Raw genomic sequence first — 60,948 nt, 5'->3', positions numbered from 1 at the left:
ATTTAATCCGGCTTTTAAATCAACTTTGCTTAAACACAGAATGTCAAAATGGGCATTGCACCACTTTTTACAGAACAATTTAAAATAAAACCTTGTTGTAATACTACTGCAATCTTACTTTATCACTATGAAGAATCCCATGTAAGTGTTTAAAACAGTACATGAAGTATTCAGAATGTTTCAGAAGTCTAAGTAGACACAAAACAACATATGTGGACAAGAGCAGCTACGATCCCTGTTCTGCCCCAGTTAGTTAGCATTCACTGGTTCACCGCTGAAGCACAGATGGGTGTCATAACAGCTTTAGTGCCTGACCAAGTGAAGAAACCAGACATGATTATCATAAACTTTATATTCAATTCCCTTTAGAAATGCTACATAATCAGGTTCCCAGATGGAAATTACATCAAGCTTTTTAAAAGAACTTTGAAAATCAATAAGGAAAAAAACCCACCAACAACCTAATACAGAATTAGCAAAGAACACAAATAGGCAATTCACACACAGGAGTACAAATGGCAGAGATTTCACTGACAAATGGAATACTATAAAAACAATGACAAACCAATGTCTGGACAAATTGATCTACAGTTAAACATAACCTCTGACTCAGCACAAGTATGCATGGGAAATGCAATCTCAGGAGCAGTTAGGGAAAAAAAAAATCTATCTATGTACTATCTGTATGTTTATCCATGGAACTGTCCTCACCCTTTAGCCATCCTGAAGAAGTAAAAGGGAGTGAACAATTTTCACGTAAAGGCGTTCACTCGAGTGCACTTATATTACTAAAACTTTATAAAAAACCTACTCACCCATAAGATGACTGAATAATTTGCAATATAGCCATGCATTGGCTTATTATGTGGTCATTAAAGTAACGTTTACAATTATTTACTGGAACTAGTGGTAATCATTTTACAATGTATGCATTTATCAAATCACAGTGTACACTTTAAATACAGTTTTGTCATTTATTTTCAATAAAACCAAAAAACTTGTAATGGCTTGGAGAAATGCTCCCTATATCATAATGAGTAAAGAAGATTACACTATTCTCATAAATTATCTGATTTAAAAACAAATCTAAAGGGGCTCCTGGGAGGCTCAGTGGGTTAAGCCACCCGCTCTTGATTTTGGCTCAGGTCATAATCTCACAGTTGGTGAGGTCAAGATCCATGTGGGGCTCTGCTAACAGTGCAGAACCTGCTTGGGATTTTCTCCCTCCTTCTCTCTCTCTGCCCCTCCCCTTCTCCTGCTATATCTCTCTAAATATAAAAAACAAACATTAAAAAACAGCACAAATCTATAAAACTAGACTGTAAAGAACTATAAAGAATTACACCCCCAGCTCTACACCATAGTGAGAGGAGCGGAGACACGCCCCTGACTTCCCGCCCCGCCCACCTGGCGCCAGCCCCGCCTACCGCCCCAGGCCCAGCCATTCAACTTGTGCCGCCAGATCCGCTCTCCCGGAGCTCTCAACCGGCTCTAGGGGAGCGCCGGGGAGGGGCGGTTCAAACCCGCGGTACTCACCGCCCATTGGCTATTGGGACGCCGGCCCCGCCCCACCCCGCCGGGACCAGGTTCTCTCCTTTTCAGGGCTCCTCCGAGGGCTTGAAGCGAAGCTGGGGCGCTGGGTCACGTGGGACGCGCCGTTCTGAGTCTCTGCGGTCAGGCAGTGTTACAATTCGCTCTGGGTGGTCGCCAGATGATGACGTTAGCCACCATCCGTGAGACCCGGGAAATCCCGCTAAAGCATGGGCGAAAGAAGCTTAGGCGTCTGGACATTCGCTGCTGGCTAGCGAGGCCTGGGCTTGTGGTCTCCACCTCTCCCCTGCATAGCTGCCCTCAATCGCCTTATATTCCCTCTCGCTCGTGAAGCACTACGGTCAGTCAGCTGAACGGAAAAGCCCAGAGCTTCGGCGGGGCATCGGGTTTGCGGGCGGCCTAGCGCACCTGCGAGGGGAGAGCAGGCCCCTCAGGGCCGGAGGCCGCTGCGACCTGTGGTCTGGGCCCCAGCCCTGCGGGGTCTGGGCTCTCTTGGAGTACCAACGGCGCCGCCTAGTGGATGATTTTCCTAATGGTTGGGTGCCCGGGCTCCAAAATGCTACAAAGTAGTAGGTTAGGTTCCAGGAGAGCAAATTAAACATATTTACACAACTTGGGGGTCAATCAAGAGTTTGAGTTTTAACACCTGCCTTAAATTTGGGCAGGTTAGAACTTCAAATTAGTTCTCACAAGGTTAATTGGTGATTTTTAAATGTGGATTTTTTTGGCGAGATCCCAATGTATCTCAGTGAAACATCTACCTGGAGACTTCATTGCTCCAGGTGAGGCTCAGGTTGGCTGTTCTGTGGGGAGAAGTGAGGCCTCTCCTTGTGGATGCCTGCAACTTGAATGTCCTTTACTTCTGCCTGCGAAAACGTATTCCTCATTCTTAAATGAAATTTGAACTGAAAAGCAAGACACTCACACTGTAAAAAATGGAGAGTCTAAGAACATTTAACAGCAAATACCTTGTCCCCACATTAAAACCCTAGAATCCAAGCCCTAAGGACAGCCATCGTGAAGTTTTTGCCAATCCTTCAAGAAGGTCCATGCTTACAGAGTAAGCCTATATGGAATCCCATTTTTTTAAAAAACACGAATCAATTTTCTCATCTATAAAATGAGGTTGGAAATAATGCAAAACACCTTGAAAACTTCTTGGGATACTGATTTCACTGACTGTGATTACTATTGTTAATGTTCTACAAAGAGTTTGAACTTCTCTATTATGAATCTCAAAGATTATTTCATGCCATTCATATCATGTACAGGTCTGCCACTTGTTTTCAAGGCTGCACAATAATCCATTCTGTGGGAATATTATAATTTCCTTAATCTCTTCGTGTTTTCATATTTGAGATGTTTTACTGTTAACACAAAGACTGCCATGATGAATTATCTTGTATGAAGATGTGTGTGTATACGGCCAATCGGATCTGCAAAACATGCATACAGTTGATCCTTGAACAACACAGGGGTTAGCGGCAGTGACTCCTGTGCAGTTAAAACTCCACATGCAACTTTTGACTCCCCCAAAACCTAACTACTAGTAGCCTACTGCTGACCAGATAATATAAACAGTCAATTAATACATATTTTTATGTTACATGTGTTATATACTATATGCTTAATGGGGCGCCTGGGTGGCTCAGTCGGTTGAGCGGCCGACTTCGGCTCAGGTCATGATCTCACGCAGTCCGTGAGTTCAGCCCCGCGTCGGTCTCTGTGCTGACAGCTCGGAGCCTGGAGCCTGCTTCAGATTCTGTGTCTCCCTCTCTCTGACCCTCCCCCATTCATGCTCTGTCTCTCTCGGTCTCAAAAATAAATAAACGTTAAAAAAAAATTAAAAAAAAAAAGAATGCATTTACTGTAATGTAAAAAATCCAATATAAGTGGGCCCATGTAGTTCAAACTCATGTTGTTCAAGGGTCACCTGTACATAGAAATGGAACTACAAAGATAAGAGAGGTGGATTTTAAATGTCACTTGACCTCAGAAGAGACTGGACTAATCAACACCCCAAACAACTGAGCAGGAATGCTCTTTTCCCTGGACTCTGGCCAACATGGAGTACAACAAAATGTTTTGGTCCATTATCACTATGATGAATGAAAAGTAATAGTGATTCATGTTGATTGGACAACTTTATTGAAAGTTGCTGAAAGGCCCATCAAGCTGTCTTGCATGTTAAAAAAGATTAATTGACTCCCAAAAGACCTGGAGGTGGTGCACATGGTTTTGTGGTTGGATTAGTTCCATAGTGCATCAAAGCTCTGATGCACCCAATTTCTTTTTTCCTCTGCTCTTCAAATGTTTGCTGGGCCCAGGTCCATGAACCTGTTACTTCTGGAAATGGAAGCAGGATTATTCTGACTGCCTGAGACCAATTAGGAAGTTAACCCAGAGATGAGCAGAGGTCAATCCCTTGAAAATCTGTTACAAAGGGGATTCCGGGGACATGGCCACAACATCCACTACAGTCCTCTGCAACATGCATTTTAAAAATGAGGGTGCAGTGAGTGTTTTGTCTGATCTTAAGAGGCCATCTGTATTTCTATGATATGCATGCATTAATCTTTTTCCAAGTTTTGCATTTGCTAAGCCTTTTACTGATTTGTAGAAATCATGCCTTTTACTGATTTGTAGGAATCATGGTAAAGGAATTGGTAAATGGTAAGAAATTGTTTTCATTTTTTTTAAGTTTATTTAGTTTTGAGAGAAACAGAGAGAGAAAGCACAAGCAGGGGAAGGGCAGAGACAGGGACAGAGATCCCAAGAGGGCTCCATGCTGACAGCAGAGAGCCTGATGGGGGGCTCAAACCCATGAACCTTGAGATCAATACCTGAGCCGAAGTCAGTCGCTTAACCTACTGAGCCAGTGGGGCCCAGGTGCCCCAAGAAATTAACTTTAAATTGTTAATAAAATACCATTGTCCTGTGTAGCAAATATTTACCCCGATTCACCGGCATCCTTTAGGCTCTGAGAGTGGTACCTCCTTAAATTTTGTCCCCTAGGCACCTCACTTACCCAGACCCAGCGCTGTCTAAAGGACAAAGGAACCTTCTGTAATTTTCTGTTTGCTCTTTACAAAGCAGAGATGGTACCAGAAATAGGCTGGTGGAAGGGCACTATACCAGAATAAGGAAGTGGTCCATTGGTCTGAGGGAGAAGTAGTGGGGCCCTGACAGGCAGAGGGACAGGAGCAGGGGTGGGGGCAGGAGGAGGAGGTGAAGGGAGAGTGACTTGGAACATTCTGGCAGAAGAGAAATAGTATGCGTGTGAAATGGTCAGTGAGCAAAGCTGAGGGAGTCCTGAGGAACCATGGTAACTCAGATTGGATATTCAGTGAATGTCAGGAAATCAAGAAGCTTCTGAATGTGCTCAGAGCAATAGGTACACACCAGTCCCGTTTACTCTTGTTGTTCATGATCCATGTAGCAGGCTCTGACCTACGAAGACTTCACACACTTACCCCATCATACAAACGAAGAAGATGCTGAGCAGCAGCCCAAATGTGAGTCCAGTTCATGGGTCTGCAATGCCCATTTTTTGAACTTCATATTCCTCTGACAGATCATAGTCTCCCAGCAAGAGAAAAGGTGAGATATTACACTAAACCAGTGGTCTTCCAGCCTTAGTGAATATCGGAATTGTCATGGACAGCTTGTTTGGTCTCTGGTGGGGCCTGAGAATCTATACCCTTAGCAAGTGCCCAGGTGATGGTCCAGAGAACTACTGCTCTTGAAGTGTTCTAGAATGCATGTGGAAATAGGGATCAGTCTTTGAAGACTGTCATTCTCATGCTGCTTCCCAGGCTTACAGCTCCTGATGTCCCGAAATGGAAACACTTGTCCAGTGTCCAAGATTATGATCTCTTCTTTGTATTTCAAAAAATGCCATAAGCTAGCATGAACAGCCACCACCAAGCTTGTCAATGTTTCCTACACCAGCGTGGATGAAAAGAGGGACCAGCTGTCCCTGCTGTATGTGGAGAATGCCACACTGATGTGTGATGGAAGTCCCATCTCTAGGCAGAAGGCCCTGGGCGAGTTACTCAGCTCTCTGCTCTTCTGCCTATTCTGTGTCAGCACAGTCCACCACCAGCCCAGGAAGCACCTAGAAATGGATGGCCAGATGAGCATCCTTGTTGTGACCTATGGGATAATGAAGTTTGAGGGCTGCCCACAATGCAACTCCCACCAGACCTTCATCTCAAAAGCACTCCCCTGGCCACCACATGCAGATAGGTCTCACAGCCGTTGCTCCAGGTGGAGAGGGACTTGAGAACACCCTCCACATGGTCTCTAAAGTGGAGGCCCCACTTTCCTGGTGGTGGACAGGGCTGCTGCAGCTCTGTGGTGTCTGAAGTTCAGACCTTGAGTGTTAGCTGCCTATCTGCTGAGTAATTTGCAGTTTGCTAGGATTCTCTTTTAAAAAGCTATTTTTCCCCTTGCCCTATAAAAGGACCTAGTCCTGAAATCCTGAAAAATAAAGATGCAATGGAAATGTTGCCAATTTTGTGTGGTTGGCATTGGAGAGGGTGGGTTGGAGGAGTGCTTGGGGGAAGTAAGACACCTATGGCAAAATGGGAGGGGCCCCGTGGCCTTGGCCAGGCCCCACACACAGTTCAGACACATGCACACACATGCACACATGTGCACAGCATTCCTTAGTGAAAAAGCTCATCTTCAGGCTAGAGCAGAAGATTCAGGCAAATACCTTTGCCTTTCCACTCCCACGTGACCCTGGCAGGAGAAAGAATATTCTGGGAATTGTGCTAGTCAGTGAAAATAAGCCAACTGGCCACCTGACTCACCTCCCTCTCCCACCTAGCAGGTGACAACTAAACAGTGCCTGCAGAGCACAGGCAGGGAGCGGGGCCTTCACTTTACCTGAGGGTGGCTCAGCCAGGGGACGTCTTCCTGTCTGCATTGACTTTAGGTCACATCTACCTTTCCATTTATTGGTTTTCCCCAGAACAGTTTCAAGCCCATTTTAAGGAGAAAGCAGATTAAGTTTCCCGATGTTCTTGAGAAGTCAAGGAACAAGGTCTTTCCAGCTTTGCCTCAATGGAGCCTTGATGGGCAGGAGAAATTCCCTCCTTAGGACATGGAGGGTTTCTGCATTTTCTGTCCTCTGCCCTACGAGGACTGTAGAAACCTGTGGGGTTCTGAGACATATGCCAGCTAAGGAGCTCCCTATCCCCTCTGGAGACTCAGGCCACAGTGGTGGTAACACTGTTTCCTCATCTCTGGGTTTCCCAGCTATCTGGGAATGTCTTGAGACCAGCCATTCTGCTTTCCCTATGCCATCCAACACAGCAGGAACCAACCGCATGTGGCTATTCAGATTTAAAGTAATTAAAGTGAAATAGAAACGCAGCTCCTCAGCCACATGAGTATGAGTATGAGTATAAAGTGCTCAGGAGTTGCAGGTGGCTGGTGGGACATGTCTGCCTACAAGGGCTCCTCTGCAAAGACTGATGCCCTCCTGTTCTCAGCACTGCGGGCCACAGCCCCTACCACTCCCCTCCTCCCCCATTTCCAGAGACCACAAAGCAGTGGGGTTTACTGAACTGCAGCATAAATTGGGCTGAGAGCAGGGTAACCAACTAGTGTTTGCAGGATTTTATTTATTGTAGCACTGAAAGCCCACATCCAGGAACCCCCTCGGTCCTGGGCAAACTGGGATGGTCAGTCTACCAGACTGAGACCCACAGAGCAAATAATGTCTGATGGGGCTGTTCCTGGGATGGGGCCAGAGGGCAGCTCATGCTGCCACACATGGTTCCTTCAGTGGAGACACTTTCACCAGCACCCTAATGACACCTTATGCTCACTTCTAGATGAAACAGTCCTGCATTCACCTTAATTCTACTTCCCTCCCCAAAGCCTCAAGCATGAGTAGAAGGCTCTGTGCATTGCCCCTTCCCTCAGCCGGGTCAACCACCATCTTGGAGGAGGCAGAGGCGCCCCTCTGACCTCCTGAACCCACCACTGTCACCTCTGAGTTTCTCAACCCTGAGCTTTTGGAGGTGAATGTTCTTGTAGGGGGAGTTTGCTTTCTCTGAACTAGTGATTTTTTCCTCTCCTGTGAGTGGGTTTTGAGGGCTTTCACATCGCTGAGGTGTTCTGCCCTTGGAGAACAGACCTCTTTTTCTGGGGGGCTCTTGCTCCCCTAGGAACTCAGGAACCCTGACGACCATCTCCACATTCCTGTTGGCCCTTCCAGTCACCCAGTTCTGGAGATGCCCTACAGGCTGGGCTCCCTGCTCAGTCCCGTGTCAGCCTGGGAAACTGACTCGGGCTTCCTCCTGAGTACAGGCTCACCTCAGTGCAGCAGTCACTGCCCATCCTCCTACCCTGTCCCCTCAGTCTCACTGGCTGTCCATCTAGTTCCCCTGGTTCAGACCCCTTTGCTCCATGTCAGAGGGAAGGGAGACCATTCCTAACATGGCAGCAGTGTCCTCCCTAACCCAGGTATCCCAGATCGGGGCCACAGCCTGGGCTCTAGGTCCTTTCAGGCTGCATTCAGTGGGGACTTGTAGACCCCAGACCATCTATGTCAAGCTAGGCAGACCCCGTTGAAGCTCCTTTTCTCTGGGCTAGGGGTAAGGGAGGTGGCACCTCACCACACTTCCCTGTTGAGGGGCTTTGGAGCTGTGGGGGGCAGCTTTCTCTCAGGAAATCTCTCCCCCAAAACATTCAGCTCTCCCACTCTCTTCACCCTCTCTCTCCTAACTTATGAAGCAATCAACACTCGCACCCTGATGGCCCCATTTGGCAGACATGGGGGCCTGAGGTCTCCTGGCTGTTGCCAGTCTGATTGGATGGGAGGTGGTAGCTCCTGCCATCACTTAGGTGGTTGATATACAATGGGGAGGGGATGGAAATTGTTAGTTTATTCATCTTCCTTCATCCCTCCATCTCTTCCTTCCTTTCTCCCTCCCTCTCTTCCACCCTTCCATATATATTTTTGTGATTTGCCTGTTCTTTCTTGTGCTATTTTTTCTCTTATTTTTTTTTCCTTACTGATTTAAGGGTTCTTTAGATAATAAGGAAATACTATGCCTTTCCTTTGTTGTACATACTTTTCTCTAGTTTGTTACTGATGAATACGTTTGACTGCATGTAAAATGGCGCCCAAACAACAGTGGCTTCAAGAAGATGGAAGTGTATTTCTTGTTTCCCCTGAGAAACCAAAGGTGGTCATCCAAGGCTGATGAGGGGCTTCATAAGATTGACAGGCACCCCAGGGCCTGCTTTCCATTCCTCCACCCCTTGCATGTGGCCAAATAAGCCTCATGGCCCAATAGTTTTTAGAATATCAATTCTTACACCTGCTTTCCAAATGGCAGGGTAAAGGAAGGTTTGGTGGGAGAAAAGAAAGATTGGCTGCCCCAATCTTTCAAGGAGATTTCTCTGATGTGTCTTCCTCATATCTCTCACTGACCCCATCGGGTCTCAGGGCACACTATGAGGTCTAGGGAAGGCTGGTCTTTCATTTGAGTGCCTTCCTCAACTGAATCCACTTTCTATTGTTCCTGAAAGAAGGGAAAATGGATATTCGGAGGCCACTAAGAGGTCTGTCCTAGTGCCCTTCAGAATGCCATCTTTACTTTTAATTTCCCAAACCTGTTGTCCCACAGGAACACCTACAGCTGCTGTCTTGAAGCTTTTCCGGCCAACATGATTCTCAGACTCCAGAGATTTCACATCAAGCTCTCTGATGGCCTGATGGGACTCACACCCTCTATCCAGGGCTGAGGTGAAGCAGGTGGCATCCTACCTCACCCCTTAAGGACAAGGGCTTTCAGATTTGAAGCCCATCTCCACATCAGTCTCTGCACTAATCCTCCTAGCCCATTCTACTCTCCTCCCTATGGAAGAGAGCTTGAGTCCAAAAACCCCACACTGGAACCTCGTGGTTTGGGACCTTACTTCCAACCTCACGTGTATTTTACCCCGTCTCAGCTGAACTGTTGTCTGCATGGCTTGCTATGCCATGCAGCTATAGGACTGATTTGACCACTCGTTATATGTGGTTTTGAAACTGACTTTTTTTTTTTTTTTTTTTACTATTTTGATGTCTTGCCTCCTGATTAGACTGTGAATTCCTGAGGGCACCTGGGTCTACTTTGGTTCCCCAGGGTACCACAGCAGAGCCATTCCCATATAACACACTGTCTGCCCCTGTTGCAAATCTTTGTCCTCATTTGGGATTAGGTTTCCCTGGTGGTCTAGTGGTTAGGATTCTGCGCTCTCCTTTGAGATTAGGTTTTGCTGTGGTAGCTGAAACCCACCCCAAACCAATAAGGTCTTCTAGATAAAATTTCTCATTTAAAAAGAAGAATTAGTGTAGGTAAATTAGGGCCATTTGAATGGTCCCACATATCATCAAGGATTCAGGCTCCTTCCAGTTTAACACAATCCTATCTCTAGGGTAAAGCTGTCTCCATGGCTCAGAATGAGCCAGAGCCAGTGGTCAGGCCACCTTAACTGCGTTCCAGGAAATGCGAGGAGGAAGGAAGGGTCTATGAAGGCAAACTCCTCCCACAAGCCCCCTCTGCTTTCCCATCACTAGCCAGAACTTAAGTGATACATCAAACCCTCTTTTTGGTGGTTACTTTGTCCTTCTCATTGTCAGGCTTCAGAAACTACAGAAGGGGAAGGGTGTGGGGAGGAAACTGCCATCTGTGCCACCACACACATCAGTATTCTCCTTCTCAAAAGTTCCCATTCCAATATTCTAGCCCACAAACCTCTCCCAAAACTAGCACACTCTTGTCAAAGAAAATTTAACTGGGAAGCTACATGGCCATGAGATCTCCTTTATTAGTCACAGGATGATGGAACCTTCTAGTTCTCTATTCTTTTTTTACATTGGGAAAATGCAATTAGAGTTGACCTTCAGGGTCAATAAAACTAGCTTCTAATACTGATGCCTATTCCCCCCACCTCAGTATGTCTCCCTCTTAAAAGCAGTTCACCCCTCTTTATAAGAGTAGTTAATACAGCTGCTTCATTTATAAGTAGTTATTAACTAACTCCTTAGTATTTCACCTGTTGGTATTCATTCAACTCAGCTCAGGTTCTGAGGTAGGACCCAGCCATCTGTTAGGCAATTCTGATGTACTCTAAAAGTGAACTACAGGTTAAAACACCCAGGTACTTGGGAATAAAACACCATTCCCAGCCTACCCTGAGATCTGGGTAGAGCCCCAACTCCAGCACACCTGAGCCAGGTAAGTGCTCTGTCCTGGACCTCACACCTTTGCAGGTACTTTGTACTAAGCTTCCTGCCTCTAATCCTCCTTTGATTCCTCCTGCCTCAAAATCTGGACAAACACATTGAGCAAGGGAAAAGAGGCAACATTTGTATTGTTTTATTTGTCAGAATTTCCAGAACCAGGATATCTACTGAACAAGTAGAAAAATAGAAAAGTTTACTACTTTGAAAAGGCATCTATGACAAACAAGAATATGCTCAGAAAGGGGCTCATGGGACTCCAGAAAATGCAAAGTTAAGATGGGGTGGTGTGGCCTGGAGTAACAGAAAGGAACTTGTGTCTCCACATTTTGAGATCTATGTTTCCCTACAGAGCTGGGACTGAAACAGAGACCTTTCTTGCCTCCACTAGCTGGCCCAGTCCTGGAACCGGAAGCAGTCACTTGCTATTTTCCACACTGTGTTGCTGGGTGAGGCCTGGGCGGTCAGGATGAAGTTCTGGTTAAAGTCCCGTTGCTTGTTGCCCTCAAACTTCACTGTCCCACAGATCACAACGAGGACTGTAGTCTGGCTCGGGGTGGCTTCATCGTGGACAGGCTGGCAGTCTACCACGTTGATTTGGAACTCACTAGAAGGTAACATTTCAAAAAACTCACTCAAGGACTCTTGTCCTGAAACAGCATTTCCATTCCACACCAGGGTGGCTGTGCCCATGTACAGGCGGGACAACAAGCGCCGCCGCTTATCCATGGTGGTATAGTACACGTTGACGAACTCCTCAGCAGCTCTGCACGCCTGATCCACGTAGGTCTTGAAGTCCACCGATGCCATCTCCGGCCCTGCTGAAGGAAGCCTCTGCCCAGGTGCTCCTGCGCCCGAGGGAGCCGGGGCTGTGGGGCAGGAAGGTTGAAGAGAACCCATGTGAATGCCCAAGTTCATTTTGCCCCAAAAATGGAACAATTCTCCTTTTCTATTACAATTCTTCCTTTTCAATTACATACCATAGAGAAACGACTCCAGGCTCAAATTTTACCAACATCTAATTTTACTAAACCTCAGTTTGCTCATTTTAAAATGAAAGTTGTAACATGAGAATCAAATAAGATGTTGTATACCGAGTGCTTAAAAAGCCTGACACTTACATGATCAAAACATCGTAGCTATTACTGTGAATTTTAAAAATCTCATTTTATAAAAGGTAGTACATTTGACTATGGAAGGTCACTTTTTCCTGGAAGTGTGGACCAGGTGTGACTGCCCGTAGGGCAGTGGAGAAGCAGCAGATCCTGGATAAAGATAGTGGAAGGAAACAGTGGCCCAATAAAGATCAATCAGATGGCATATGCTCCTCAGCTGGGGACAGTCTGAGAACGCCTATCATGAACTCACCCAACAGATACTGGGAGAGTAAAAAGAAGGCAATTTTCTTAAGAGAATAAGAGAACAAATGTCACTAGGACAGTACCAAAATGGTGGTCACGACGCTCATGACAAGCAAACCAGTAGCTGAATGGGAATGAGAAGAGAAGACACCTGGCTTCTGTGAACACTAATACCTACCAGGCAAGTCCTGTGAGCCACAATGGAAAGACAGGTTAGAATCAAGCAAGTTCTATGGGATGGAGGGTGGGGGATGGTGGCATCAAAAAAGAATCTCAACTGTAGCTGAAATGTCACAGTTCTTAAAAAAAAATGCAAAAGCATAAAGAAATATTATTTGCTTGTCTCAGAGTATGGTACAACTGTCACAGTTCCCTGTTCCTTTTTGTGTCATTAAAAGATTTCACTAGAAAAAATTAATGAGAGAACATTACTAAAATAATGGATATGTTTGGATATACAAACTTAAAACATTTTTTTATTTCAAAAATCTTTTTTAAAAATATCAGGTTATGAAAAATAGATACAAGATTTCACATAGAGTTGGGAAAGAGTCCCTTACTTTTAGGGCTGAGAAAGGTGGAGGCCTCTGTGTCAAGAACTGTGAAAAGCAGTCAAGGAGCTTGGTCCTGGAGACCAGCAAGGACAGGACCAGGCACAGTTAGAGCTCTTCCCACTCCCTCCACCAGCTTAAAGTCAAGCCTCAACAGACAGACCCCAGCTGGGAATCTGCTGTGCACTTTATCTACATGCATCATCTCATTTACTGCTCACCACGAAACGATGAAAGAATCTCACAAATGAGAAGGGAGAAACCCAGGGGATGGATTAAGGTCCTGACAGTAAGTACACTCTGATTTATCATTTATAAGAACGCGTGTGGCCTCTGAAAATGTTGTCAAAGCTAGGCTGTCCTTTTACTTGCTTATTCTGTAAGTCCTCTGCTTAGGAAATCAAGGCTCTAAAAGCACAATTCCAGTCCTGCTGGTTTGAAACCGTCCTTTCACAGGCTTCACTTTCTATCTTGCTGGAATTCCCAACCTCCTGACATCCGTAGTATTCCTCACCCTGACGTGCTCCAGACCCTCCACCATTTCAACTCATTCTCAATTCTCAAAGACGTCCCCTCCTCCACCCTTGCTCAGTTCTGCCAAAGCCACTTTCCAAACACAGCTTAGCAACCTGTCCCGACCCCATACCAGTAGGATAACCACCTCCCTTTCTCATGATTCTGCTACCTACAGAGCTGGCGCCTTGCCCTTTTCTCTCAGATCAGGGAAAAGAATCTTGAAAAGTCAGATAAGAGGCTGTGAAGATGCCGCCTTCTCTCGGAGGCCACACCGTCAAGTTCTTTGGCGCTGGACCAGAGAGGATGCAACAGGCCTTATTTCTGGCGGTGAGTCGCTTTTCATCAAACACATAAGGCCCGCCCACGCTAACCATCTCTGGCCCGAGACCTGCTCCAGTGCACGCACTGGTCACCGCAAAGCGGATTCACTGCCCAGCACTTCGCACCGGCAAACACCTGAAGCAGCACAGCAGCTACACTACCAGGGAAAGAACAAAACCTGGCTGCTTCCTGACAATGGGGGGGGGGGGGGGGGAGGGCGTGGGGAATGCACGTGGCAGAGATCTCGGGAGACCCTGGGAGCCTTGGGGTCTTCAGATTGCCAAGCGCAGGGAACCGTGAGGGACACCTACTTGCGTAGCTGGTGACGTCCGGGGTCGGCGGAGAGCGGTGTCCCCGGTAGGCCGGGGTTGGCGACCTCGGTCAAGTGAGCGGCCCGAATCTGCGCGGGCGTCCCTGGTCAGCGGGGCGGGGACCTCGGCCAGCGCGGGCGTCCCCCACTCAGCGTGGGCGGCGGCGCCCCAATCGGGCGCACCCGTTCGGCCCCCAGTTCCACTGAGGGCCGACCCCTGAAGGTCGCAGAGCAGGGCTGTCGCTGCTCCGCACTCCTCCGCCGCTCGCCTCAGGAAGAGCCGGAAGAGCCGCTCTTCTCCCACCCTTCCTCCTGGATCCGCCTAGGTCGCCGGGTTCCCGAAACCCGAGGACTCTTCACCGCCGACCACGGGTTCCCGCGCGCGGCCCGCGGTGTGCTGCGCAGACTCCAGCTCCCACGGCTCCGCCCGCTCCCGCCTCCCCGTGACGGGCAGCCATGTCAGCCAATGGTACTTAAGGCAGGGAGACTAGCTCCGCCTTGGTGTGGCTCAAAGAAGGTGTTGGCTTCCGGGAGAAGCTCGTTTTTTCTAGACTCCCGCAGAAAATCCGCGCTCGAGTTTTCATTGGTCCAACTAGTCACAGAAACCGGTCCAACTGGTTAGGTGGGATTGTTGATTGGATAAAATGTCCCAGGTCCCGCCTCCGGAGCTAGAGGTGGTTAAGGTCTCTCTCCGCAGCTTGGAGGCCGCATGACAAGAGACGGGGAAAATGTGTGAGGCGCGCTTAGTTCCTTGCCCTACGACTTCCATTCACCTCCAGTTGGGGTAATTCTAGTCAAAATTCTAGTTAAAAGACGACTTGATGCAATCGCGGGAAATCACCACCAGCAGCCGACTGTGACCCAACTAAGGCTTTAAAACAGGCATAGCAAGTGCGGCACCAGGATGTCCTGGGGTGGCACAGAAATATTAATTCTACTGAGCTAGTGAAGCCCGCAAAGCCCCTGTTGAACTCTGCCTGATGAAGTGTGTCAGCTGGTTACTCTCCTTTATAGTTTAAGCACCTAAGGGCTCTAGGAGTCCTAATGACACAGGAAAACCCACTTTAGTTAAGTGGGAAATTCAACTAAATGCGTGTGAAGATTCAAGCGGAGAGTGGGAAGAAAGTCTTAGTCTGGGAAGTAACAAAAGTGTGCCAGAAAGGGAAACGAAGGCAATTTCCTCTCATGTCCTGGTAATTGAGAAGCTCCAAGGAAAACTGCCTGATTCCAGCTATGGCCTATAGCCCGGTTGGTATTATGTTCCTGTTCTCCAGCCCTGGAACTAGCTCATTTCAGCCAATCTGGAAGTTGGGCTGAATTTTTACTGAACTTTTGTTTAAAACAACAGTCTCACCCGGATGGAAACAGTTCATGTGGGACTTGAGAAACGTAGTTTACAGGAAAAAAACAAACAAACAAAAAAGGTTTCTTTAGACACCAGGTCCTCAACTCCATCTACTGGTCTGAGAGACTGAATTAATTCGTTGCAAAACTGGGAACCCTCTGGGCACTGTGAAGTTTACTGATGTTGTCATGTCTTTAGAGTGTGGTGCATTTAACCCATACCTTCTTGGCTTTGGTGTACCTTTGGTTGCATTCCTGAGAGAACCCTTCCTGTCAGGCTTCATGATAAATTTAGAAACTGGATGGGCTATTTAATACAGGCAAACCCTCTCCTCCACTTATCAAGTAGGTGAAGAATTTGGATTATAAGAAATAAGGTGGGGCTGAGTAGAGAGGGTGAAATAGCATCTGTGGAGCGGTATTCATACAGACGTTGTCTTTATAAAGTCCAGGACAGTGAAATTAGGAACATGTACAAAAATCCAAATCACAGCATCAATGGAATGAGGGTTGACTTACTGTGTGCCGGTTAGGTTGGATGTCGTCCTGCTTTAAGTTTCATCATGTTTCCCATGTAAGCCTTCTCCATTTCATTCTTGTAACTTTGGGGGAGTTATTGTTATTCTTGATTTTAGAGATGAGGAGGCTGAGAGGCAGAAATTAAGTGTTGCAAAACTGCTTCAAAACTAGAAAAGCTGGTTAGGAGAACATAAGTCCAGCTTCACATCCTTGTAAGAGCACAGGGCTTTATCCCTAGGAGGCAGCAGAGCCAGCAACAGGAGGCTAGGAGAGCAAGAACTTTTCAGGTTTGTGTCTCAGCATCTACAATTGTGCCTGACCCATGGCAAAGGCTCAGTCAGTACTGTTTGAATAAACAGGCCTGGGTTCAAGTCACTGCTCCACAACATTCTAGTTGTGATGACTCCTCTCTAACAGCCACTCTGCTACTCTTGGAAACAAGCCTGTTTTTTACTCCCTCCCTGCAGTCCTTAAATTTGGGAGGTTTTAGATACTTTTGGCCTTAAGAGAAATGGCAGTTGCACTGAACACAGTTCTGGGGTGGCCCAATTAAGGTCACTGAGCTTGGAGAAAGTATTTGCTAGAGGACTGGGGGAAACATGCTTTTTCTTTCTCCTCCCAAACATGTGGAACATGGATGGTGCAGATACAGCCATCTTGCCACCCTTAGGGGGAGCCCCTGGACAGAGAGACAGGGAACAGGGGAAGAATTCAGGCCTTTAGTGACTGTGTTGGGAACCAAATCAGACCTGAAGTTTGGACTTCCAGTGAATTTGCTTTATTTTTTAATACTGTTTAAAGTTGGGTGTCAGCATCAAGGTATTTATAACTTAATAGTGTGGCTTGGTGCACTAGCAGAGTGATGGAGGCCAGTGAGTTAACCTCCCAGAGGCTCAGCTGCCTCATCAGTAGAAGGGGAACAGTAATGATATCCATCTCCTTAGGTTGATGTGAGGAGCAAATGAAATAATGGATGGTAAGTGCTTAACACAGGCCAAGCACAAAGTAAGGATCCAGAAAACATTAGTACGCTTTGACATTTTGCATTAATAGCAACTTGCTTATTCACCAACAATTCCTCCAACAACTGGCTTTTAAACTTGGAACAAGTGTAGTGACAGATTGGTAGGATTTGTCACCAATCACATGTGGGCCTTCTGGAAGATGAGCCTGGTTTAAGCAGCAGTGGAGCCAGTGGCCCCATTTGCTGTATGGAGTCCATTCATGGAGGAAGGGCACTTCTGGTCACGTATGCTGTGCCTCCAGCAGCTCTGAAGACAGTCCTGACTTAAGAATGTTTCAGTCTGTAAACACAGGGTTGAGTTCTCCCCCATTGTCAATGTAGTTCTCTGGTGCAGGATCTAACACGTTTGCTTGCCACGAGAGGCTGCATCACTTGGAGGTAGGCAATCTACAGCAGTGGCTGGGCAGGTGTGCCCCCAATGCATTGTCACCAAAACCAAATGTGTATTGTTTTTTTGTTTTTTCCCCCCTGTCTTAGCAGAGTCAAATGAGTTGCTGCTGGACCAGAGTGAACTGGGGCTACATTTCTTTGTCCCTTGAGGACTTGATTTTTGGGGAAGGCAGGAAAAATTGAGGCCTACAAGCTGAGTGTGGTCTTGAGAAGCACAGAGAGTGAATGAAGAAGAGGTGAAGAGCTATGCCACCAGAAGCAGGGAAAGAGGGTGAGCTAGATTATACATACATATACACACACACACCTCACACTTACACATACACACTCACAAGCTATGGAGCGTGGCTACCTTGATTCCTAGTAGTTTTTCATCCTTATTGTGACAGATTATATTTTCCAAAAATGACCACAAAAATATTTCAGTCCCATGTGCCTGTCCAGAATCTTGCCACACTCCCCTCACCCCATTAGGAGATGGCCTTAGGCCCCCTTGATGGGCTTAGGCAGACCTATGTGAACGTATAACTTGTGAGATACAGCCTCTGCCAGGCTTTTTCGGTTCTTGTGTGCTGTCAGTAGCCCAGGCCACATGGGCAGGCCACCCTGGAAGCCAGCAGTCCTTGAGTAGACAGCTTTGGAAATGAACCCTCTAGTCATGGGTGGGCTTCCCAGGGCTGGTGTGGCATAGAGCAGAAACGAGGCCTCCTAGCCTAGCCAAATTGCAGATTTGTGAGCAAAATAAACGATTATTGTCCAATTAAGCCAGTAGGGTTCATGTTGGTCTGCTACACAGGGACAGTCAGGACTCTTCCTCACCATCATCCCAGAGTCTTGCTGAAGCCCTGCCCTGAGGTATCAAGAGAAAGTCTCAAGTGACAATACCTCTCTTTTAAATTTACATCTGTATGAATCAGGTTTGCCACCTGCTGCCAAAGGAACCTTGAAATGGCGTTCCAAGAGGCCTTGCAAGGTGATAGCACCTCAAAGAACTCACCAAGGTCCTGAGGCTGGCTCCCTCCTGATCACTGAGCATTAGTCCAGATTGCACTCTGGAGAAGGTGTCAGCTGTTCATCTACAGCCAGAACCAGTTTCCCAGCTTCGCACATGCTTCTTTGGGAGACAAGCATATTCTCTGTGAGCAGGGGAGGGGGAGCCTCAGCAGCATGGGCAGAAGGCCTGGTGAGCACATGTCAGAACAAGGAGAGGCGATGATATGTGTGATCCCTGCAGCCAAAGGGCTATAGAGTTGAGAGGGCTGAAGGACTTGTGTTCCAAGGAAGGGAAGTGCTCACATAGAAGGGGGGACCAGATACCGAGTTCAGTGAGCAGAGCTCCTTCCTACCAGCACCACCCACGTTTACCCCTTTTCTTGTGAGTTTCTGTACTTTGCTGGCAAATACCTCAATCTGTTCACTGACATCATAGCCTTAGGGGCTAGAAGCCTCCTTTCTCTTAAATATGACATTGCATCTGTCTGCTCCAGTCAATGTCCACCCCCCTCACTTTTAACCCTCAGGGGATGGTCTTTGTTTTCTGTTTCTAAGCATGTTTCGTGAATTAATGTATATGAAGTGGCTGGTGTGTAGATGTCTTGGTTTGCACTGATTGTCCAAGAGGTGGAAGTCACAGATTTTGGGAGGTGCAGAAGCACCAGTAGGGGAGTGGAGAATTGAGGGATAGCGTAGATGTGATATTGCGATTTATGATGGGAAATATATATTTGATCATCTGTTCCTAGCACAGAGCTCCTAAAGCTCTCAAAATTTCCTAAGTGTTGAGAGCCATAAATGTGTTAATTAAAGGCTTTTGTTATGTTAATGAGGTAATTTGGGGGAAAGCCCTTAGATCTCTGAGGACCTTGCCTGGTTGCCATGGGAACCAACCCTGTGATTAGAGTGTTGGAACTTTCAGTCCCACAGTGAACCACTGCGGAGGGCAGAGGGTCTGAAGATTGAATTTTAATTACCACTACCAATAATGTATTCAATTGTGCTTATGAAATAAAGCCCTAGCAACCCAAAAGGCCAGGGAGCAGAGAACTTCCGGGTTGGTGATAACAGGGAGATTTGGGGAGAGTGGCATGCCTGGAGAGGGCAGGGTAGCTCTGCATCCTTTCTCCACACCTTGTGCTATACCTTGACTGTCCCTGAGTTATATCCTTTTATAACAAACCAGTCATCTAGTAAGTAAAATGTTTCTCCCAGTTCTGTGACTCATTCTAGAAAATGAATTAAACCCAAGGAGGGGGTCCTAGCCAGTAAATCAGAAACACAGGTAACAACCTGGACTTGCAAATGACATTAGAAGTGTGTGTGGGGCAATCTTGTAGGACTTAGTCCTTTATCTGTGGGATCTGATGTTCTCTCCAGGTAGATAGTGTCAGCATTGAGTGAATTGTAGGACATCCAACTGATGTTGGAGAATTGTTTCTTGCAGGGGACAAAACCCACACATTGGAATTGGTGGTCCCAATCAGAATATTAGTAGATTACTTAGTCAGTTCCCACCATGGCCAATGGAGCCTAACCATGATGCAGAACTCAGCATAGAGTAGCACAGAACACAGTCTTCAGAATGAGCCCACCTGAAGGGCTGGAAGAGGAGGGAGCTATGGTATTCACACGCCAACTCCTGAGAGTTGAGGGCTGCCTGGGAGGGTGTCATTTCCCTGGCACTTCTGGCCTTGCTGGCAAGAGGGGCCCAGAGGTTTCCCTTCCACATCTGGAGAAAGCCCTTAGGCATTTGGAAATCAGCCCTAGCCCACTGTTAAAAAGGATACAGCAGGCCCAAAATGAGATCACTTGTGCTAAACCTCCCACCAGCAAACAAAACTTAATACCTAACCTAACTGAAGTTTCAGTGCCCCCCTCCCACCCTCCAGCATGTAACCTTTTAACCAGTCACCATGGAATGACCTAGTTAAAACTAGTGAAATAATGCACCCTAAAGACCCTTCCATTCCCCTTAGGAAGGCAACTTGACCTAAAACAATGCATTCTTTGCTAATAATTTCCTTTTCTGCCCCCTTTCTGCCTTTAAAAACCTTTCCTTTTCTACACCTCAGGGGAGCTCCTTTCTACTTGCTAGATGGGATGCTGCCAATTCATGAATTGTTGAATAAAGCCAATTAGATCTTCAAATTTACTCAGTTGATTTTTTGTTATTTGACACCACTGAAATGGGAGGTACCAGGCCCATGGTGGGCACAATGTATTCACTGCAGCAGACATTGTAAGTGGTAGTGCACAGAACACCCGAATGACTTGGCATACTCAGTGTCCTTCATAGACATCACTAGTGGGTGTGGCCTGTGAGATGGCTGGTGCCAGCGTTATCACCCCCAGACACTCAACCATGTGGACTGACTGCAGATCTGGGGGTGGGGCACCAGCATCTCTGTGTACCATGGTTCTCCGAGCTGGCCATATGGGGAAGAATAAAATGTTTCCAGATCCCTGCCTTCAGTGAGCTGAGGGGATGAAAACTAGCAACATGGGAGCTTTGGGGAATGGTTGATGACCCTGTAAAATGTCGAATAAAATGCAAATGGAAATGCAAATCAAAACCTCAGTGAGGTTCCCCTTTGTATCCTCTACAATGGCTATAATCAAAAAGCAGAAAATAACAAGGTTGGCAAGGATGTAGAGAAATCAGAATCCTCATACATTGCTGGAGGGAATGTAAAATGGTGCAGCAACCGTGGAAACAGTCTGGTTGTTTCTCAAAAAGCTAAACATGGAGTTTCCATGTGACCCCACAGTTTTACTTTCAAGCATACACTCAAAAGAATTAATGACAGGTACTCAAACAAGTGTATGGACATGAATAGCCAAAAGGTGGAAACAGCCATCTATGGATGAGTGGATAAACAAATTGTGGGTTAGCCGTACAACAAAATATTACGCAGTCATCAAAATAAGTGAAATACTGACACATGCTACAATGTGGATGAACCCTCAAAATATTATGCTGAGTGAAAGAAGCTAGACACAAAAGGTCACATGTTGTTTGAGTCCATTTATATGAAATATCTAGACTAGATAAATCCAGAGAGAGAATACAGATTGGTGTGTGCCAGCAGGCAGGGAGGAAGGGAGAGAAATGGCTTATGGGTGAGGGGTTTCACTTTGGAGTGACTTGTGATGTCTACAGAGCATTAAGCTCCTCTTGCTTCATGAGGCTCTGTCTCCCTGTGTGTCAGTTAGCCTGTCCCTCTGGACTAAAACACAGGCACCTTCCTCCAGCACTTTACTTTGGTCTCACCATCACTCATGCCCCTGCAGCTCCTATGTGGATCCTGGAGTTCAGGCTCCACTGTCTTTCTCTGGAGCCATTAAAACAATGCAGGTGGATAGAGCAGAAAGATCATGGGAACCTGGGGCCAGATAGACCTGAATGACCAAACCCTTTGGGGGCTCAGTTTCCTCACCTGTAAAATTGGGGCACCAAACTCTAATGCTGACACGTGGATAGACAGGCGATGCCTGACTCACAGGGGCACAGATTGTCATGACAGCACCCCAACATCTGTTCCCATCTTCCCTTCCTTTCCTTACAGGGATATTGGCTTTTCTGATCAGGAACCCAAGCATGCTCTTCAAAAAGATTTGCCCAGGGCAGGGCTCTCATCATGCAACATGGGCTCCTGCTCTTCCTCTCCCCCAATACCAAGCTCCAGCCACAGTGGGTCCTTCATGGCTTCCCCAGGCCTCAGGCTACTCCCCCACCACACCTGTGCTCCTGGAATTCCCCACATCTGCACAGGTTCCCTCCAGTTTCAAGATCAGGTCCAGGTAGCCCTCTCCTCCCAACCTTCTCCACTTTCCTGAACTGTCTATCCCCTGTCTGAACAGTTCCTGTGCCCCATTTACAGCTCTTGTTCTTTGCTGTCTGATCTATCTCAGTCATCTGTGGAAAGGCTCTCTCCCACCTGAGGATTGGGCACAGCAGGCTGTCTTGACCCTGCTTTGCCCAGAGTGAGCAGAGATGTTTGAATGGTGAATTGATCTCAGGCTGATCCTAGTTTTCCGGGAGGCAGCTCTCAACCAGGAGATATGGAGGTGTCTGGGGAAGACAGCAACCTGCCTGAGCTGCGCAATGTGATGTAGTCACAAGACTCAGGAAGCAATGCAGTGAGGGGGACTCAGGCCCACCTTCCAGGGCCCCATACCCCTCAGTGAAAGAGATTTGGGTGTCTGCAATGAAGACAGAGGAGGAGAGGAAGAAGAGAAAGAGGAAGGAGTAGGAGAAGGGGAAGAAGAAGAAAAAGAAAAAGAAAATTATTCTGGACTTCATGGACTTTGTGCCTTGATGGTGAGGAAGATTCTAATAAGGAACCAGAGGCTCGGAGCTCAGACACGAGTTACAAGAATTTTCCTTTTTGCCATCAGCCTAAGAAAGCTGCCTGGAGCAGGTGATGGGGTGCCTTCTGTTTCCTCCTTCCTGGATGAGGGTCCTCTGGCCACAGACCTGGGCCTCCCCCAGGGCAGGGCAGGAAGCCCCCAGGGTTGGGGGCTATACCCAAGAGCCTCCCTCAACAATGACAGAAAGGTGATGGAAGAGAAGTATCCCTGCTTCCGTGACCCCTGTGTGAGATATGCCTTATACTGTCCCTAAGAGCTCCCCAGGGACTAGCCCCAGTCACTGACAGTGCGAGCCTCCCCAGAGACACACCCTATACTGGCTTCTTCCTACAACCCAACAGATGCATTCTGTGACCACCTCCCTAATATGCTGTTTGCACTTGAGTGATTGGTCTCAGGGTTCAATGCTGAGGGAAACCAGTCAATGCCTTGAATGATAAGACAAGACTCTCTCTCATCATTAAAACTCCTAGGGAATCTCCAAAGGGGTTCCCCTGGTCCCCTGAAGGGTCAGTATTTCAGTTATCAGGTCAGTTTCTGTGATAAGCAGTAATAAGCCCAACCACATCTAATGTTAACAAACTGTAAGCAGAGGTTCCTAAACTTGAGGGAGCATCAGAACCTTCTGGAGGGTGTTTTAGCTTACAGATGTTTGAGCCTAACCTTGGAGTTTCTGCCACAGGACAGAGTGAGGACAAGATTTGCAATTTCCAGGGCATGCTGGAACTGCTAGACCACACTTTGAGAATCTCTGCTCTCAGATAGAGGGCAAAGCACATGAGGACCAGGGCTCAGAGGTGCTCCAGGGTCAGGGCTGGTGGGAAATGCTCACTGAGGCAGAAATTTTCTAGTTTCTGCTGATAAAAATGACCACCCCCCATTCATGCCTGGAATTATAATTTAATGTCTTTAATAATGTTAAAATATTAAAAATTCAAGCATATTTTCCACTCTCCTGACAATTAGTTCAGACCTGCCTGTGGAGAATACTTTTCCTACCTTGGAAGCTGTCTGGACTCCTCCAGCCCTTCATTCTGGGTTGCTATTCACAGCAGCGGCCACAGGAGTGCAGTCTACACTTTGGAGAGAGCTGTTCTTGGATTCTGAGCCAGCCTCCCAAGTGGATGGATGGCTCAGGGACTGTGAGGCTGTTCTTATCATGAACAAAATCTCTCCATTCCTGGATCAAACATTTAAAAATGTTGCAAAGTCCCAGGACACCTCATTTGACTTGACAGGTAGCTGTGCAGAGGGACTTTTTTGTTTTGTTTTGTTTTTTCTTTCCCCAAGAGGAAGTTTTAGAAGTCTTTTGGAAGAGTGGATGTCCCTTTACCTTCCCAAAGCAGAAGACCTTGCATTATCTGGTGCTGTCATTTAGGGTCTCTGAGGTGCTGTCTCAGAATGCCTCTTTGTTAGTGTTTTTAGTCAAATGTTTGGCATTTTGAACTTCTATCCTGCGGTGGTTTCAAGGCAATGAACGAACAGTGTACAATGGGACAAAATGACTAAAAGGGTGAGTGGGTGGAAGAATCAGCTCAGGTCCCTCAGTCAGCCAACTCTTGTCCACCAGGTCCCAACCACATTGGGGAGGCAGTGCTATGACCCTGGCCCCCATATAGGCTCCTTGGCTTCTCCCCAGGGGATCATCAGATGGTCAACACAGGCCAACACTTGCAATGTGGTCCTCCTACTCTGTGGTGCCTAGAGGTGCTCAGGGCAGTGAGGGATCCTGTCTCTGCTGGGGAGCCCTGGGGGGCCCTGAGCAGGAGAACTGCCCATGCCTCAAGCCTCCCAGCCATGCCCTCCACAGTCCTTGGATGTCCTGGCTTCCTGGGGTGCAGAGGGCAGCTGCCAGCAAATGGCCACATGGCTCTATCCACTTTCTAGTAAGTGCTGATCCTCCATCCTGAGTGGAAGCAGAGGCTGCCTTGAATTTAATTTAAAAACTGAAGTCAAACCTCTGGCACATAATAGAATTATCAAAGCATACGGAAGAGTTTATAAAGCATAGTTAGTGTCTCTTGTACTGCCCTCTTTTCCTCCCAATCCACGTCCCTGGGGCAAACACTTGCAACTGTTTCTATTTTTTTGTCTCTTTGTTATCTCTATAAATTGAAACAATAAGCTTGTAATTCAATTGCTTGATTTATCAAGTTTAGATAATATCCAATGATCCCATTACAATAATAGCTTAGTTACAAGGTAGATTCTTAGCAAATTTCATCATGTTTAGTTCTTGCTGTGGTAACCTTTGTAGCTTTATTTTTTTTTCAATATATGAAATTTATTGTCAAATTGGGTTCCATACAACACCCAGTGCTCATCCCAAAAGGTGCCCTCCTCAATACCCATCACCCACCCTCCCCTCCTTCCCACCCCCCATCAACCCTCAGTTTGTTCTCAGTTTTTAAGAGTCTCTTATGCTTTGGCTCTCTCCCACTCTAACCTCTTTTTTTTTTTTTTCTTCCCCTACCCATGGGTTTCTGTTAAGTTTCTCAGGATCCACATAAGAGTGAAAACATATGGTATCTGTCTTTCTCTGTATGGCTTATTTCACTTAGCATAACACTCTCCAGTTCCATCCATGTTGCTACAAAGGGCCATATTTCATTCTTTCTCATTGCCATTGGGGTACAAGTGCCCCTATGCATCAGTACTCCTGTATCCCTTGGGTAAATTCCTAGCAGTGCTATTGCTGGGTCATAGGGTAGGTCTATTTTTAATTTTCTGAGGAACCTCCACACTGTTTTCCAGAGTGGCTGCACCAATTTGCATTCCCACCAACAGTGCAAGAGGGTTCCCGTTTTTCCACATCCTCTCCAGCATCTACAGTCTCCTGATTTGTTCATTTTGGCCTCTGACTGGCGTGAGGTGATATCTGAGTGTGGTTTTGATTTGTATTTCCCTGATGAGGAGCGAAGTTGAGCATCTTTTCATGTGCCTGTTGGCCATCCGGATGTCTTCTTTAGAGAAGTGTCTATTGATGTTTCTGCCCATTTCTTCACTGGGTTATTTGTTTTTTGGGTGTGGAGTTTGGTGAGCTCTTTATAGATTTTGGATACTAGCCCTTTGTCTGATATGTCATTTGCAAATATCTTTTCCCATTCCGTTGGCTGCCTTTTCGTTTTGTTGGTTGTTTCCTTTGCTGTGCAGAAGCTTTTTATCTTCATAAGGTCCCAGTAATTCATTTTTGCTTTTAGTTCCCTTGCCTTTGGGGATGTGTCGAGTAAGAGATTGCTACGGCTGAGGTCAGAGAGGTCTTTTCCTGCTTTCTCCTCTAGGGTTTTGATGGTTTCCTGTCTCACATTCAGGTCCTTTATCCATTTTGAGTTTATTTTTGTGAATGGTGTGAGAAAGTGGTCTAGTTTCAACCTTCTGCATGTTGCTGTCCAGTTCTCCCAGCACCATTTGTTAAAGAGACTGTCTTTTTTCCATTGGATGTTCTTTCCTGCTTTGTCAAAGGTTAGTTGGCCATACGTTTGTGGGCTTAGTTCTGGGGTTTCTATTCTATTCCATTGGTCTATGTGTCTGTTTTTGTGCCAATACCATACTGTCTTGATGATTACAGCTTTGTAGTAGAGGCTAAAGTCTGGGATTGTGATGCCTCCTGCTTTGGTCTTCTTCTTCAAAATTACTTTGGCTATTCGGGGCCTTTTGTTAACTTTTGTAGCTTTAAATAAATGACCACCTCTATGCTTCTTACTCCATCTATGGTAGAGAATATTGGCTCTCTGTGCTCTCAGAGGAAATTAGTGGTTTTCTCAACCATCTCTTCTGAAGTCCCACCTTTGTACATAGTCAGCGAGTTGCTGTCACACATGGCTATCCAGCTTAAAGACTGTGCTGCTTCCCCCCCCCGCCCCATTTTTTTTTTTTTAATTTCAAGTCAAGTTAGTTAACATACAGTGAAGTCTTGGTTTCAGGAGTAGAACCCAGTGATTCATCTCTTACATATGATACCCAACAAGTGCTCATCCCAACAAGGGCCCTCCTTAATGCCCATCATCCATTTAACCCACCCCTACCCCCCTTCCAGCAACCCTCAGTTTGTTCTCTGTATTTAAGAGTCTCTTGTAGTTTTTCTCCCTCTCTGTTTTTATCTTAATTTTCCTTCCTTTCCCCTATGTTCATCTGTTGTGTTTCTCAAATTCCACATATGAATGAAATCATATGATGTCTTTCTTTGACTGACTTATTTTGCTTAGTGTAATACCCTTTGGTTCCATCCACATTGTTGCAAATGGCAAGATTCCATTCTTTAACATCACCAAGTATTATTCCATTATATATATTTCACATATTTTTTTTTTATCTATTCATCAGTTGATGGATATTTGGGCTCTTTCCATAATTTGGCTATTGTTGACAGTGCTGCTATAAATATTGGGGTGCATGTACCATTTCGAATCAACATTTTTGTATCCTTTAGATAAATACCTACTAGTGCAATTGCTGGGTTGTAGGGTAGTTGTATTTTTAATTTTTTGAGGAACCGCCATACTGTTTCCAGATGGGCTGCACCAGTTTGCATTCCCACAAGCAGTGCAAAAGAGATTCTCTTTCTCTGCATCCTCACCAACATCTATTGTTTCCTGAGTTGATAATTTAAGCCATTCTGACAGGTGTGAGGTGGTATCTCATTGTGGTTTTGATTTGTATTTCCCTAGAGCATCTTTTCATGTGTCTGTTAGCCATTTGGATGTCTTCTTTGGAAAAGTGTCTATTCGTGTCTTCTGCCCACTTCTTCACTGGATTATTTGTTTTTTTGGGTGTTGAGTTTAGTAAGTTCTTTATAGATTTTGCATACTAACGCTTTATCTGATATGTCATTTGCAAATCTTCTCCCATTCTGTTGGCTGCCTTTTAGTTTTGTTGATTGTTTCCTTTGCTATGCAGAAGCTTTTTATCTTGATGAGGTCCCAATAGTTCATTTTTAAGACTGTGCTTCTTAGTTTCTCACAGTTAGCTGTGACATATGACTCTTCTGGTTAATGAGACATAACTTGAAGTATTGTGTGGGACTCCCCAAAAGTAAGGAGGTTGGGCCTTGGGCCATTTCCCTCTTTTCTCCATTCTACTACCTGAAATTCAGATGTGATGGCTCATGCTCTGGCTGCCCTTTTAGGCCAGGCAGATGTGGGCTATATCCTAGGGATGGTAGCGTGGAGATGGAAGGACTTGGCTCCCTTGTAATTTCATGAAGCTGCCATAAGAGCTCTGGACTGCTTATGTGCAAGCTTCTTGTAAGTGACTGAGAAATACAAATCTATTTTGTTTACATTATTTGGGGCTCATTTGTTAGATGCTATAAAATCTAATCCTAACTAATTTAATTGAGAATATCTTCGCATTTACAGTGTCAAGCTTGAGTATATTCACCTCCCATTCTAAAACAATGATTATATCTCTTATTCTTTGTCTAGTGGAATTTAAATATTGAAAATGAATAAACAGAGTTTACATTACTATGTTTGTGTAACTATGGATCACTACAGATCCACACAGTATGTGAGGATTTGCTCTTTTCTCTCTCTCCCAACATCTGTACCACCCCAAGGATGATGTTCTCGGATCAAAACTTCCATTTGTTCTCTTGTCCTACACGTCTTAAATCATGTTCACTTTCCTTTGTTTCCTATTTGGATCATGTCTTTATGGTGCAGCATTTTGTTTTCCTTGGAATTTCTTTTTTTTTGGGGGGGGGGAGTTATTTATTTTTAGTAATCTCTACACCCAACATGGAGCTTGAAGTCATGACCCTGAGAGCAAGAGTTGCATGCTCTTCTGACTGAGCCAGCCAGGCGCCCCTTTTTCTTAGAATTTCTAATTGTTTTTATCTTTGTTGTCTTTGTTGTTGACAAAATAATAATGTGCCTTAATCACCCTCTACAGTCTACCAGCCTTTCAAGAATATAGTTTGTTGACTAAATACCCTTTACTAGTAAAGCCATTCCTTATGGACCTTTGAATCTTTCCAATTCAGATGGGTTTTCTTCAACTTGTGAAATGTTATCCCATTTTTTTCCTGCATGAATTTCTCCTCTCTACTTTCTCTACCTTTTCTTTTGTCTCGTAATTTGGGCATCTCTCTCTCCCCCTCTCTCCCTCTTGCCTATGACCTGATATGATGATTAATTTTACCTTGACTGGGCTAAGGGATGCCCAGATACCTGGTAAAATACTATTTCTGGGTATGTCTGTGAGGGTGTTTCTGAAAGAGACTAGCATTTGAATTGGTGAACTGTAGGAGAAAAGCAGATTGCCCTCACCAATGCAAGTGTGCTTGAGCCAATCCATGGAAGGCCTGAATAGAACAAAAAGACAGGAAGGGAAGTTTTGTTCTTCTTCCTTGAGCTGAGACACTCACTCATCTTCTTCTGCCCTCAGGTATCAGTGGTCTTTGTTCCCAGCAATGATGTATCATTGTTTTGCTGGTTCTCCAGGTTGCAGACTGCAGATCACGGAACTTCTTGCTCTCCATAATTACATGAGCCAATTGCTAGTATAAATATCTCTCTTCTCTCTCTCTCTCCCCATCCCTTGTTCTTTCTGTGTCTCTATATATCCTCTTAGGCCTGGTTCTCTGGATATCCCTGATTAATAAATCTATGAATTAAAAAAAAAAACTTAATCTTTTATCCTTTCTATTGGTTTATTATTTGTCTTATTTTGCCAATTATATCTTTATTTTCTAAGATTTTTTTCATGAACTCATATTCTCTGGCCTTTTTTCCTAACATTCTGTTGTATCCTACTTTTTGTTTTCTTTTTCTCCCCCCCCTCCACTCTTCCTCCTCCTCCTTCTTCTTTGTTTTTAATGCACTGCTTACAATAGCTTCTCAGATTTCCTGAGACTATGGTTAAGTCCATGGAAACATCTGGGCAGCCTGTGTTCGAATTCTGGTTCTGCTTAGAGCTTCATGGTCTTAGAAAAGTTAACTAACCCCCCAGTGCCTCAAGTTCATCAACTGTAACATGGGGGAAGGCAATAGGACACCTTTCATTATTGCCACCTGTCGAGTCTCTGACAAGTGCTGTGCAGATTGCGTTGTCTTAGGTGGCCATGAAGTGTTGTAGATCTCCCATACCACCTGCTTTTACATAGCATATGCTCTTCCGGAGAGAGGTGACATCTGTGTTCTCCTCCCCACTGGGATCTGGGCGGAAGTAAGTTCACAGCCTCATCATAAAATGTGAGATGGTTTCCACCTGGCCCCACCTCCTCTCTCCTTGTCTCTCTCTCTCAGGACACTTGTCCTTGAACTCAGCTACCATGCTGTGAGAAAGCCTGAATGGGGCCAGCCTGAAAAAGGACTTGGAGGAGGCCCTTGTGAGGAGGAGCCCAGGACCAGGTGACAGACAACACTGACAGTCAGACATGTAGTGAATAAACCTTGTGCCTCTGAGTTTTCCAGCTGAGGTCCCAGATAGCATGAAACAGGAACCAGCCATCCCATTGTACCCTATTGAAATTCCTGATTTACAGAAATCCTGAGTGTAGTAAATGGTTGTTCCATGCCACTAAGTTTAGGGCTGATTTGTTACACAGTCAGAGGAAGTTTCACAGACTCTTAGCTGTGACAAAGCACAGAGTAATTTGATTGGGTGGCACTGAGAACAAAAATATGCTGGAAGAACCACCAAGTGAGGCAAAGCAAAGACCCTGAGGGTGTGTCACTTTGTCATGTGGTCCCTTGGTGCCCCTCCCTGCATGGGTCTCCTTCCCCAGGAGAACAGAGGCTTTGGAGGGAACACACAGCCAGTGGCTTTATGGGGCAGCCATGCAGGCAGCCTTGTGTGGGTGATAAGAACTAGTTGAGAAGCCTTCCCGGGGAGAGGCTGCCATGCAGGCCACTGCCCTCTGGGGTGCAGGCAGAGCATGGGTCCAGCAAGGACCCTGCCTTGAAGCTCCCTGGCATCCTTGGCAGTGGCAGGACTGAGGGTGTTGAGGCAGCTGCGAAGTATCTGATGGTCTGGAGCACTCCTGTGTGAGGCTGCTCACCAGCAGATTGATCCCAGAGAACAAAAGTCTCCAAGAAATGCTGCCAGAGCTACCCTTGGAAAAGCCCTTCCATTTGCATTGGAAAGTTTTTTCTGCAGTTCAGAGGTCACTGAAACCAAGAGCCCTTGCAGTGTGGCCCACACCCTGCCTGGCCTTGGGCTAGAGTGATGGATGGGGAGCATCCAGTTCAACATCTGTCACCAACAGCCCTCTGGATAGGCTTCTGCTGGCCTGTGCCACACTGGTGGTCAGCAGCTATTCTGTGGTCAACTACTGAGGGAATTTTGTCCTGAGCCATCAGCACAGAAAGATCAGACAAATGTAAAGTCAGGAGGAGTCTGTCCCAGGGAGTTAAAGAGAAGTGGCTGCAGAGCCAAGCTGAAATCCCCAGCCACACTGAAATCCCTATATTCAGCGTTTGGGCCACTGGGGGCCATTTTCTCCATCAGGAGCATGGAGGAGTGAGGACTGCAGAAGGCAGTGAGGGAGCTAAGGCATATGGGCTAGAGTCCAGGGCATAAGACTTCGAGGGTGATAGTGAAGATGCTGACAAAGATAGGAATGTTTGAGCATTTCTCAGGGCTTCGCTGGCTACAGTTATTCCATCTTTGATCATCATGACAGTGCTATGAGCTATGTCTTAGGTTGGGCTCCCTGGAAGCATGCTTTGAGGTAGAGATTTGTATGTAGGGGCCCTGGGGGTGCTCTTGGGAGCCACACCTGGGACAGGGGGAGCAGCTGGGCCCTGATACAAGTGCAACAGAGGCCTCTGCTGCCCCTGGTGGGTACTGGAGCTTTGCACATATGCAGAGACATCTAAAATTAAGGCAAGGGTGACTGTGCCCCTGCCACAGGGGTCATTAGACCAGGGAGGATGCAGGCCTTTGGGCCAGGTGGTTCCCTTCAGGTGGGGGAATGAGTGTCTTGGTCCTGGAGAAGGGGTAGGGTAGCCCAGCTCAGCGCCCCCTACACATGGGTCCTCTCGGGATCCCTTGCTGACTGCTGAAGAAGCAGTTTCTGAGAAGCAAGAGATTTGCCCAAGGGGATAAACCCACCTGGGGTGGAATTGTCACATGGCCCCAGAGGTCCTGACCACTTCCCAGTTTCCCTCTGTGACAAATGTGGTCACAGTGAAAGCCTAATTGAGTTGCCACTATAAGTGGCTGGTCCATCTGGGTCCACAGGAGGCAGGCACGTGGGAAGATAGGTGCATACCATGGTTGTGGGGAGTTCCACGTAGCCCAGCATTCTTGGCCTGTGAGCAGTAATCCTGTGTTCGCTTTAATGCTAAGTCCCAGCTTACCTCCATTCTCTCTTGTACACCCTCTGCACCCACCTGACAGAATGTAAAAAGTTTTTTATTAAGGCCTTAACTGGGTCCAGTCACATAAACCATCCAGATGGTCTCAGCACCACATCACTATCTGAAGGTTGTGTCCTTGGGCAGCCCATGGGAGCCCATAAGACAAGCAGATGCATATTCCAAGGACAGGGGAGGGTATGGAGAGCATCTGATGGCTGGAGTCCATCTCACAGGGGAACTGGCTATCATGTCCTCTCAATGACCTCCCCCAACACCTGGGGAGTTGGTCCCCAGCATTTGTTGTCAGGCTCTCTCATTGGTCACTGGCCAAGTCTTATTTATCTTGTGGGGTCCAGTTAAGGTTCTGATTCCCCATGATGCTTTCTCAGTGCACTTCAGCCTGCTTCCAGCTTAGCCCTCTTGAAAGGAGGATTTGTGACCCAGACATTTAGTGGGCCTCCACTGGGTGCTGGACAAGTGCTGGTACTCAGAGAGGGCAGACCCCCGCCCTGTGTACCCAGAGGCAAGGTGGGTGAAGACGTGGACTTCTTTAGCTACTGAGTACAGAGGGCTACAACAGTCAGGCCCCTGCTAAGCAAGCTAGGAACCTTGATTCATTCAGCTCTCTGTATACACTGTGGGACGCTCATGCATCTCCACTGTAGAGAGAATAATCAGGGTTAGGAGAGAACTTGACCTGATCTAGACCACTCAGCTATTGAGTGGCCACCTTGATGTTCCAGCCAGGTACTGCATTGCTAGGTTGGGCCTCCCCACCCAAGAACAGAAGCCTCCACCAAACAATGCATCGCCGACCTAAGAATAGGCCCCCTGACCCAGGAACTGGATGCACAAATCTAAGTAAGTAAGTATGGACTCCCAGACCTACAGATGGATTCCCCAACCCAATATAGATTTATACCTATAGAGGGGGCAGAGAGGGTAAAGAAAGGAGGAAGGGAAAGAGAGAGCAGGTGAAGGATGGATGGTGGATACTGTTGGCCTTTTTATGACCTGGCATTGGTGGTCAGACATTGTCCCTTCTGCATGCTGCATGTGGGATGGGACACAGACTGAGTGGCCATCTTTGGAAAGGACAGCCTTGTAGAAGTTCCATGATCTGATTAGCCCTGACACCAGGAGGATAGCTTTGGGGGTGCTGTATGGAGGCTGGGGGACAAGCTGGAGGCAAGTGCAAGGGCTCCATTGAATGGGGGTGGGGAATGATGAAATATGATGAAGTACAATCTGAGAGAAAATCTGTAAGACGTGGACGCTGATTGCAGGTGGTGGGGAGAGGGAAGAATGAGTGCAGAGTCCTTACTTGGAACACTTTGTGCGTAGAGATGCCACCAGATGAAATGGGGGATAAAGTAGGGAAGAATAATGCAATTTTTGAATACTGTGTTGAGGGGGGTATGGGTGTCCCAGTGGGGAGGTCATCTTGCATTGGGGTAAGTTGCGGGTGAGATTCCTGCTCAAGGTGTGGATTTGTGACTGAAGACAAGTGGAAGACAAAGCATAGGCACGGCTGACCTGGTTGACCTTGGTTCAGAGTGTACAATGAGAAGGAAAGGAGCTCAAGTTTCGGTGTTCCTGGCATAGAGGAGGCTCTCAGTAAATGCCAGTCATCATTATCATATAACATTGTATGTTTTTCTAAAGGTCTCTTGTATTGATTGCATCAGCCAACAAATTAGCTGTATTTTACCCTTTGTACACACAGGTGCTTTTTTATCTATTGAATATTAGAATTTATTATACTTCTAGTGGGAGAGAAAAGTGGAAATGGCAAACCAGATAGGAAAATAGAGCTGCTTTCAGAGTAAAGTGAGCTCAGAAAAGATTGCAGGGGTGTAATGAATCAGCTTAGACAATCACCTGGGGAAGCTTCAGGGATTTAATTACCTGGAAGAACAAAGCAAATGGGTGATTCATGGAGGAAAATCACTGGGGAGAGTTAGGGGAACTTTGGAAGGATTTAAGGGGGTGGGGCTTCAATGCAGTTCTGGGAAAGGGAAGCAGCCTGAAGCCACTGGAGAGACAAAATGTGTGTGGATCCCATGTGACAGGTCCAGCCTCAGGTCTGAGTGGGGGCCAGAAGAGCCTGGTCAGGCAGCCTGGGCTTCCCTGGCTGGGAGCAGCTCCTTAACCCCCAACCCTGGAGACTTACAAGTCACTTTATAGATATCCATCGAGCACCTTTTCTAAAGCATTTCTGTGCAGGCCTCTCAGCCAAAGTTTTCATTAAGTAACAGATAAAGAAAGCATGAATGAAAAGGGAAATGGTCACTTCTGGGACCCCAACACCTTGGCAAAGGGATGAGTACAGCAGCCTGTCCCCCTGGGCAGAATGTAAAGAAGCAGTGTTTAAAAGGTGGTAATATTACTTATCTAGGATGGAATACAAAGGCACCCTGGAGGAGAAGTAAGATTGGGGAGGCTTGGATTATCTGTTTTTATTTACCTACTCCAACAGGCTGAGGAAGTTAGCAGAGGAATGAAAACAAGAAAAACGGGACTAAGCATCAGACAGGCAAAGGCAGTGACATCTGTGTTCTGAATGATTTGTTTTTCTTTATTCATATGTTTTGGTTGCTTTTCATCGATTATAGCTCTTACAAGTTGAATCCATGTAAGAAGGGCTTAAAGAACTTACAATAAAAAATATAAAATGGAAACCAAGGGTCCTAAAAGCAGTATTTATTCAGGAAGTGGTGATGTTATTTTACAGTATTGGGTAGTAATTAATAATGTTAATGAAAACCCTCAAGGATGAGTTAGATGATAGAGTTGATGCCCTTCTTTTTTTTAATGTTTATTGTTCAGAGAGACAGAGAGAGAGAGAGCAGGGGAGGGGCAGAGAAAGAGGGGGACAGAGGATCTGAAGTAGGCTCTGTGTGGACAGCAGAGAGCCTAATGTGGGGCTTGACCCTTGAGATCATGACCTTAGCCGAAGTCAGACGCTTAACAGACTGAGTCACCCAGGATCCCTGATACTCTTCTTTTTGACCATCACCTGCAGACAAATGGAAACCAACTGAAACAGGAGGATAATGTTTTATAAATGGGCAACCCAGAAGAGGAATTCCCAGGGAGAGCCTAATTCTGTGAAACATCATGTATTACCTGGGTGGAAACCAGTTCTACAAGCAGTTATGCCATGTTGTGCCCATCATGGCTCCACCAGTGAGACAGATCAGAGCCCACACCTGGCCTTCTGCTTCCATATTGCACACCTGACCAGTTCTGAACCAGAAGAGGGGATGCCTGGCGGTGTGTGCATGGGTGGTTGAGGGAGACATTATTGATGTTAGTAGAAAAATAGGAGATCCACCTCTGGTGAAATGATTCTTCCAGTGTCTGGCATTTTATTTGAATGATTCTCTAGGAATTATTTAGACATTTTCTGCTAAGCAATGGTTTGTGTAAATGTCAACCAATAGATCACCTTTATCCAAAGAAGGTGAGATAGGAGATCTGGAAATTTCTGTGTGGAAATGAACAGGTTGAGTCTTATGTACTTCAGGATTTATAATGGGAAGAAACAAGGGACTCATCAGAATCCTACCATGATGGCTTTTGATGAGGCTTTTGGGCAAAAAGGGTGACTTGATGCTCTGATTGGGTCCCTGGAAAGGGGTCTTAGCTGGTCAGATATGGCTTTATGGAGCAGCTGAGAAACAGAAAAAAGATGTGAGCGTTGTTCATTTCTGTTCACTTAGAAGGCATGGGTGAGGACTGGGTGGGAACCTGCTGGGGCACCCACATGGCCCAGTAAAGGGGTGAGATCCTAAGGTAGTGATTGGTAAGGTGGGGGTACCTTGGTGGGACTGTAATGCACGACAGTCAGGAGGCCTTGTAGGGAAGCTCAATTTGGGAGGGGTTGTGGGTCTTAGTGCACAAAAGTCTGTTGCTGGAAGAGACCAGTGGGCAGGGATGGGGGGAGGGCAGCTCACTCCATGAGTGTGCAGAACCCAGGCCTCAGCAAACCCGGGGCCAACCATCCTGAGGTGGTGCTACAGAGCCTACATTTCTGGCCCAGAATAAAAGTGTGGTGTTTGAAACCTTGGTGGTTTGGGAACAGGAACAATGGCTAGGATCTCGAGGGCCACACTGGGCCTGGGGCAGGCATTCAGAGTGGCCCCAAGTACATAGGTGACTGGGGATATGGGATGACTTTCCTGTTGGGGCCATCAGAGCTGGGGGTCTGCCTTCCTGAAGAAGAGGAGAAGGTGTCCCTTGGGGAGCAGACACAATGCTGAAGGGGGCAGACACACCCAGCTCCAGCTTATCCTCACCAAACATGGCACCTACTGACATATTTGAGGCCCCTCCTCCCCCCATTTGCAAAGCTCTCTATTCTTGTCAGTATTTCTTAAAGCCTGTGCTTGTTGCTTAGGAATGAACCCTGTAATTTGGAAATCAGATAAGATGGTATTTCATTTTAAAGAGCTGTATAAAATGATTGCAAACTTATCATCATGCACTGTCAGGAGTCATGACTGACAGCAGCTCCCAAGTTCTAAGCCTCCCCCACTTTTTTTTTTAGAAAGACAAATTGATGTTCCCAACTGAAAACTGTTTTTCAAGATTCTGAGTTAAGAGCTGTGTTTACTATCTTAAATAATAGCTACTTCTATCTGTGTATGGCTTTATACATATTTTACAGAATTCTTTACAACATTTCTGTGAGTTGGGTTTTTGGAATATTTCAATTTTACAGATGAGAAAACCTAGGCTGACAGGGTGAGATATTAATTTGGGTGGCCTGTTAGCTTGCCCGGGCTGCCATAACAAAGTACCAGGAACTGAATGACTCACACAACAGAAATTGGATCCTCACAGTTCTGGAGATTAGAAAGTCAAAGAGTTGGGTTGCCTTCTTCTGAGGCCTCCTCCATGACTTGTAGGTGACTGTCTTTTCTCTCACTATCTTCACATGGCCTTCCCACTATGCATGTGTGTCCTAATCTCTCTTCCTTTAAGAAATTGTTTTTGTCCCCCCCCCAGTTTTATTGAGATATAATTGATGTACATCACTGTGTAAATTTAAGAAATATGGCCTATAGACTTGATGCCCTTAAATATTGCAAAATGATTACCACAATAGTGTTAGCTAATGCTTCCATCATATCACATAATTACCAAGTGTGTGTGTGTGTGTGTGTGTGTGTGTGTGTGTGTGTGTTGAGAACATCAAGATCTCTTCCCTTAACAACTTTCAAGTATACAATACAGTATTACCAACTATAGTCAACATGTGGTACATTAGATTCCAGAACTTATTCATTATATAACTGGAAGTTTTCACTCTTTGACCAACATGTCCACATTTCCCTCACCCCCTCAGCCCCTGGTAACCACCATTCTACCCTTGGTTTCAATGTGTTTGGCTTTTTTGATTCCATATATAAGTGATATTATACAGTATTTGTCATTCTCTAACTTATTTCATTCAGTATAATGTCCTCAAGTTTCATCAATTTTGCTGCATATGGCAAGATTTCTTTCATTTTTATGGCTGAGTAATATTCCCTGTGTGTATATGTGTGTCACACTGATTGATTTGCATACACTGAACTGTACTTGTACCCCAGGGGTAAATCTCACTTGACCATGGTGTAGGATCTTTTTAATTTGCAGTTGAATTTGGCTTGCTAATATTTTATTGAGAATTTTTGTATCTGTATTCATCAGGGATTTAGTCTGTAGTTTTTTTATAGTGTCCTATGTAGCTTAGCAGGGTAATTCTGGCCTTCTAACGAGGGTTTGGGACTATTCCTTCCTCTTCAATTTCTTGGAAGAGTCTTATAAAAATTGGCATTAATTCTTCTTTAAATAGTTGGTGGAATTCACCAGTGAGGCCATATGGTTCTGGGCTTTTCTTCGTTGGGAGGTTTTTGACTCCTGATTTATCCTCCTGACTGATTATTGGTCTGTTCAGATTTTCATTCCTCATATTTAAATTTATACCATAATTTAAATTTAATTTTTTTAAATTTATTTTTGAGGGGGAGAGGGGCAGTGAAAGAGGGAGAGAGAGAAGGAGAATCCCAAGCAGGCTCTGTGCTGACAGCGCAGAGCCTGATGTGGGCCTTGAACCCATAAACCATGAGATCATGACCTGACCCAAAATCAAGACTAAGATGCTTAGTCTACTGAACTGCCCAGGTGCCCTGAGATTTTTATTCTTCCTGATTCAGTCTTGGTAGATTGTATATTTCTAGAAATTTATCCATTTCTTCTAGATTATCCAACTCGTTGGTATATAATTGTCCATAGAAATCTCTTATGACCCTTTGTATTTCTGTGGTATCAATTGTCATGACTCCCTCTCTCATTTCTGATTTTATTTATTTTAGTCTTGTTTTTTTCTTAGTCTAGCTAAAGGTTTGTTCAGTCTATCTTTTCAAGAAGCCAACTCTAGGTTTTATTAATGTTTTAAATTGTTTTTTCCTGGTCTCTATTTCTTTTATATCTGCTCTGATATTTATTATTTCCTAACTTCTGCTAACTTTGGTCTCAATTTGATACTTTTCTACCTCCTTGAAATGTATAGTTAGGTTATTTATTTGAAGTCTTCTTTTTTCTTAAACTTTCCACTTAGCTTTTGTAGCTTTCCATAGATTTTGATAAATTTTATTTCTATTTTTGTTGTTCCAAGATATCTTTTGATTTTCCCTTTGTTTTCTTCTTTGACCCATTGATTGTTCAAAAATGTGTTTAATTTCCACATATTTGTGAATTTTCCAGCTTTTCTTCTGTTATTGATTTCCAGTTTCATACCATTGTGGTCAGAAACAATACTTGGTGTGATTTCAGTCTTCTTAAATTTGCTAAGACTTCTTTTGTGTCCTACATTTGATCCATCCTGGAGAATGTTCTGTGTGTGCTGAAGAAGAATGTGTAGCCTGCTGCTGTCAGATGGCATGTGCTGTGCATGTCTGTTAGGTCCATTGGTCTAAAGTATTGTTCAAGTCTGTTTCCTTGTTGATTTTCCATTTGGATGATCTACCCATTGTTGAAAGTATCATACTGAAGTCCCCTTCTGTTATTGTATTGTTGTCTATTTGTCCCTTCAAATACATTAGCATTTATTTAAAAATATTTAGATACTCCAGTTTTGGGTGTGTATATATATTTATGACTTATATCTTCTTGATTTATTGACCTCTCTATCATTATGTAATTACCTTCTTCATCTCTTATGACAGTTTTTGGGTTAAAGTCTATTTTGCCTGTTAAAAAATATAGCTACCCCTGCTCAATTCCATTTTCATGGAATGTCTTTCTCCATCTCTTCACTTTGAACCTATGTGTGTCCTTAAAGCCAGAGTAAGTCTAGTGGACAGGATATTATTGGGTCTTTTTGTTTGTTTATCCATCTAGCCCTCTATGTCTTTTGATTGGAGAATTCAATTTATTTATAATTATAGTAATAACTGATAAGTAAGAACTTCTTAATACAATCTTAATCATTGTTATTTGGCTGTTTTATAATTCCCTTGTTCCATTCTTCCTATCTTGTTACCTCCCTTTGAGTGTTGATTTTTCTGTAGTGATATGCTTCAATTCCCATTTCTTTATCTTTTGTGGATCTACTGCAGGTTCTTGTTTTATGGTCATTATGAGGTTAACATATAACATCTTAGAGATAGAACAGTCTATGTTACACTTTGTTTAACTTTGATCTCATAAAGAAACTCTACCCTATTACTCCCCCAGTTTTTTTTAAATTTTTATTTATTTTTGATAGAGAGAGAGAGAGAGAGAGAGAGCAAGCAGGGGAGGAGCAGAGAGACAGGGAGATACAGAATCCGAAGCAGGCTCTAGGCTCTGAGCTGTCAGTGCAGAGCCCAGCATGGGGCTTGAACTCACAAGCTGCAAGATCATGACCTGAACCGAAGTTGGATGCTCAACCGACTGAGCCACCCAGGTGCACCCCCTCCCCCCACTTTTATGTTTTTGATGTCACAATTTACCTCTTTTTATGTTGTATATCCATTAACCAATTTTTGTGGCCATAGTTATTTTTGATACTTTGTCCTTGAACCTTCATACTACAGTTAAGTAGTTAGCACACCCCCACATTACAGTGTTAGAGGTCTCTGAATCTGACCACAGGCGACTTTTACCAGTGTGTCATTTATTTTCATATGTTTTCATGTTACTAATGAGCTTCCTTTGTTTCAGCTTGAATAACTCCTTTTAGCATTTCTTGTAAGTCTGGTGGTTGATGAATTCCTTCTGCTTTTGTCTGTAAGGGGAAGCCTTCATTTCTGAGGGACAGCTTTGAAGGGAAAGTATTCTTGGTTGGCAGTTTCTTTCTGTCAGCGCTTTAAATACATCATCCCATTCTCTCCTGGCTGCAAGGTCTCTGCTGAGACATCTGCTGGTAGCCTTATGTGGATTCCCTTGTATAAGAGAATTGTTTTTTCCCTTTCTGCTTTTAAAGTTCTTTCTTTGTCTTTGATTTTAGACAGTTTTATTATAATGTGTCTTAGAGATGATTGTTCTAGACTGAAATAAGAAATACTAGGGAGAGAAGAAGCAGCCACAGGAAGGCGGCCCCATCTGGGGACTGCAGCCTTACCCCACACATCTGGACCCAGGGTTCTGTGCCCCACCTCTACCCAAGGATCCTCCCTCCAGCCGGCTGTCTGTGTAGGACCCATGGGAGTACGGTGCCTGGTCCAGTGGCTCCTCCAGATTTTGTTTTCTCCATTTTGTCAAAAGGGTGAAGTTGTAACCCTAAGCTCCAGGGCAAAGAATTGTCCTACTTCTTATATTTAGCAGCTTGGGGTGAACACAAAATTCCCTTCTAATGGGAAGAGGGACTTTGGAAAGCTGTTCAGACAGAGGAAAATCACCCAGTGGACATTTGTATTTCTTTCAAATAAAGGCTATTACGAAGAGCTTGGCCATAGTATTAGTATAATGAAATATTTACCATCAAAAAATTTTAATTTAACTTAATTTCAAAATTATTTTAAAGTAGTATCTTATTATGAAATGAGTGGCATCTCCTTGACTCCAAATATCCAGAGATACTGTGTAGCCAGGCTCAAGCACGAGAGTAGAGCCCCCTCTGATCTGAAATGGCCACCAGGTGTATGTGACCAAGGAGAGGGAAGGGAAAGAACATGGGCAGTTACTCTTAAGGACAGGCCCTGAGGTCATGCTTTCTGCTTACTTGGCTGGAAATCAGCCCATGGCCACGTATCTGCAAGAGATCCTGGGAGATGTGGCCCTGTTGGTGGCCATGTGGCCAGATGAAAATTGGAAAAGATGAAGAAAGTGGTACTGGGGGACAATTTCCTCACTTGGCAGGCAGGCTTGGGTTCTCTTGGAAGTGGATGGAAGGTGTTGGACGGAAACATCCTGCTTCTGCCAGCCAGGCCTGAGACGGATACCACCAGAGGGTCTATAGAGCCAAGCACTCCCATCTGAGCTCTGACCAGGGAACTGGCAGGCCCTGCTATGGCCAGCATGCTCTCAGATATTCTGCCAGAACTCATTACCAGCTAATTATATGTATGTATTGAATAAGTTGGTCAGGCACTGTGCTAACCATGTGATGGTGCTTCCCGGGGCCTCCTCAGTGTTGGTGCTGGCTTGCTGTGAGTTAGAAGCTGTCTCCTGGTTGCCAGATTTCTGAGTTCTATGAAGGAAAGGCAGTGCTTACCCCATGTCCCTTTACTCCAGGGCTTGATCTCATAGCCCCTGTAGATAGGGGTGGAGTGTTGTGGATGAGTGGGAAATCACTATTCTGATCAAACTAAGAGTAACAACAAAACAGGCCCTAGGAAGGGCTGACTCAATGTCTTTCAGGCCATCCTGCCCCAGGAACTGAATCCAGACCCTAAATTCCTCCCCTTTATGTGACAGGTATAGTCCCACACCAGGCAATGACGGTTTTGCAACCTGATAAGGGCAATTTTTCTTGATCTTGAAAGTTCCCAAGCTGGTCTTGGGGCTCTGGGACAAGGGGAAGGATCCTTGCTTCACATGTCACAGTTGGGTCACTTGACCTTGGCTGTGGGATGCAGGCTAAGTGGTGATCTCTTCCCTGCCAGGGTGTCCAGGCCTCTGTGTATGCCCTTTCTGTCTAGAAGCAGTTCTTGCTGATGTGGAAGACAGGAAGTGCCAAAGAGCTCAGCCATCCATCATCTGCTAGAGAGGTCAGTGAACTTTGTGCAAACCAGAGACCTGGAGGTACACTCACACAAGTTCAGGGTAGGCTTCTGCTTCCATGGACGGGAACGTGAATATGGTCAGGTGATACAGCTCTATGTGGCCGAGGCCTGGGAAGCAACAGGCAGGGGAGCAGGCACTCCTCACTCTGTGTACCTGGGTGTTCCCCATGTGCCCACACACCCCAATTGCTCTACCATGTGGCTGTCCCTGGGAACATGAGTCAAACCCATCTCTGTGACCCTGCATCAACTCTACCCACTGGCACAGGAGGCTCCTCCTCCAAGAACACCATGTAATGTCTCTTCCCTAAAGGTGGAGGATGAGGCCCTGCCTCAGGATTCCAATCCTCCCTCCTACTGTGTGGCTTGGAGCCAGGTGACTCCTTGCTCCAGTTTGCCTGGGACTATCTTGGTCTTAGTACTGAAAGCACCATGTCCCTAGAAACCCTCATTCCTGGGAAAACTAGGATGATTGGTCACCTCACCTCCAGCATGCCACTTTCCCTGGCTAATGCCCATGACCAACCAGGTTTACAGGCATGAGCCCAAATCCAGAACTTCCTTGACAGGGTCTACCTTCCCTGGCAGACTGTGGGAGAAGAAGCGACAGGTGGGAAGTCAGCAGCCTGAGTGGCTCAGAACACTTGGAATGACAATGTTCCCACAGTTACTCTTGCTGCTACTGTTCGACCACCCTGGTCAGGGCGGGTGTGCCTAGCACCCTTATTCCCACCCTGGAGCAGGTGGTAGCAGAATGGTGCAGGCAGTGGAGGAGAATTTTACTTCGCATTTGATCTCTTCCCCTACTTTTACATGATTTAAAAAATGATTTGCACCTATAAAACTTAATTTAAACATAATCAATCAATTAAATGGGACAGCCCTCCCTCTCTCCCTTCCTCCCAGGGACACTTGCCTGTACATGTTGGCAGCAATACACAATCAGAGTTTTAATTGTGAACATACAGCAGGTGTGCAGGAAGCTGGGCCAGGAGCTGGTATTATTAACATCTATCACGTCATAAGTCATAGTAGCAAAGATGTGTTATCACATCACATATTGTAACAGTAACAAGGTGTTGTATGTCATATATCATAACAACAGCAAAGTATTATCACATATCATTTCATGACAGAGTGTGTCATTATATTATATGTTATAATGCATTGAGTTGTTATCACATATAGCAACAGCAAGGTGTTATCATATGTATCAAAATCAATGTATTATCACATATCATAAGAGGGGTGTTATCACATGTCGTATATCATAATAACAGGAAGGTGTCGTTGCACATCATATATAATAGCAGCAGTTTTATCACACACCATGTATTATAGCACCAGCAAGGTATTATCACATATATAACAAAACAGAGGTATTATCATATATCATATTACAACATCAGGAAGGTGTTATCACATGTCATATAATAACATCAGGGAAGCATAGCATATGTCATGTAACAGTGTTAAGTTGTTATCACACATGTATCATAGCAGCAGCAAGGTAATATATACCAACATAGTAGGGAGGTATTAAACATAACATATTATACCATCATAATAGCAGGAAGATGTCATCACATATTATGTATCATAGCAGCAGTGTTATCACACATTATATATTATAGCAGCGGCAAGGTGTTATCACATATCATATTATAACATCAAGGGAGTGTTATCACATATCGTAACAGCCTTGAGTTGTTATCACACATCATATAGCAGCAGCGAAGCAATATCACCTATCATGTATCATAGTAGCAGTGAGGTGTTATCACATAGCCTATACCACAATAGCAAGGAGGTGTTATTACATATATCTTACACCATAACAACAGTGACAGTGAGGTATTATCACGCATACATCACAACACCAGGGAGAGTGTCATTAAATAATTAAAACTTTTTTGCATTTCTTTTATTTTTTTATTTTTAAATTTATATCCAAGTTAGCATATAGTGCAACAATGATTTCAGGAATAGATTCCTTAATGCCCTTTACCCATTTAGCCCATCTGCCTCTCACAATCCCTCTAGCAACCCTCTGTTTATTTTCTATATTTAAGAGTCTCTTATGTTTTGTCCCCCTCCCTGTTCTTATATTATATTTGCTTCCCTTTCCTTATGTTCATCTGTTTTGTATCTTAAATTCCTCATGTGAGTGAGGTCATATGATATTTGTCTTTCTCTAATTTCGCTTAGCATAATACCTTCTAGTTCCATCCACGTAGTTGCAAACAGCAAGATTTGATTCTTTTGACTGCCGAGTAATACTCCATTGTATATATATACCACATCTTTATCCATTTATCCGTCGATGGGCATTTGGGCTCTTTCCATACTTTGGCTATTGTCGATAGCTCTGCTATAAACATTGGGGTGCATGTGCCTTTTCGAAACAGCACACCTGTATCCCTTGAATAAATACCTAGTAGTGCAATTGCTGGGTCATAGGGTTGTTCTATTTTTAATTTTTTGAGTACCCTCCATACTGTTTTCCAGAGTGGTTACACCAATTTGCATTCCCAGCAGCAGTGCAAAAGAGATCCTCTTTGAGAGTGTTACTAATTTAAATCACACAGGAGGCTGTCCCTTGAAGGGCAGCACACTCCTGCTATCCAGCTAGAATAGTGTCAGCTTGTAAGTAGTGTAACCTATTGGCATTTTCTGAAGGGCTCTTCCATGTGAAGAGTGAACTTTCAAGTGAAACCCTGATCCCTGGGAGTCAGTCAAGTTTAAAAGAACAAAACAAACTGAAGGAAAAACACAGGAACTGCACCATTAGTGCTGACCATCCGGCTGGGCTGCATCCCAGGCACCTGACCAGCATCCCCTGAAATGAAGTGCTTACCCGCTCCAGACAGCAGCCCAGTGCCCACAGGAGCAGTGCCTGCACCCTATGTCCACTCCCTGTGCCTCTTGCTGATCTTAGTGACTGTGCAGCTGGTAACTCTGTTGGAGGCTTTCCTGTAGATGAACCTTCTCCTAATGTGGTTGCGAAGGCAGAAGCAGCCTGCTGCTGGAGCATAGTGAGTGAGGAACTGCTCATAGTCTGCCAAGGACCCGGTGGTCCCAGGCTCAGAGGGCAGGGCATTCTCTCCCCAACCCTCACTCACCCATTTTCTAGCTACAAGATGTGGATGTTTGGCAGGGGTTAGTGCTTCTAACCTCAGTTCCCCCCTGTGTAGACTCTAATAGCATCAATAATGACAGTACCCGCCTCCTAGGTGGCCTGCGGTGGTGACATGTACTAAGACAGGTCCCCACTGTGAAGCCACAAACATTAGCCTGCACCTCATAATTGTTTTATTGAAACATAATACACACAAAACATTTCCAAATGTTCCCAAATTATGTGTGTAGTTCCTAGTGGAACCTGTGCTCATATCGAGAAGAACATCACCAGCACTCCATTATCTCCCCTGTACCCCCAGCCAGTTGCCCGCCAAGTGAAACCACTGTCTGGGGAATCAGCAGCCAGAACCTGATTTGCCTGTTTTTGAACTTGCTATAGATGCACTCGCTCAGCATGCTGCCTTTTGTGGGTGGTGCCTTCCTCTCCACGTCATGATTTGAGGTTCACCATGGGGTTATGTGGAGTTGCAGATTATTTATTCTCCATGATAGAGATTGCTGCACTGTGCTTTAGGCCATGATCTATTCATCCATTCTGCCATGATGAGCATTCAGGGATGCCTTTATTAGCACTGCCCTGAAAGACCTAGGTACCGGCTGCCCGGAGCCCACCCAGAGCTGCAGTGAGGATCTGCATGCCACATGGTCCCCCATCCTAGTCCCACCCTCTCAGTATAGGCACTCTGGGGGAGGGGGTGCAGGAGCCTCTCCTGCATAGAAGTTGGAGCCTCAGCCACCCTAGGTGTCTGGGCCTCATTTAGATTTCTATCCCTTATCAGTGCAGCAGCTCCTAGCTTTACCCATCTGCTCCTCAGTGAGATCCCACTCGTGAAGCAAGCACTATCCAGGTTGTGGCAACAAAACATTTTTTCAGGAAGGGTCTTTTGGTCATATGGATGGGGGCCACTGCGGCACTGAGGGAGAGATGGAAAGGAAACACTCAGGAGTCCTGAGCAGGGCAGGAAGGACAGAGGGGAGGTAGATGGCTGCAGGCCCATGTTTTAGTGGGAGGGAGAAGCAGGGAGAGGGCTGGGATGGACAGCTGCTGAGAGTGTGACCCTGTGCTGCTCAAGCCCAGGAACCCTGATGAAGGCCTTGAAAACCCCCACCTGTGTAGCCATCAGCCCCATCAGATCCATAATAGTTGTGCCATCCTCGAAGTTCAATCCCTTCACCCCCAGCTCTAGGCAGCCTCTGATCTGTCACTGTGGATTAGCTCCTCCTCTCTTAGAACTGCATGGAATGTCATTATATTTGTATGGAAACTGTGCCTGATTTCCCTTGTTCAGTATAAGACTTTGAGTCATCCACGATGACAAGCATATGCATGGTTTGTCCCATTTTACTGCTGACTAGCTGCCCTTGTAAGGATGAACCACAATCCAATCGCCAGCTGCTGGACATGTAGGTTTTTCCAGTCTGGGATTGTTACAAATAATGCTTCCAGAGAACATCTGTCTGGAAGTCTTTTTGTGGTGTTGTCTTTTCATTTCCCTTGAGTAAATATCTGGGCGAATTTGGTGTCTTGTGGTCAAAGGTACATTTCACTTTGTGAGAAGCGCCAGACTGTGTTCCAAAGTGATTGTGCCATTTCCCCCTCCCACTGGCTGGGTGTGAGAGAGCTCGTTCCTCTGCATCCTCACCAGTGCCTGGTGTGGAGTTGGAGCACAAGAACTTCCAGCAGCCAAGACGTGAAAGAGTGTGGTCACCTGTGGCCAAGACCCTGGTTAATTCAGAGTTTGCTGTTTTCTGTGATGCAGAGGTTCTCAACACTGGATGTGCATTAGAGTCACTGGAAAGCTTTTCAGAAACACCAAGTCCAGTCCTCACCTCAGATCAATTAAATGCAGAATTGCTAGGGCTGTCCACAAGCATGAGCATTTTTCAGGGCTACCTAGCTGGGGTTGGGAACTACTGCTGCAGGAAAAGTCGCAGCTGAAGGGGCACCCTCCTCCTTTTGTCCAAGGGGGTGGCGCCTGGTGCCAGTAAATGTGCTGCTCTCCTTTGAAAGCCAAGAGCTGGCCCCAGAGGACCCTGCTTCCTATAGCATAAGAGCCTGGCATTAAGCTTTTGGGTGCTGAGGACTCCCTTCCAGACATCCGTCTTGAATGAACATACTGGCAGGTGTATGACACAGCTACTAGCCAAACAACTAGATCAGGAACCAGGCCACCTCACCCATGAAGGTTCTCTCCCAGAAAGCCCTGGGTGATGTGAGTAACCCTGCTTCTCCCTTCCCATGCTCCAGTTCTTGCTCCAATGCCTGAAATTCGCCAATGGAGAGTGAACCAGTGAAGCCCTAGACCCCCACCCGCAGACCCTAGTGAAGGCAGAGCCCCAGGTCTGCAAGTGCTCTCTCTACCTGAGACCTGACTGTGTGGCCTCCGGGTATGCTGTGTATCCTCTAGAAACTGTGAGTAATAAATCTTGTTCCTCGAAGACCCCTCATGGTTTTGCTTGCAATCACAAGAACCATGAGGGCTGGCCAGCCTCCACACTGGCCCTGGTGGTAGTGGGTGGGGGAGTGTCTGTGGGGCGTGTGGGCTCCTAGCTGGAGCACAACACACAGACACGCACGTGCCCCAGATGCGCAGACCTCCCAGCTACCTTCCCTGGCCTGCTGCATCTGCCTCAGCTCATGGTGTTTCTCCCTGAGCTGGGGGGTCAGGGGACAAAAGCCAGAGACGAGATCCCTCTTATCTCCATTCCTAAGCGACACCCACAGAAGAACAGCATACACTTTCTGGGGCCTCTTCCCACCAGAAGCTCCTGAGTCTCATTTGCTGATTTCACCTCCCTTCTCTGCCTTCACAGCATCGGGAGGCAGCACTCAGTTATCACACCTTGTCTTTTCGTCCTGCTCTCCATATGGTCAGAGCCAGTCCTGAGGCTGCACAACGAGGCAAGTGTCATTGACCCCAACTCATGCTTCCTGCTCAGAATTTTAGCCCCACGCAACCACCCACCGGCAGGCTGTATGCATCGTCTTGGGGCGGGGGGAGGTTGTAGGATATCTCAAATCAACAAAGTCAAAACCAAATGCTTGACTCCCGTCCCCTCCCCACACACCTCCTTTTCCATCCTCTCTAAAGGGCAAGTCCAGTCTCCGGGTTATGCAGTCAGAACTTCTGTGGGGGCAGAATAATGGCCTCCAAAGATGCCCAAGTCCTACTTGAATGGACCCTGTGAACATGTTACCTCACATGGCAAAGAGTGGGGTCTTGCAGTTGTGATTAGGTTAAGAGTCTTGAGATGGGGAGATTATCTCAGATTATCCAGGTGGGCCCAATGTGATCACAAGCTCCTTGTAGGAGCGAGGCAGGAGGTTTGGAGTCAGAGAAACAGATGTGATGAGGAGAACAGAGGTTGGAGTCTTGCAGGCATGCCAGGAATGGTGGGGGGGAGGCTCTGGAAGCTGGAGAAGACAGGGAGCAGATGCCCCCTAGAGCATCCAGAAGAAACACAGAGCTGATCATTGGGATTGTAGCCCAGAGGGACCTGAGACAGACTTCTGAGTTACAGAACTGTAAGGTAATAAATGTGTTGCTTGAAGCCACTGGTTTGTAGCAATTTGTTAACCCAGCAATAGGAGATTAGTATAACCTTGAAGGCTTCTCTGTCTCTGGTCACTCACACCCATGCTGAAACTATCAGCAAAGCCTGTCAATTGTGCCTCCAAAAAAATATCCAGAATTTGACCACCTCTCAATCCCTGCCCCTACTCTACCTGGACAGGTGCAGTAGTCTCCTGGTAAAGACAGCTAGTGGTTCCCCAATACTTATGTTCCCTTTTCTCTTTAAGAATAGAACTGATTTTTTTTTTTAATGAAAAGAACATGGTGCCTCCAAATGAGGACCTGAATTCCTCAATCTCCCCTGGAGTTCTGGCCAACAGGAACTATGTAGAAGTGTTATATACAGCTCCCAGGAAATAAATTGAAACGGATAGAACAGATCCTTCCTCATTCTTTCTTTACTCCTGTTGGTTGGAATGTACATGTGCTAGCTGGAGCTATAGCACCACTGAAGACCATGAGGCAGTAATTTAGAACAGCAGGGCAGCAAGCTAGAAGGACATTTGCAGTCACAATATCAACCTTGATCTGCTTACCTGTGGACTTGGTTTATGTTAGAGAAATGTCTGTCATTGAAGTCTGTTATTTGGAGATTTTGTGTTTATCCAATGAACACACATGTCCTAGATAGTCTTCCTGCTTCTGCCTTTTACCCAAGTCCTTCATTATTCCCAACACAGCAACAAGAGTCGGTCCTTAAAATCTCTCAGTCCATCCTCTGCCCCAAATCCTCCAATGGCTTCCCTCTCACTCTGACCAAAACCCCAAATCTCCCAATGCCAACAGAGTCCCTGCATGATATAAGATATGTGCCCCCCCATCCTATCTACCTCATCTCTTATACCCTCAGGCATCTGTACCCACTGCAGCCACAGTGCCCACTTTGTTTTTCTAGAGCATTCCATGTTTTCCCCTGCCTCAGGGCCTTTGCACTTGCTGTCATTCAGGTAGAATGCCTTTCCATGGACATCAATAGGACTGGCTTTCTCTCTTCATCCTGGCCTCTGTTCAAATGTCACCTTACCTGAGAGACTCTCCCCGATCCTGCTACCTAGAACAGCTCACACTTCCCCAACTCTCTCTGTCTGGTGCCTTGTGTTTCTCCATGAATGCCCACTGTAACTGTGTATTCATTGTCTTGGGAATTATCTCCCCTCCTCTCCACAAGAGGGAAAACTCTTCAAGGGCTGGGCTTGTCCCTGCTCTGTATACAGCTGTATCCTTATTACTGAGAACAGGGCTGGCACACCACAGGTTATCAGTAAATATTTGTTGAAAGTCTGAATAAACAAATAAGTTGCTCCTAGTTAGGGGGTCCTAGCTTTTTCCTAGCTTTTTTTTTTAACTTGATATAGTAAAACCTTGGTTTTAGGGAAACTTGACCCAACAAAATCTTGAAGAATAGGATGCTTGGAACAGATCACTGTAAAGTCTGGGATCTTGTTTTCTGCTAGCCAATGGAGATGGGATGGTGCAGCCTTTTAGGGCCAGTTGAAGTGGTGCCTGGGTGGCTCAGTCAGTTAAGCATCTGGCTTCATCTCAGGTCATGATCTTGTGGTTCATGGGTTCGAGCCCTATATTAGGCTCTGTGCTGGCAGCTCAGAGCCTGGAGCCTGCATTGGATTCTCTCTCTCTCCCTCTCTCTCTGCTCCTCCCCCATTTGTGCTCTCTCTCTCTCAAAAATAAAGAAACATTAAAAAAAAGAAAAAAAAGATCTTGTAGAACAGAGGGTAGATAATTCACACTTTTTCCCTGAAGACATTTTTAGTTCTTCTGTGTTGCCACTCTAAACCAGTGGTTCTCAAGGGGACTGATTTTACCCCTAAGAGGACATTTCTCAGTGTCTGAGGAATCATCTGTTATCACAACTGTGTGTGTGTGGGTGCTACTGACCTCTAGTGTATGGTGTCAGGGATGCTGCTAAACATCTTACCATGCACACAGTTCTCACAGTGTTAGTAGTGCTGAGGTGGAAAAATCCTGGCTTAAACATGTCTTGTGTAATAATAGCACCAAAATCATGTTATATTGTGCTGGTGTTGCATACAGAATTCTGCAAGACTCTTTCAGTTCAAGGGCAGTGAAGGGAATACCATGTTTTACTTTCTGCACAGTCAATCCTTAGCTATTTACAAGTGTTTCCATCAATAAGGTCAATAACCCAATAACACTGAATAGTCAATGTGTGCCTGCATGCTGATTAGTTACATTCTTATTTCTTCCTCTCCTACCTCTGCTCCTCTGTGCACACTGCCTGACCTTGTCACCAGACTTTTGCAGACTTAGTACTTTGGAACTCTTGCAATAATGAGCAAATGAGTAAATAAATGAATACATGATATACGTGCAGGAAAGAAGACATTGAAACTCAGTATGACTGTCCTTGGCCCAAGTAACTTTGCAGGGTGGGTGGGTAGCTCAGCAGAAAGCCTTTGGCAGACAAGACTGGGCTGCTGGTGAAAGTAGGGGGCAGCTAGGGGACACACAGCATCCACCCTATGTTGGTTTATTTAATTGGTGTTCCATTCTCAAATTTTATGAGGAAAATCCAAATATGAATTTGTTTCTAGTTAATCCCAGATATCAGCTTCTCTGGTTGGGTTTCATCTTCAAACATGAATAACCAAAAGATGGTTTGAAAATTGTGGCCATTTTGATTCTGATGAATGAAGTCTTACATCCTATGAAATTTAGGATTTACAAAACAGGACCTGGTGGGGGGTGGAGAAGGGAAAGGAGGAAGGTTGGGGCCTCTGTAGCATAGCCTTATTCAGAACAGGGTTTCTCTGAAGGGTCATCACCTTCTGCACACTGTGAGTGACCCGATTTGCCATAGTTTGATTTTCATGTACCTTTTTAGGCAGTCAACTACTGGGCTTCTGTGACAGCATAATCCATGCTGTCTGTCTTCTCCCTCTTTGGCTTTCAGGGTGTACCACATCCCATAGTACTTTAGAGATCAGAATGTCTGAAATTAGTGGAGAATAGGTCTGTGTGGTTAACTTTGCATAAACTTAATGGAAACCAGAATCCTTCTGGTGCTGGGCCCCACCCTCTGCACAACTCTCTGTGTGGGCTCAGCTTACAGAGAGCAAGGCTGCTTGTTGTTCTTGGGCCCACTTAGGACATCAGCATCTCACCTTGGGGATTAAGTGTTCAGGGGGCTGGGCTCTGGAGATGGAACAAAAAAGCAGAGTCAGACAGGTCTGGTGCCTGCGGGATCCAGATGCAGCAAGAACACAGAGATTATTTTGGCTTTATCCATCCTCTCCTTGTTGTTAGCTTAAAAGTTGTTTTATCAATAAAACCAGAAGCTGGTTCTTTGAAAGAATTAACAAAATTGATAAACCACTAGCTAGTTTGCTCAAAAAGAAAAAGGAAAAGACCCAAATAAAATAAAAAATGAAAGAGGAGAGATCACAACCAACACAGCAGAAATAAAAACAATAGTAAGAGAATATTATAAGCAACTATATGCCAATAAAATGGGAAATATGGAAGAAATGGACAAATTCCTAGAAACATATAAACTACCAAAACTGAAACAGGAAGAAACGGAAAATTTGAATAGACCCATAAGCAGTAAGGAAATTGAAGTAGTAATCAAAAATCTCCCAAAAACAAGAGTCCAGGGCAAGATGCCTTTCCAGGGGAATTATACCAAACATTTAAGGAAGAGTTAACACCTATTCTCTTGAAGATGTTCCAAAAAATAGAAATAGAAGGAAAATTTCCAAACTCTTTCTATGAAGCCAGCATTATTTTGATTCCAAAACGAGACAGAGACCCCACTAAAAAGAACTATAGACCAGTTTCCCTGATTAACATGGATGCAAAAATCCTCATCAAGATATTAGCCAACCAGATCCAACAATACATTAAAAAAATATTCACCATGACCAAGTGGGATTTATACCTGGGATGCAGGGCTGGTTCAATATCTGCAAAACAATTAATGTGATTCATCACATCAATAAAATAAAGGACAAATACCATATGAACCTCTTAATAGATGCAGAGAAAGCATTTGACAAAATACAGCATCCTTTCTTGATAAAAACCCTCAAGAAAGTAGTGATAGAAGGATCATACCTCAAGATCATAAAAGTCATATACAAAAGACCCAATGCTAATATCCTCAATGGGGAAAAACTGAGAGCTTTTCCCCTAAGGTCAGGAACAAGACAGGGATGTCCACTCTCGCCACTGTTATTCAACATAGTATTGGAAGTCTTAGCCTCTGCGATCAGACAACCAAAGAAATAAAAGGCATCCAAATCAGCCAGGAGGAGGTTAAACTTTCACTCTTCGCAGATGACATGATTCTCTATATGGAAAACCCAAAAGATTCCACCAAAAAACTGCTAGAATTGATTCATGAATTCAGCAAAATTGCAGGATATAAAATCAACACACAGAAATTAGTTGAATTCCTATACACCAACAATGAAGTGACAGAAAGAGAAATCAAGGAATTGATCCCATTTACAGTTGCACCAAAACCCATAAAATACCTAGGAATAAATCTAACCAAAGAGGTGAAAAATCTATACACTGAAAACTATAGAAAGCTTATGAAAGAAATTGAAGAAGACACAAAAAAATGGAAAAAGATTCCATGCTCCTGGATAGGAAGAGCAAATATTGTTAAAATGTCGATACTACCCAAAGCAGTCTACATATTCAATACAATCCCTGTCAAAGTAACACTAGCATTCTTCACAGAGCTAGAACAAATAATCCTAAAATTTGTATGGAACCAGAAAAGACCCCGAATAGCCAAAGCAATCTTGAAAAAGAAAACCAAAGCAGGAGGCATCACAATCCTGGACTTCAAGTTATACTACAAAGCTGTAATCATCAAGACAATATGGTACTGGCACAAGAACAGACACTCAGATCAATGGAACAGAATAGAGAATCCAGAAATGGACCCACAAACGTATGGCCAACTAATCTTTGACAAAGCAAGAAAGAATATCCAATGGAATAAAGACAGTCTCTTCAGCAAGTGGTGCTGGGAAAACTGGACAGTGACATGCAGAAAAATGAACCTGGACCACTTTCTTACACCATACACAAAAATAAACTCAAAATGGATGAAAGACCTAAATGTAAGACAGGGAGCCATCAAAATCCTTGAGGAGAAAGCAGGCAAAAACCTCTTTGATCTTGGCCGTAGCAACTTCTTACTCAACACGTCTCCAAAGGCAAGGGAAACAAAAGCAAAAATGAACTACTGGGACCTCATGAAAATAAAAAGCTTCTGCACAGCTAAGGAAACAATCAGCAAAACTGAAAGGCAACTGATAGAATGGGAGAAGATATTTGCAAATGACATATCAGATAAAGGGTTAGTATCCAAAATCTATAAAGAACTTATCAAACTCAACACCCCCAAAAACAAATAATCCAGTGAAGAAATGGGCAAAAGATGTGAATAGACACTTCTCCAAAGAAGACATCCAGATGGCCAACCAGCACATGAAAAAATTCTCATCATCACTCATCATCAGGGAAATACAAATCAAAACCACAATGAGATACCACCTTACCCCTGCCAGAATGGCTAACATTAACAACTCAGGCAACAACAGATGTTGGTGAGGATGTGGAGAAAGAGGATCTCTTTTGCATTGTTGGTGGGAATGCAAGCTGGTGCAACCACTCTGGAAAACAGTATGGAGGTTTCTCAAAAAACTAAAAGTAGAACTACCCTACGACCCAGCAATTGCACTATTAGGCATTTATCCACGGGATACGGGTATGGTGTTTCGAAGTGTCGCATGCACCCCCATGTTTATAGCAGCACTATCAACAATAGCCAAAGTATGGAAAGAGCCCAAATGTTCCTCAATGGTTGAATGGATAAAGAAGATGTGATATATATGTACAATGGAGTATTACTCAGCAATCAAAAAGAATGAAATCTTGCCATTTGCAACTACATGGATGGAACTGGAGGGCATTATGCTAAGTGAAATTAATCAGTCAGAGAAAGACAAGTATCGTATTAATTCACTCATATGAGGGCTTTAAGAGACAAAACAGATGAACATAAGGGAAGGGAAACAAAAAGAATATAAAAACAGGGAGGGGGACAAAACAGAAGAGACTCATAAATATGGAGAACAAACTGAGGGTTGCTGGAGGGGTTGTGGGAGCGGGGATGGGCTAAATGGGTAAGAGGCACTAGGGAATCTACTCCTGAAATCATTGTTTCACTATATGGTAACTAATTTGGGTGTAAATTAAAAAAAAGTAAAATAATAAAATAAAAAAATAAATTGTCTTCATGCCAAGTATTTAGGGGTGATGTACCATGATGTCTGGGGTTTGCTTTACATATTTAGGAACTATTACAAAACTTTATTCCATAGTCCAAAGTTATTGCAGTTAACAGAATTATTTTTCAAGAGTTTATGACATCTGCTAAACCGATGAAGACAAAAGATTTCAGTATTGCTGTTTTTTGTCCACACTCCCTAGAGACCCTCTCCATCTTCTGGAAGTGTGTTCCCTGTGAAGATGCCATAGGCAAGAGTTCAAGAAGAAAGCACAAGAACAAAGGCAAGAAGAAGCTCAAACTAGAACCATTTTTAGAGTTCTTGTTAAACTCTACATGAAGGCAGCATGGCTCAAGGACCAGTGGTTGTGGTACCTGGGGGAGATGAAAACCACCTTCTCTGTCTTTGTACTCTCAACACGTGGCCCAGCTGAGAGTCTCCCTGACAGATGTCTGGGGGTGGTGTGTGGATAGTGGTGAAGGAAAGAGCTTCCCACGTCTTTGAGAAGATGGACCATAACAACAAAGTAAAACCATGTCTTCACTGAATGTTCTAAAAAGAGGCCTCCAAGCTCCTACAAAAAGTGAAGGTTCCTGGTCCTGTTCCTAGCACTAACCATCCCCTTGCCTGGCCTCCTGTGGGAAGAATCTTCATTGAACAACATTAGATGCCAATTTTTGAGCCAAGAGGGTAGGTCAGTCTGCTTAACCCCAATACCCAGGTAAACCTGCACCCCAGACCTCCCAGAATGGAGCCCCCACATTCAGCCATCTTCTCTGGAGCTCTTCTCTCCTCCACTGTCCCTGCTGTCCCCTTGTCAACTCCTCAAATTACCACACTGGCCATACCCTGGGGATGGATCTATCACTGCTGGATCCTGAAATTTGGGGATTGTTTGCTCATTTATCTGGCTTCTCCATTTACAGGCACATTCCTGGAGGGCAGGGCTGTGTCTTGGTCATTCCTGTTTCTTGGGCTGTAACTTAGTACTTGACCCTGGATGGACACTCGTGTGTGTTTTTGGGACAAATTAACAAGGTGATCTTTGAGAGAACAATATGGTTACTTGTCTCTGATAGAATGTGGACCTCCAAAATAGCCTATTTGTCATTATTTCCATTTCTAAAAATTAAGGACCGATAAGCCTAATATCACTCTTGCCAAGGATCATTTTGGGAACCTGACAATGTTTTGGAGAGAATTTCCTGACTTCTCTTTTCCTACTGTCCTTTATAACTCCAGAGAAAACACAAAGGCAAATATTTAATTTCCTTGAGCTTTATTCAGCCAAAGCAATGAAACAATAGCAATTGGTTCAATAAAACCCTTGGCAGTCATAGTAACAGGTGGCTGAGTTACCTGGCCTGCAGTGGGGGAGACAGACCTTCAGTTTTCTCCCTGTCTTGTTATCACTTCTAGCAATGAAGGGCCTCATCCTTAGCCTCACCGTGGACTGCTGATGAACAACTGGCCACAGTCCCAGTGGACTTTCTCTGCCAGCTTTTTATCAGAAAGTCTCAGACTGTACAAGTCAGAGCAATGGAATCCATGGAGAAAGGGTCACTCTTCTTGTGATTAGCAAGTTTTGCATTCTGCCTTGTTTTTTCCATGTCCTGCAGAGGGTACATTCCAGAAAACATTAGCATGTGACAACATTTGGCATCATTTCTTGTCTTCTAGGATTAAAGATTGCAAGTGAAAACCTGTAGTGTCCTTGGCGGTGTCCCATAATTCATCTCCCTTCCTTCCTCCTTCCTTCCAGATACTGATTCAGTGCCATTAGAGGTGCAGCAGTAAGTAACAGTCATGGTCCTTGAGTGATGAAAATAGATAATAGATACACACACACACACACACACACACACACACACAGATTGAGACACACCTGTGTGTTGTGAAGGAAACAAATAAAATGAGACAGAGTCTAATCCTGCTTGACTACTTGAAATAAAAGAGCCATAAAGAGTAAGTGATGAGAGAATAAGAAAGTGAAGACTGGCTGTAGATAGAATTGTCAAGAGAAGGCCTTTTTACAGTGGACATTAAAGCCAGGTTCTTAAAGAGGAGGAGAGAAAGTTCATTTTAGGCAAAGGGAACAGTTAATGCAAAAGTCTTTAGGTAGACAAGATTTTGGAATGTTGAAGGAGCAGACAGATGAGACCCAAGGGAAAGAGTGGCACAGGATGAGGCTGGAGGGGTTTCTAGAGACAGATGACTCCAGGCCCTGATGCCAGGGAACAGAAAATTTTGTTGGAAATCCAATGGAAAAGTTTTAGGCATGGTAGAGACAGAACTCATGTACTTTAAAGGACATCTACCCTGTGGCTCTAGTGGGAATGGCTGGAAATGATGGTGGGGGTGGAGGGGATGGTAGGGGTGGAGGAGGTGGTGGTGATGGGGGGTGGAGTCAGTAGAAGGGGTGGGGGTGGGGATGGGGTGGTGCATGATGGGGGTGGTGGTGATGGAGGGAGTGGAGGGGGTGATGGAGGAGGGTGGTGGTGATGGAGGAGGTGGTGGTGATGGAAGGGGGTGGAGAGGGTGATGGAGGGGTGGGGGTGGTGTGGAGGGGGTAGAAGAGTTGGTGGAGGGCATGGTGGTGGTGATGAAGGGAGTGGAGGGGGTGGTGGTGGTGATGGGAGAGTGGTGGGAAGTATGAAGGGGCTGGGGATGTGGTGGAAGAAACTTGGAGACACTGAAGTACATTTGACCCTTGAATAACACGAGTTTGAAGTGCCAAGTTCTATTTAAATGCAGATTTGTTTGATATGTACAGTTCTGAAGATGTATTTTCTCTTCCTTTTGATTTTTTAAATAACATTTTCTTTTCTCTAGCTTATTTTATTTTGAAAATACAGTATGTAATGCCTATGACATACAAAATATGTGTTGATTATGTATTTTTTGATAAAGCTTCTGGTTAACAGGAGGCTATTAGTAGTTAAGTTTCTGGGGGGTCAAAAGTTACACATGGATGTTTGACTGCATGAGGACAGGTCAGTGCCCACAACCCCCTCATTGTTTAAGGGTCACATGTGGTTGAGGAAAGAGGTCATAGTGGCCAGGGGAGGTAGTAACAGTGGAACAGAGAAAAGGAAGCATGGGTGAGATGCACTGGAGATCATATCCCTAGGAATTGCTGATGAGAGTGAGGGAAAGGGAGGAATCAAGATTTCCACAGCTGGAGGAGTTGTGTGGGGTATGAGGTCCATGAGGTGCCCATGGGGGCAGTCCGAAAGCAGCTGGAAAAATCATAGCTGGAGCAAAGAAGATAAGTCAGCCTGGATTTACAATCAAGAGTCATCGTGATTAACAGAGTGATTTGCATTCTTGGGAATGAATGAGCTTGTCTATAGTGAGGAGATTGTTCAGGGCTGGAGAGGCAGGGGCCTGGCCGGTGTCAGTGAGGCAGGTGGCGGCCAGGCCAGGCTGGGGAGACCTAAAGCCTGGCTTGTGTCCATTGGAGGGGAGAGGAGAAGGGAGGGGCAGGTGGGGGAAGGAGAAGGTGGGCGGTGAGGACCATTAATATGTTAGTACGGGCATTGGGCAGGCAGGAGGCAGCCACCAGGGCTCCCCTGGTGGTGAAGAGAGGAGGGGAAGAGGCAGGCACTGTTTTTCACTTTTGTTCTAGGAAGTAGGAGGCAAGGCCTTGAACCTGAGGAGGTGTGTCTCCCTTGGTCATGCTGCTGTACCACATTAGGCTATCCGACCACCCCTGTGGGGACAGCTGAGGCAGGAGCACGCTTCATGAAAGGCTGTGGGTGGACCCCAGACAGAAGTGGGATGCCACCAGTCATGGAAAATGGGGCCTTACATAAAGATAGAGCAGGAGACACAAGGCCAGGCCATGGGAGAGCCACAAGGGAAGAGGCTGGCAGTGGGCAGGACCAGGAGAGGCCTGGGCTTCCAGGCACTTGCTGACCATCTCCCCTGTACCTGCACAATTGTTCTCTGCCACATATGCATCTCCCCTAAACCTGGGAGATTTACAATTTCCCACGGTGTCCCTGAGTCAGGAATTCAGACAGGGTGGGTGACCTGTATTTGCTCCATGAGGGGGCCTCAGCTGGGAGTTGTGAAGGCTGGGGACTGCAGTCATCTGAAGATTAATCTCCCCATGAGCTGCAGGGCTGCTGGCTCTCAGCTGGGATGCCATGTGTCCCTCCCTGCATGGCTAGGGCTTCCTCACAGTGTGGCCAGTTCCATGGGAGAGCATGAAGTGGGGAGGGGGAGTGATGGGGGGAGGGAGGGGGTAAGGAAAGAGAGGGAGGGAGTGTAGAGAGAGAGAAGGGGAACAGACACTGTTAGCTGACTCTTGTTACTTTGCTCATGTCACAAGACACATGGCATGGTGTCCATCCTTCCTTATTTGACATATTTTGGGTGTAGGGAATGTAGGCCCACCTCTAGGTGGGAGGACTATAGCTCACATTTAAGAAGAGCTGGGCACCTGGATAGCTCCGTCAGTTAAGTGTCTGACTCTTGATTTCAGCACAGGTCATGATCTCACTGCTTTGTGGGTTCAAGCCCTGCATCAGGCTCTGTGCTGGCAGCAAGGAGTATGTTTGGGATTCTCTCTCCCTCTCTCTCTCTGTCCCCCCACCCCCCCTCACACTGTTTCTCTCAAAATAAATAAATAAACATATATATTTTTTAAAGAAGAGCTGGGGTACCTGGGTGGCTCAGTTGGTTAAGCATCTGACTCTTGATTTTGGCTCAGGTCATGAGTTTGTGAGTTTGAGTCCCAAGTTGGGGTCTAGGCTGATAGCATGGAGCCTGCCTGGGATTCTCTGTCTCCCTCTCTCTCTGCCCCTCCCCCACTGATGCTCTCCCCCTCTCTCTTCTCTCTCTCACAAAATAAAATAAATATTAAAAATAAATTAGAGCTCTGGCATGGGACTACCCTGAGCATCTTGGTCACAAAGACTCCATCACACCTTCTCAACTCTGGAAGGACAACACATCTGACCTTTTTATGGACTCACTTTCATTTGAGTTTTGTAAAGTAAGTTCTTACATGGAAAGAAGCTCTAAGTACACATTCTGGCCAATCTGGGGAAGAAGAGTCCTGGAAAGTTGTTCCCAGGGAATTCCTGGGAAGAATCTCCCAGAGACTGGAAGCTCTTTGTTCCATGGAGAAAAGGTCTGTGTGGGCTTGTCAAGGGGACATGGAAGGACCTCGGGTGGCTGGAACTCAGGAATTTAGTGAGGAGTGGGGAGGTTTGGCTCTGAGAGACTAGGTTGGCTTCAGCACTTCCTCACTTACTTGTTTGTGACCGAGGCCTCAGTTTCTCTCTGTCTTTTGCTCTTTTGGGAAAACAGCCATATGCAGACTTAGACAACCCACGTCACGCAGGTAACTGTTCCTGAGGCTGTGGATCATGGCAGGTAAGCATGAGCCATAGTTAAGATGGTGCAAATAAGAACACACTGGCCTCAGCAGGGAGAGGCTTTACTGGCAAAGAGGAGGGGGGGTTGCCATAGGGAGAGCCCTGTGACCTGAGGTCTATGTTGTGTCCAGGGGTACACACTAGGGGTCTTCCTTTCATAGGGAGAAGTGGGCAAAGTTGGGAAGAACCAGCAGTGCAGTGGGGTGAATGGGTGGAGGTGGCAAGAGGTGACCCAATGGAACAGCCAAAAACATGTCACCCCAATATCCACCTGTTTTCAGGAGGGGCCTCATGGAGGGCTATGTGCTGTCTCAGGCTGGAGGTAGGCAAAGTTCAGGGTTCAGGGGAGGAAGAGACTGCAAACCTGAGTTTACTGATGAGGAATTTGTTCAGAGTGGTTAGTAGATACCACACAGTTCAGCTACCAAGTGAAAAGACAAAGAATGGGGATCTGGAGGGTGAACAGAGGACAGCGTTGGTCTTATCTAAGCTGTCCAGGGAAGGTGGTTTCCAGAACACAAAGGGTGGGGATTCTTTACCTTCCCTGTTT

General features: G+C 45.5%; 1 protein-coding gene across 1 annotated transcript; it reads right to left on the bottom strand.

The window, feature by feature from the left end:
- Nucleotides 1-10,921: 10,921 nt before the first annotated feature.
- Nucleotides 10,922-14,257, bottom strand: NXT1 (nuclear transport factor 2 like export factor 1). The gene is made up of 2 exons (XM_042930180.1): nt 13,862-14,257; nt 10,922-11,670 (listed from the first exon to the last, which is right to left on the bottom strand). Exon 2 carries the CDS (start codon nt 11,609-11,611, stop codon nt 11,189-11,191), a length of 423 nt encoding a protein of 140 aa, XP_042786114.1. The 5' UTR covers nt 11,612-11,670; nt 13,862-14,257; the 3' UTR covers nt 10,922-11,188.
- Between the last annotated feature and the right edge of the window lie 46,691 nt (nt 14,258-60,948).

This window comes from Panthera leo, chromosome A3 (assembly GCF_018350215.1).
Source record: "Panthera leo isolate Ple1 chromosome A3, P.leo_Ple1_pat1.1, whole genome shotgun sequence".
NCBI classification, from domain to species: Eukaryota; Metazoa; Chordata; class Mammalia; order Carnivora; family Felidae; genus Panthera; species Panthera leo.
Note: the sequence above shows the minus strand (reverse complement) of the source record. Positions and strands in the feature narration are given on the sequence as shown.

Excerpts from the sequence above, each read along its gene's own strand:
- NXT1 (XM_042930180.1), bottom strand. The coding sequence starts at position 11,611 with ATGGCATCGGTGGACTTCAAGACCTACGTGGATCAGGCGTGCAGAGCT.